Here is a 60,809-nt window from a genome sequence, read left to right as displayed (position 1 = left end):
TTGAGAACATTTTCATCATCTCAAAACCCTTGATACCGATTAGCTATCATCCCCTATCTTCCCATCCCTCCCCCAACCCCAGCCCTAAACAACCACTGATCTACTTTCTATCTGTACCGATTTCTCTATTCTGGACTTTCATGTGAATGGAATCATAACATATGTGAACTTTTGTGTCTGGTTTCTTTCACTTAGCATAATGTTTTCAAGGTATATCCAAGCTGTAGCATGTATAAGCGCTTCATTCCTCTTTAGAGCTGAGTAATATTTTGTTTTATCCTTTAGTCCATTGATGGACATTTGGGTTGTTTCCACTTTGGGCTATTATGAATAATGCTGATATAAGCATTTGTGTACAAGTTTTTGTGTTTTCATTTCTCTTCTTGTATACCCAGGAATGGAACTATTGGGTCTTTTGGTAACTCTAGGTTTAATCATTTGAGGAACTGCCATTAAACAGACTATTTTTCAAAGCATCTGCACTTTTACATTCCCATCAGCAATGTATGAGGATTCTGATTTCTCTACATTATCTTTTTGATCATAACTCTCCTAATGGGTGTGAAGTGGTATTTGATGATGGTTTTTCTTTGGGGTGGGTTTACTTTTATATATTTTTAGATGAGTCTTCTGATACTTGGAATTTGAGTGTCCTTACTGTTAAAATCAGTCTCACAGAGGCTCTGTTTCTTATATGTGAAATAGGAAATGACAATAACTTTCTTCTAGAGTGGTTTTCCCGCTTTTTATAGTAAAATAAAAATAAAATTACTATATTTAAGTGTGCAGTTCCGTGGCATTAAGTGCATTCATGGTGTTGAGCAAACACCACTACCGTCCATCTTCAAAACTTTTTCATCTTCCTCGAGGGCAACTCTTTATCCATTCAACACTAACTCCCCATATTCACCAACCCACCCCACTCCCACCCCAAGTGCCTGGTAGCCACCATAATGCTGCTATGAACGTGGGTGTACAAATATCTGTTCTGAGTCCCTGCTTTAAATTCTTTTGGGTGTATACCGAGAAGTGGAATTCCTAGATTATGCGGTAATTTTATGTTTGATTTTTTGAGGAACCACCATACTGTTTTCTACAGTGGTTGTACCATTTTACATTCCCACCAGCAATTACACAAGGGTTCCAGTTTCTCCACATCCTCATCAGCACTTGTTATTTCCCCTTTTTCTTTTTTTTTCAGTAGTAGCATTCTAATGGATGTGAAGTGGTATTGTGGTTTTGATTTGTATTTCCCTAAAGATTAGTGATGTTGGGCATCTTTTCATGTGTTTATTGGCCATTTGTATATCTTTGGAGAAATGTCTATTCAAGTACTGTGCCCATTTTTGAATCAGGTTATTTGATTTTGTTGTTAAGTTGTAGATGCTCTTTATAAATACTGGATATCAATCCCTTATCAGATATATGATTTGCAAATATCTTCTGCCATTCCATGGCTGCCTTTTCACTATTGATAGTATCCTTTGATGCACAAAAGTTTTTAATTTTGCTGAAGTCCAATTTATCTATCTTTTCTTTTGTTTTCTGTGCTTTGGTGTCATGTCCAAGAAATCATTGTTAAATCCATTGTCATGAAGTATTCCCTTCTGAGACTTATAGTTTTAGCTCTTGGATCCATTTTGAATTAACTTTTATATACAGGGTACAACTTATTTTTTACATGTTGCTATCCAGTTTTCCCAACATCACTTGTTTGAAAACACTGTATTTTCCCCATTGAATGGTCATGGCACCCTTGTCTAAAACCACTTGGCCTTATATGTGAGAGTTTATTTTTGGGTTCTCCATTCTATTCCTTCAGTCTATTTCTCTGTCTTTAATGACTCAGTATCATATGGTTTTGATTACTATAGCTTTGTAGTAAGTTTTGAAATTGAGTATGTGAGACCATATAAATTTTAGATGTTTTTTTCTATCTGCAAAAAACACCATTGGGATTTTGATGAAAATTGCATGGAATCTGTAGATTGATTTGGGGTAGTATTGACATATTAACAGTATTAAGTCTTCCAGTGAACAGGAACAGTCTACCCTGTTCCTTCATGAGCAGGGTACTCACTGTGCATTTGATGTGTATTTTCCTGATGACTAATGATATTGAGCATCTTTTCATGTCCTTATTAGCTATTTTTATATCTTCCTTGGAGAAATGCCTGTTCAGATCCTCTGCTCATTTGTTTGCCCTTTTCTTTTTTTTTTTGATGCTTGCTTTTAAAGTTAATTGACACCTGTTTGATCCCAACACACAAAACAACACTTGAACCACAGAAAAAGTTCAAACAAAATAGAGAGTTAAGAAAAACATCTCTTCCCCCAAGTTCAATTCAAACAGTGCAAGACAGGAAATGGGGTTTTGGTGATAACTTTTTTCTTTTTTTAAACAGATAAATCTAATCTCGTATATCTGTCCCCCCAGAAATAAAGAATTTTGCTGTCTTAATTCTCATATATCATTTTGTCACATCATTCAATTAAGCCTCTAGATTAAAAAAAATGGATAGCAATTGGACTGGCCATTGTGGAGTACATTATGAACACAATGAGATTTGTTGTATTCTCACATCTTCAACCAGCAATTGTTGGAGTCACACACATGTCCCAGGCTGACTGGTGACTCCAGTGAATGATTCAACCACACCTACACCACAGCACACAACTCCAGTCTCTTCTTTGTCTGTTGCCCAAAGAAGCTGCTCTTTGAGGCTGTTCCTAGTGACTTGTAATTGTGTCTCTTACATCTTTAAAGTCCACATTCCTTACCTTCAAGCAAAACTAAAGTAGCAGTGCAGTTTTCCCAGCACTGCTTATTGAAGAGGCTGTCTTTTTCCCATTGTATTCTCTTTCATCCTTTATCAAAGATAAGGTGACCATATGTGCATGGGTTTATCTCTGGGCTTTCTATCCTGTTCCATTGATCTGTATTTCTGTTTCTGTGCCAGTACCATACTGTCTTGATTACTGTAGCTTTGTAGTATAGTCTGAAGTCCAGGAGCCTGATTCCTCCAGCTCCATTTTTCGTTCTCAAGATTGCTTTGGCTATTCAGGGTCTTTTGTATTTCCATACAAATTGTGCAATTTTTCGTTCTAGTTCTGTGAAAAATGCCATTGGTAGTTTTATAGGGATTGCATTGAATCTGTAGATTGCTTTGGGTAATATAGTCATTTTCACAATGTTGATTCTTCCAATCCAAGAACACGGTATATGTCTCCATCTGTTTGTATCATCTTTAATTTCTTTCATCAGTGTCTTATAGTTTTCTCCATACAGGTTTGTTTGTCTCCTTAGGTAGGTTTATTACTAGGTATTTTATTTTTGTTGCAGTGGTAAACGGGAGTGTTCCCTTAATTTCTCTTTCATATTTTTCATCATTAGTGTATAGGAATGCAAGAGATTTCTGTGCATTAACTTTGTACCCTGCTACTCTACCAAATTCATTGATTAGCTCTAGTAGTTTTCTGGTAGCATCTTTAGGATTGTCTATGTATAGTATCATGACATCTGCAAACAGTGACAGCTTTACTTCTTCTTTTCCAATTTGTATTCCTTTTATTTCTTTTTCTTCTCTGCTTGCAGTGGCTAAAACTTCCAAAACTATGTTGAATAATAGTGGTGAGAGTGGGCAACCTTGTTTTGTTCCTGATCTTAGAGAAAATGGTTTCAGTTTTTCACCATTGAGAACGATGTTGGCTGTGAGTTTGTGATATATGGCCTTTATTATGTTGAGGTAGGTTGCCTCTTTGCCTACTTTCTGGAGAGTTTTTATCATAAATGGGTGTTGAATTTTGTCAGAAGCTTTTTATGCATTTATTGAGATTATCATATGGTTTTTATTCTTCAGTTTGTTAATATGGTGTATCAAATTGATTGATTTGTGTATATTGAAGAATCCTTGCATTCCTGGGATAAACCCCACTTGATCATGGTGTATGATCCTTTTCATGTGCTGTTGGATTCTGTTTGCTAGTATTTTGTTGAGGATTTTTGCATCTATGTTCATGAGAGATATTGGCCTGTAGTTTTCTCTTTTGGTGACATCTTTGTCTGGTTTTGGTATCAGGGTGATAGTGGCCTCATAGAATGAGTTTGGGAGTATTTCTCCCTCTGCTATATTGTGGAAGAGTTTGAGAAGGATAGGTGTTAGCTCTTCTCTAAGTGTTTGATAGAATTTGCCTGTGAAGCCATCTGGTCCTGGGCTTTTGTTTTTTTGGAAGATTTTTAATCACAGTTTCATTTTCATTGTGATTCGTCTGTTTGTATTTTCTATATCTTCCTGGTTCAGTCTCCGAAGGTCGTGCTTTTCTAAGAATTTGTCCATTTCTTCCAGGCTGTCCATTTCATTGGCATATAGTTGCTTGTAGTAATCTCTCATGATCCTTTGTATTTCTGCCGTGTCAGTTGTTACTTCTCCTTTTTCATTTCTAATTCTGTTGATTTGAGTCTTCTCCCTTTTTTTCATGAGTCTGGTTTATCAATTTTGTTTATCTTCTCAAAAAAACAGCTTTTAGTTTTATTGATCTTTGCTATTGTTTCCTTCATTTCTTTTTCATTTATTTCTGATCTGATCTTTATGATTTCTTTCTTTTTGCTAACTCTGGGATTTTTTTGTTCTTCTTTCTCTAATTGCTTTAGGTGTAAGGTTAGGTTGTTTATTTGAGATTGTTCTTGTTTCTTGAGGTAGGATTGTATTGCTATAAACTTCCCTCTTAGAACTGATTTTGCTCCCTCCCATAGGTTTTACATCGTCGTGTTTTCATTGTCATTTGTTTCTAGGTATTTTTTTATTTCCTCTTTGATTTCTTCCATGATCTCCTTGTTATTTAGTAGCATATTGTTTAGCCTCCATGTTTTTGTATTTCTTACATTTTTTTCCCTGTAATTAATATCTAGTCTCATAGCATTGTGGTTGGAAAAGATACTTGATACTATTTCAATTTTCTTAAATTTACCAAGGTTTGATTTGTGACCCAAGATATGGTCTATCCTAGAGAATGTACCATGAGCACTTGAGAAGAAATTGTACTCTGCTGTTTTTGGATGTAATGTCCTATAAATGTCAGTTAAGTCCATCTTGTTTAATGTGTCATTTAAATCTTGTGTTTCCTTATTTATTTTCATTTTGGATGATCTGTCCATTGGTGAATGTGGAGTGTTAAAGTCACCTGCTATTCAGCGCACGTTCGTGGGGAACCTGGTGCTAAGCCATTCATAGACGACCTGCTTCTGGGTCAGGGTTTCGTATGTAGCAGAGCAGCTCCCTCACTGCGATCTATTGAAAGTCAGCCCTTGACACAAGGGTTTGTCGAAAGGTGATTAAAAAAAAAATTAAAGTCTCCTACTATGATTGTGTTACTGTCAATTTCCTCTTTTATGGCTGTTAGCATTTGCCTTATGTATTGAGGTGCTCCTCTGTTGGGTGCATAAATATTTACAATTGTTATATCTTCTTCTTGGATTGATCCCTTGATCATTATGTAGTGTCCTTCTTTGTCTCTTGTAATGGTCTTTATTTTAAAGTCTATTTTGTCTTATATGAGAATTGTTACTCTAGCTTTCTTTTGATTTCCATTTGCATGGAATATCTTTTTCCATCCCCTCACTTTCAGTCTGTATGTGTCCCTAGGTCTGAAGTAGGTCTCTTGTAGACAGCATATATATGGGGTCTTGTTTTTGTATCCATTCAGCCAGTCTATGTCTTTTGGTTTGAGCATTTAATCCATTTATATTTAAGGTAATTATCAATATGTATGTTCCTATTACCGTTTTCTTAATTGTGTGGGGTTTGTTTTTGTAGGTCTTTTCCTTCTCTTGTGTTTCCTGCCTAGAGAAGTTTCTTTAGCCTTTGTTGTTAAGCTGGTTTGGTGGTGCTGAATTCTCTTAGCTTTTGCTTGTCTGTAAAGGTTTTAATTTCTCCGTTGAATCTGAATGAGATCCTTGCTGGGTAGAGTAATATTGGTTGTAGGTTTTTCCCTTTCATCACTTTAAATGTGTGCTGCCACTCCCTTCTGGCTTGCAGAGTTTCTGCTGAAAAATCAGCTGTTAACCTTATGGGGATTCCCTGTATGTTATTTGTTGTTTTTCCCTTGCTGCTTTTCATATTTTTTCTTTGTATTTAATTTTTGATAGTTTGATTAATATGTGTCTTGGCGTGTTTCTCTTTTGGGTTATCCTGTATGGGACTCTCTGTGCTTCCTAGACTTGATTATTTCCTTTCCCATGTTAGGGAAGTTTTCGACTATGAACTCTTCAAATATTTTCTCAGACCCTTTCTTTTTCTCTTCTTCTTCTGCGACCCCTATAATTTGAATGTTGGTGCGTTTAATGTTGTCCCAGAGGTCTCTGAGAATGTCCTCAATTCTTTTCATTCTTTTTTCTTTATTCTGCTCCCTGGCAGTTATTTCCACCATTTTATCTTCCAGCTCACTTATCTGTTCTTCTGCCTCAGTTATTCTGTTATTGATTCCTTCTAGAGTATTTTTAATTTCAGTAATTTTGTTGTTCATCATTGTTTGTTTGCTCTTTAGTTCTTCTAGATCCTTGTTAAATGTTTCTTGTGTTTTCTTCATTCTGTTTCCGAGATTTTGGATCATTTTTACTATCATTACTCTGAATTCTTTTTCAGGTAGGTTGCCTATTTCATCTTCATTTATTTGGTCTTTTAAGTTTTTACCTTGTTTTTTTGTCTCTAACATTTTTTTTTGTCATTTCTTTTTTTTTTTTTTTTTTTTTTTGATGTGTGGTGCTGTAATCCTGTCTTACTGGTTGTTTGGCCTGAGGTGTCCAGTACTGGAGTTTGCAGGCAGTTGGATAGAGCTGGGTCTTGGTGCTGAGATGAGCACCTCTGGGAGGCCTCACTCCAATTGATATTCTGTGGGGTCTGCGGTTCTCTGTTAGTCCAGTGGTTTGGACTCAGAACTCCCACCAGAGGAGCCCTGGCCCAACCTCTGGCCTGGGGACCATGATCCCACAACCTTTGTGGCACAGTAAAAAAAAAAAAAAAAAAAAAAGGAAGAAAGAAAAAAAGCAGCAGTACAATATCAAAGAGTAAAAAACAAAATAGAATTAGGAAGATAAAAATTATATTAGGAGAAATAAAACTATAATTGAAACAACTGCAACATGGTAAAATAAAGCCACAATAGAAAAAGAGAAAAAAAAAGGGGGGGGGGACAAGCCAGAAGGAGAGAACAATAACAAAGTATAAAGAATAAAATAAAATTAGAAAAATAAAAGATTTTTTAGGAAAAATAAAAATATAAAAGGATCAACAACAATGAATCAACAAGGTAAAACAGGAAAATGTAAAAGAGAAAAAAAAAAAAGCGTTGGCTCTGGGGGTGGGGTTTAGGCGGGGGCTGGAACTTCGGCAGGGGCAGGGTTTTGGGTGGGGCGGGACCTAGGTGGGTTGGGGGTGACATTAGAGCATGGGCCGGGGCCTAGGTGGTGAAATGTTCAAGTGTGGGCAGGGCCTCTGCTTACGACATGCGCAGAAGGGGAGCAGCAGCACGTGGAAAGGAGGGCCTCTGCTGTATGGGGTTCCTGAGTTTGGAGGTAGCCACCTGAGTGAGGGTGTGTGGGTGGGGTTTAGGCCCAGTGTGTTGGAGGGGGTATCAGAGGGGGTCTCCGAGTGTAGACGTGGGGCCCCGGGTGGGGGTGTAGGGGTGGGGCTTGGGCTCTGCGCGGTAGGAGGGAGCCTCCGAGGGCAGAGGATTAGGCCCGGGAGCCCTACAGGTTCCCCGGTGCCTAAGAGGACAGGGAAAGTGCTGGCCCTGTTCCCTTCTGTTCCTCCATGCCCCTCCCCCAGGGTCTCCCCCATCGATGCTGGACCCCTAACTGTGGGTGGGTCCCGCTGGGTGTAGGAACAACTCCCCTCCCCTAGCCGCCCCTCAGGGGTGCCCATCCTGTAGGTCCGGCCTTTACTTTTGCTTCCCCTTCCGTCCCTCCCACTCCCTCAGGACCCATGCAGCTGGAGGGGGCCTCAGTGAGCAGAGGATCAGGCCGGGGATCTCAGCAGGTTCCTGGGGGCCCAGGTGGGCAGGAGAAACCTGTGCATGCTCCCTTTTGATCCTCTGCCCTCCCAATGGTCCCCCCATTTCCCCCTTCAGGCATGGGATCCCTTCCCCTCCCCCAGCCACCCCTCAGGTGGGGCAGTCCCATCCTGCCTCCACTTTTCCTCTCTCTTCACTTGCCCCAAGCCCCACATCCTACCCAGTTGGGGTCCCTCCCATCCCCTTAGGTGTCCGTTGTCCCCCTCTGGTGCCTGGTAGGTGCCCTAGTTGTGAGGAGACACAAATTTGACGTCCTCCTAGTCTGCCATCTTGACTCCGCCCCCTCTTTTGCCCATTGTTGAATCAAGTTGTTTGGTTTTGGTTGCTGTTGAGTAGGAGTTCTTCATATATTCTGTATACAAGTTCCTTATCAGATGTATGATTTGCAAATATCTTCTCATATTCTCTGAGTTGTCTTTTTACTTTATTGACAGTGTCTTTTAAAAAATTTTTTTTAAATTTTGATGAAGTCCAATTTGACTGTATTTTTCTTTTGTTAGTCATGCTTTTGAGTAACAAAGACTCCAAGGCCAAATCCAAGGTCATGAAGATGAACCCCTATGTTTTCTCCCAATAGGATTTTAGTTTTGACTCTTACATTAAAGTACTGAGTTAATTTTTGCATATGGTGTAAAGTAAGGGTCCAGCTTCACTCTTTTGCTATATGCTATATGCCTATCCAGTTGTCCGAGAACAACTTGTTTAAGTGTCTACGCTTCTTTGTATTCCTTTGACCCCTCCACCCACTGCAGTCTGAACTTTGCTACTACTACTGCCCTGAAACTGCTCTCACCAGGTCACTAATGGCTACATTTAATGTGCACTTTTCAGTCCTTTCCTTTTTGAAATCCCCCTTGACTGCTGTGGCTTCCCACCCCCTAGCTTTCTCCCACCCCTCTGGCTTCTTCCACTCAGTCTCTGCCCACCCCACAGCTCCCGGTTTCCGTTTTCAGCCCTACACACACTACCTGGGTAATCTCATCCTCTTTCACAATTTCACTTGCCACGTAAGTACTGATTTTCCCCAAATACTTAACTCTCCTTTTATATCAATGTTATTTGCAAATCATATATCTGATGTGTGATCGATATCCAGTATATATACAGAACTTCTACAACTCAGCAAAAGACCCACAAACCATCCAGTGAAATGAATAGACATTTCTCCAAAGAACATCTCAAACTCAACATTTCCAAAATAACTCTTCTCTGCTTCAAATTTGCTGCTTTGTGTGTGCTACATCTGTACATGGCACCCCATCCATGGTGATTTCCCGAGGGAAAAGCTCAATTTATATATAATAAAATGCAACCATTTAAAGTATTCATTTCAATGAGTTTTGATACATTTATATACTTGTGTCACCACCCCTACAGATAAAACACAATGCATTTCTATCTCTTCTGGAATTTCCTATGTGCCCCATCCCATTCAATCCTTTCTCCACTGCTGGCCCCAGGCAATGACTCTCTGCTTTATTCTTAGAAAGATTAGAATTTCTTTCCCAGAGTTTCATGTAGTTGGAATCATGCAGTATGGTATATACCTTTTTGAGTCTGTCTTCTTTCATTCAGTGTAATGTTTATGAGATCCATCCATGTTTGTTGCTTATATATATTTTGTTAAATTTACTTACGTATTCATTTAAAAAACTTACTGTAAATGCTATTTTAAAAATCTCAATGTTCAATTTTGTTTATATCTAGGTTATAAAAATACAATCTATTTTTGTATATTGACTTTGAATTTCGTGACCTTGCTAAATTCACTTTAAGTTCTAGCAGCTTTTATTTTGCAGATTCCTTAAGATTTTACACATATATAATCATGTCATGTTTGAACAAAGCCAATTTATGTGCTTTTAATTTCTTTTTCTTGCCTTATTGCACTGACTGGGACCTCCAGGACAGTGTTGAGTAGAAGTGGTAAGGGCAGATATATTTGCCTTGTTCTTGATTCTAGGCAAAAAATATTGTCTTTCAAGTGTCATATTAGCTGTAAGTTTTTCATAGATGCCATTTATCAAATTGAGGAAGTTGCCTTCTATTCCTATTTTGTTGAGAGTTGAATAGATGTTGAATTTTGTCCAATTTTATTTCTGCATGTGTTTGTCACATTGGAATCATATGACCTGCTTTGGCCAGTGAATGCCAGTCACAGGCCTCTCTCTGCTGGGCAGGAGCCAGTGTAGGATTTGCTACGTCATTTCTCCACGGCTGCAGTCATGGTAGAATGAAGCACTGGACATGAATGTGAGCAAGACATGAGCTTTTGCTGAAATAAGCCACAAGACTGGGTGTCTGTTTATTGTGCATTATAGCTTAACAGAGAAGGTTCTTGCCCTCAGGACAAACTCTTTGCCTTCATGGATCTTACATTCTAGTGCAAGGGAAGCAGAAAAACAAACACACATTATAATGTCAGGTAGATATGAGTAGAATGAAAACCAAAGCAGATATAGCAGGACACAGGGATAGAGACTGTTTTAGTTTTAAATAGGGGTATTGGGAAAGAAGGTAACAGGTGAGCTGAGACCTGAATGAAGTGAGGGAGGGTCTGTGTGGTGTCGGGGGAAGAGTGTTCTAGGTAGAGGGACCAGCCATGCTCAGCCCTAAGACAGGAATTCCAGATTCTTCTGGGCATGGAGGTTTGTGACAGAGCTGAAAGAGCCATCCTCGAAGAGGAAGCAGAGAAGGGCACATCCACCCAAGGGGCTCTGTGGCCCATTCTGGTTTTGTGGGGACCAGAGAAGCTGTTGGACAGCAGATGTCTAGCTGGCGATGGTCTTGTCATACTCCTTATACACCAGTGTCCCTCAACTCCTGGGATTTTGAACAGTGGGGCCGGGCAAGGAGGAAAAAAGGAGTCACTGAACTTCTTCCTGACCTTCAGGCACAGAGGTTTGTTTTCTCTGAGAAAACCCACGTGACTGACCTTTATCAGATAGTTCCTGACCATGACTTTCCTGAAAGTTATCTCCACCGTAAAACTCAACAGCTTGCTACTGTCCTTAAGAAGACGCCTAAACTCAACTCTATTGTCCAGCTCACCTCCTGTCTCCTCCTTTCCCTCACAGAATTCTGCTCCGTCACACTGGGTCTCTTCCAGTTCCTGCACTGAGACGTGCTTTCTCTGAGCCTTCGCAAAGGCTGTTCCTTCTGTTAGGAACGCTCTTCCTCCCTCCTCCTGGCTCACATCCCTCAGGACTCAGTTTAAATGTCAGTCCTCCTGGGAGGCTTCCCAGACTAGCTTAGGTGCTTCCATCAAATGCTATCTTAGCGTCTTGTCCTTCTATGAACATAGCACTCATCACACTGTATTGTAGCTTTACAAAGTTATCAAGTCATTCAATATACAGAGAAGTATAAAAAATAATATAGAGAGCACGCATAAATCTATCACCCTACCTAAGCAATAACTTCTCTGGCTGAAGCCCACCGTGAAGCTGGACCTCAACATTGTGCCTCCTCCCTATTCCCAGCCACGGCTTAAATTCTGTGTTTAACTTTCCATATGTATCTTTATACTTTTATTACACATGCATATAAGCCTAAACAACATACCTATTTTGCTTGCCTTTACACTTTATGTATGATATTACAAAGATATTTCTGCAACTTGCATTTCCCTCTCAGCCTTATTTTTGAGATTCATCCGTGTGGACACAGGTAAGTCTAGATCATTTCTACTGCTGTATGCATTGCACCACAATTCATCCATTTTCTCCACTGATGGACATTTAGATCATTTACAGGTTCTTGCAGTTTCAAACCACTCTGCCTCAAGCATGACTGGATCTGCCCTTCATGCGTATGTTAGTTTCCCCGGGCGCAAAGCTAGGAGTGTAACCGCGGGGTCATCGTGCCTGCGAGCCTTTAACTTCATCCGGGACAGGCAACCAGCGCTTCCAAGTGGTGGTAACACACGGTGGCTTTTATGTCGCAACTCTCCCTCTGGATAGCAAACGCCTTGGGGGCTGGGACTCAGAACAGTGGACAGAGGACACTAACACCCGTTTGTATGGCGAATGGCTGGACGCAGGGATTCAGCGTAATGTCGCTCAGCGGGTGGTGAGGGACCGCGGAGCGGCGGCTCGGGGCCTGCGGGGCCCTCTCTTCCCGACGCGACGCGTCTCTCCTCAGGACAAAAAACACCCCAAAAAACCAAAACCCTGCGCAGCGGCTCCGGGCGCGGTGAGCTCCCCTCCCCCGGAAGATCCGCCGCCGCCCCGCCCCCGCGGTGGCTCGCGCCCCGCCCCCGGGGCCGAGCGCCGGGCGATGACGGGCTCGCGGCCGTGTGCGGCCGAGCAGCGCGGGTCCCGGGAGCGCGGCGGCGGCGGCGGCGGCGGCGCGGGGGCGGCGGGCGGAATGAGCGGGACGGGGGCCGCGGGCCGGGCGCTGGCCGCGCTGCTGCTGGCCGCGTCCGTGCTGAGCGCCGCGCTGCTGGCCCCCGGCAGCTCCCCGACGCCAGGTGAGTGCGCGCTCTGGCCGGGCCCGCGGGGCGGCGACTGTCCCTCCCCGGGGCGGCGCGCGGGACAGCTCTGGAGGAGCAGCGCCCGGAACTCGCGTGTCGTTTCCGCCGCGCTGTCGTGGCGGGGCCGGGGCTCGTGCACGGAGGCCGACCCGCGGGAGGACGCAGGAGGGCGGGAGTGGCGCTCCTCGGGCTTCATGGAGTGCCTTTGACCCGGAGACCTGTCGCCCCCTAATGCAAAGCTGATCGGAGCCGGGCCGGCGCCCCGCTCCGTCCGCCGCACGGAGGGGTTGCGGGGGACCCGCCGGAGCCGCGGCCCGAGCGCGCAGCTCCGTGCGCGGCGGGACGGAGAGGCCGGCTCGGCTGTGCTGGGCTCCGGGGTCACCGCGGCCCGGGCCGGGGGCGCAGCGGGAGCGCGCGGGAGGCGGCGGGCGCGGGAGCTGGCGGCCGAGGCGCGGGGTCGGATCTCGAGCGAGCCTCCCCGGCCCGCTGGGCGGTTCCGCTTCCATGGTGACGGGCGGAGCGCCGGGGCTGCGGTCTGCAGGGGCGCCCCGGGCGAGGTCGGCGGCCTGGGAGGGCTCGGGGGGATCGGTGCTCATGTCCGGCAGGGAGGAGAGGAGAGGTGAACCTCGGCTCAGCGAGCGTTTCCCCAGCTTGCCTGGTCTCCGAGCTCGCCAGGGAAGTGGAAAAAAAAAGGCAAATTCCAGGGCCTCCCGCTAGACTCCTTGGACGAGGACCCAGGGCCCTAGAAGATCTCAGTCCCAAGCCCCTCCCCAGGGGATGCTGTGGTCGAAGGTCAGCCCTTGGGATCAGCCAAGGGCCGCAAACCCGGTTCGGTCAGTGTTGGGGAAGGTCTCCTTATCACCTGGGTAGCTGGGGGCCACTTGCCTCTGCTCCCTTCATCCCATCACCTTTGTATCAGAACGCGGGGTTTTGGTGTCAGCGTGTGTGGTTCAAACTGCCCCTCCTCCTCAATCAAATGTTGTAGGGAGAAGACAAAATCAATTTTGAAAAAGCATCTTAGCTGATTACGTTTAATACAGTGTCTCCCCCGTCCCCGAGCTCAGTCTCGTCACTCCCTCCCTTTTATAATCGAGCAACGGACCTCAAGGGGTTACATAATCTGCCCTGTCACAATTTGTCAGAGACTGAACCCGTACAACGCTCTATTTTTGTGCTTTAGCATCAGTTAATACTGATAATTATTGTAGGAAAAAGGTAAGTTTCTAAGCAGTGATTCTGTGTAGTGAGGGAGAGCGTACTAGTAGCGTTCTGCAGCCATCAACTCCCGAACCTACACAGAGCAGTGTTGCCAGGTCAGCCAGGCTTTTAGTGCCACCTGGAGGCACCTTGGGCGGGACAGATTCCTACTAAGAACTCCACCTTTATATGATTTGTGGACTCAAGTTTACTTGAAAAGAAAAAAAAAAATTAAGTACACTATGTCTTTTCAGATATGCTCAGCAAAGACACTTACGAGCAGGGAGCTAGAACCAGAAATTTAAGTATTTGGAAATGAAGTAAAAGCCTAATATGCGAGCAGTACAGTTACTTGGGCACTATTGAAACGTGACTTTGTTTGGTTTATTTCCTCACCAAGACATTGTAGACAGGAAGAGGGAATTGTCTGTTGTATGTAATGCTCCTTGAGGCTGCCCTGGTATTTCTTTTTATTTTAAATATTTATTTGCCTGTTTGGTTGCACAGGGTGAGTTGCGGCAGGCGGGCTCCTTAGTTGTGGCACGCAAACTCTTAGTTGCAGCATGCATGTGGGATCTAGTTCCCTGACCAGGGATCGAACCCTGGGCCCCCTGCATTGGGAGCGTGGAGTCTTAACCACTGCACCACGAGGGAAGTCCCTGCTGTTGGCAGCTTTTTCTAGAAACTGAGCATCAGTTTCAATTTCGGCGTCATATTGGATGGCTTAGGAATTTCGTCCTTTGTGTTTGTGTGTGTGTGTGTGTGTGTGTGTGAGTATGTGAGTGATACAGACTACACACTCATTGGGTTTTTAAAAAGTTTATTGTATTGAACTATAGCTGATTTATAATGTGTTCATTTCTGCTGTATGGCCAAATGATTCAGTTATACATATATATACATTCTTTTTCACATTCTGTTCCATTGTGGTTTATCACAGGATACTGAATATAGTTCCCAGTGCTCTATAGTAGGACCTTGTTGCTTATCCATTCTATATATAATAGTTTGCATCTGCTAATCCCACAGACTCATTGGTTTTTTTAAAAAATGCTCAAATAATGTAAAAAGGTACAAAGATGTCAGAATCCCCTGGCCTTACACTCACAGTGTCTGTTGCTGCTGTTTTGAGGAGGATAATAAGTGTTGATGAGGGTGTGGAGAAAAGGGAACCCTCCTACACTGTTGGTGGGAATGTAAATTGGTGCAGCCACTATGGAGCACAGTTTGGAGGTTCCTCAAAAAACTAAAAATAGAACTGCCATATGATCCAGCAATTCCACTCCTGGGTATGTAACTGAAGAAAATGAAAACATTAATTCAAAAAGATACGTGCACCCAGTGTTCATAGCAGCATTGTTTACAATAGCCAAGATATGGAAGCAACCTAAGTGTCCATCAACAGATGAATGGATAAAGATGTGATACATATATACAATGGAATATTACTCAGCCATAAAAAAAGAATGAATGAAATAATGCCATTTGCAGCAACATGGATATGAGGGTATTATACTAAGTGAAATAGGTCAGAGAAAGGCAAATACTGTATTGTAATTTATATGTGGAATCTAAAAATAAAATGAATGAATATAACAAAACAGAAATAGACTCACAGATATAGAGAACAAACTAGTGGTTACCAGTGGGGAAAGGAAGGGGGGAGGGGCAAGAACGAGGGTAGAGGATTAAGAGATACAAACTGCTATGTATAAAATAAACTACAAGGATATATTGTATAGCATGAGGGATATGGCCGATATTTTATAGTAACTTTAAATGGAGTATAATCTATAAAAATTTTGAATCACTATGTAGTACACCTGAAACTAATATATTGTAAATCAGCTATACCTCAATTGAAAAAATACAAAAAATAAATCATACTGGTTGGGCAGAGATTCTGATTTAATAGGTCTGGGGTGGAGCCAGGGCATTGGTATTTTTTTGTTTTGTTTTGTTTTTAAATTATGTATTAATTAATTTATTTATGTTATTATTTTATTTATTTATTTATATTTTATTTTTGGCCGCGTTGGGTCTTTGTTGCTGCATGCGGGCTTTCTCTAGTTGCAGCGAACGGGGGTTACTCTTCATTGCAATGTGTGGGCTTCTCATTGCAGTGGCTTCTCTTGTTGTGGAGCATGGGCTCTAGGCACACGGGCTTCAGTAGCTGTGACATGTGGGCTCAGTAGTTGTGGCTCCTGGGCTCTAGAGCGCAGGCTCAGCAATTGTGGCACACGGACTTAGTTGCTCCGCGGCATGTGGGATCTTCCTGGACCAGGGCTCGAACCCATATCCCCTGCATTGGCAGGCGGATTCTTAACCACTGCATCACCAGGGAAGTCTGGTTTTGTGTTTTTTTTAGCTTGCCAGGTAATTCTGATGTTCAGCTAGCATTAACCCTTCATACAACCTTATATAAAATAATATTGATGACAATTAAGAGCCTTCAAAGTCTGAAATTCACATGGAAAGATTAAGCATGAAACAAGAACCGTATTCCACCCACCACTGAAGACTCATAGAAGTATGAATAAAAACAGTAGTTACTACAGCTCTGAAGGGATGATGCTGTATAGAACAATTACGGAGGAAAAGGTCAACAGCTAGTGACTATAAATTTGCAAATGGAAGCTCTCAAACCTGGACAAGGGAGATGAAAAAGAGAAATACTTGAAAACATTATGACAAGTATGACAAAGGATTTAGTATCACAGGGGCTAAGTGGTTAAATAAGCATTCCAACAATTCACAGGAAAGGAAAGTACTGATAGTCAACATTTGGAAAACATGTTCGAACTTGCTAATTGTCAGTTCAGAACTAAAATAATAAGGAAATTATATTTTCTATACATCGGGCTAAAACGCAAGGGAAAAAATTAAACTGGCCCAGCTGCTAGGGAACAGATCTGCTTAGTCTCAGGAGACTGGGAGCATAGAGGTTAGGTGCTGGCCAGACTGGTGAGTCGGTCTGGTGGGTGACCTCTCCAGGCCTCCCATACCTCATCCGGAGGCTGGAGACACCAGCAGCTGTTTCACGAGGCTGTTGGGACCTGGAGCACAGTAAGTGTGTCGTTTTCGGTGTCACCTGGGAGCCGATGAACACCACAGTTGTCTTTATAAACCGGCACAGCTAAATTGTGAGAGGAATTTGGCTAAACATATCAAAAACTATTTAAAAAGCTATTTTTGATTGAAAATTTCACTCCTGGAAGTTCATTCTTAAGGAACTATGTTGAAAGAAGAGCATGTTGATTTTCAGATGTCTATAGCGCCGTTTTTATATAGGATATAGCATCATTTCTTATAATTGGAAAAAAGGGGAGTGGGGGGAAATTGGAAATAAGGTTAAATGAAAAGAGAAGAAACAACTTTTCAAAATATTTAACCACATGTTCCTGATTCTGACGAAGCCCCTCTTGTCCCCTGCATTGGTTGGATGTGGCCCAGGTCATTATAATCATCATTTGTTTAACACTTACTTTGTTTGAGGTTCTCTGTCAAGCACTTTGCTTGTGTTATCAATTTTAGCCTCCCCAGCAATCCTCCGAAGCACACACTGTTATGACCCCTAATTTATTGTTGAGGATGCTGAGGCAGGGTGGGGTCCAGATTCAAGTTGGCCCAACGTGGAGTCCACACACTTAACCCACCATGTTATACTCCTGGTCTCAAACGCTGCTTCTGCTGGCCGCTCGCCATAGGGCGACCAAAGAGCAGAAAAAGTGATTGATGAAGCTTTGTTTAGCCTGGAAGGGAAAAAAAGCCTCAGTAGATTATTAAAAGTTATATACTCTGTGTTTTCGCTTCACTGAGAGCTAAATAAGGGTAAATTAGGATGAACGCTAAAAATGAGGGATTTAGGCTGGCTGCAGTGAAGAATTTTCTGAATTAACCAGATGAGGTACTGGGGAGCCCTGAATTAAACTTTCATATTACAAAATAAAAGAGGCTAGATTATTACCTTTCTGGTTGTGTTATTAAATAGTTTCCCTTAACCCTTACACTGTTGGTGGGAATGTAAATTGTTACAACCACTGTGGAGAACAGTATGGAGGTTCCTTAAAAACCTAAAAATAGAGCTACCATGTGATCCAGCAATCCCACTCCTGGGCATATATCTGGAAAAAAACATAATTTGAAAAGACACATGCACCCCAATGTTCACTGCAGCACTATTTACAATAGCCAGGACATGGAAGCAACCTAAATGTCCATCAACAGAGGAATGGATAAAGAAGATGTGGTATATATATACAGTGGAGTATTACTCAGCCATAAAAAAGAATGAAATAATGCCATTTGCATCAACATGGATGCAGCTAGAGATTATCATACTAAGTGAAGTAAGTCAGACAAAGACAAATATCATATGATATCACTTATATGTGGAATCTAAAAATAAATGATACAAATGAACTTATTTACAAAACAGAAATAGACTCACAAACTTTGAAAACAAACTAATGGTTACCAAAGGGGAAATGTGTGTGTGGAGGAATAAATTAGGAGTTTGGGATTAACATATATGCACTACTATATATATGTATATATAATAGATAATTAACAAGGCCCTACTGTGTAGCACAGGGGACTCAGTATTCTGTAATAAGCTACATGGGAAAAGAATCTGAAAAAGAATGGATATATGGGGACTTCCCTGGTGGCGCAGTGGATAAGACTCTGTGCTCCCAATGCAGGGGGCCTGGGTTCGATCCCTGGTCAGGGAACTAGATCCCACATGCATGCTGCAAGTAAGAGTTCACATGCCACAACTAAGGAGCCCACCTGCTGCAACTGAGGAGCCCACGTGCTGCAACTAAGGAGCTGGCGAGCTGCAACTAAGGAGGCCGCCCGCCACAACTAAGACCCGGTGCAACCAAATTAATTAATTAATTCAAAAAATAAAGAATGGATATATGTATATGTATAATGGAATCACTTTGCTCTACACCTGAAACTAACACAACATTGTAAATCACCTAGACTCCAGTATAAAATAAAAAATTAAAGAAAGTTTCCCTTTTTTTCTTTTGCTTAGAAGCTAGATGGTGATTTCTCTTTCATATAATATAACAGATATGGCCCAGTTGATCTGGATGAAACACTTTGCTTTAACTATAGCCAATAATAGTTCACTGTTTTCCTACCAAACTGGCAGACTGAAAGGTAGAAGATGCATCATCCTTATGGTACCCTGAGAGCATCTGGTAAAGTGATGAGCTCTAAGCCCAGGGAATATGGAGCAGTGGCTCTTTCTGCCCTTCAGACTTACCCTCTCTCCTTCTCCGCCTCACGTCTGCCATGGAAACCAGGAGATGCAGAACTCCAAACAAAAGTGACATCAGGCAGAGCTTCTCGGACTGTAAAGGGCGTGCGGATCCCCCAGGAACACTGCTGCTCTGCGCGTCCTGACTCCCTAGTCTGGGGTCCTGCAGGTCTTAAGAGCTGCCCGTCCCAGCTCAGAGCTGAGTGATGTGGGCCAGGAAAGTTGGAGCTTTGGAATCACGCAGATTGGGTTCATGTCAGTGATTTCACTGAAAACCTCTGTGGCCATGGGCAGTTATGTAATATTTGTGGGCCTTAATTTCTTCATCCGTAGGATGGAGAAAATACCTAGCTCATGAGGTTGTCATATTATCAAATAGAAATTACATGGAAACAACTAAACTTGGTGCCTCTCACACCTTAGTACTTGGTGATTGTAAGATGCGAATGGTGTTGATTGAATCCTTGTTCGTAGTAGAGGCATGTGTGTGGAAGGGAACTGGGTGCGTGTGTGCATGTGCACATCCGTGTGGACACGGCATGAGGGACGAGAGACCCCAGGCGTTTGAGAAGCGCTCCTGAGAAGCCACTTTCCACTCTGATGCACTTTGTCTCTGACACATCTTTCAGGTGCCTAGTTTTTCTTTTTCTTTTTTTTCTTTTTTCTAATTCTTACCAGACTTAGGAAAAAAAAGGCCCTTGGAGCTGAAGATGGACCAGGCTTTGCTGCTCATCCATAATGAACTGCCTGGGACAAACTTGACCATCTACTGGAATTTCGATTGCTGTTATCATGTAGGTGCTGCGTGCTTGCTCACAGTTGTGTTTGCTTTGGGGCTGGTTTGATATGGCGCCAGTGCTGTCAGACCTGAAGCCCTTCACATGTTAGCCTCAGCTTTACAGGTGAGGAAACAAACAGGCTAGACAAAGACTCAGAAGAAATTCCATCACGGAGGATGCCTAGCAATGGGCAGCATCCCTTTTTTATCTTTTCCCTGCCCATCTTTTTCAAACTAGTTTCTGTGATGAGCAAAATTGATAGACATGTTTTTTTTGTTTTTCGTTTTTTTTTTAATGTGACGAGCATTCTTTCATTCCACAATAAGAGCATAAACCAGATCTGGGCCACTTGCTCCTTTCTGCCACCTCTTATAGCCTGTACCCTCAGAGTCATTAATCAAGGGGCCTAGAGTGGGACAGGGCAGCCACACCACTGGTTTCAAGTTGCAGAGCGGTGATGCACTAGGATGGGGTCTCAGCAGGATTTCACACTCCCTTTTGGAGTCCATTCAATTTGATCCCTTATGAAGCCTGAAGTGATAGACGTGTTTTGACTCCTCTGCCCACTGCATAACCCTCCTGCTGGACCAGAGAAGGAAGGCGTGAGACATGGGGCGGGGGCGGGCAGGGCGGGGCGGCTGAGGCCCTTCTGAGGATAAAGGATTTTATCTGAAGGTGTTCCTCCTACGCTCGACCTTGTTGCTTTTTAAGGACAGGGCTATTCTTCCATCTAAAATGAAATAGTCTTTACTTCCAGATTGAGAGCTTCAACGTACCACCTTCAGAGGAGGAATTTTAATGGATAGTGACCTGTTTAGTGTAAATAGCTTTTTAAAAAAGAAAACAAATTTTAAAAGTCCCCAGTGTGGGTATCAGCTAGAAGGTGATGGAGCAGTACATGACACCTCCTGTAAAGTTAAGTGAAACACAGAACATCGGTAATATTAAAAAGGTAGGTCAAGACCAAGAAAACAAGAGGGACCTAAAAGGACCTTAAATTAAGTAGAAAAAATCAATAACTTCAAAAATATCTGTAATGTATTTAACAAAACATCAATCATGTGTTGTCAAACGAGACTAAACACAAACGGCAGAGATTATACTTTCTGCAATTTCCTACCTCTGCATAACAAAAAAATACTAATAGGAGAGAGAATACAGACGTAAATGTCATAGAAAAATCTTTGACCTGGCCAAAGCAATTCTTATGAAAATTTGTGTCTAAATGTTTCTAACAGTAAAGATAATGTTAATACAAGTTGCAGCTGCTGTTTACTGAGGGCCTGCTCTGTTTTAGATACGTTATATCTCATTTAATCCTCACAGCAATCCAGGAAATACCTGGATTCTGCAGATGGTGATGCTGAGATTAAGAGCAGGAAAGTGACTTTATCCCAGGTCCCCCTGCTGTCACGTGGCAGCGCTGGGGTCCTCACCCCTCAGTCTAGCTTCAGAGTGTGTCCGCTTTCCTTTCTGGATCCTGCTGTATGTTAATCAGGAAGAAAAGGGGAAATGAAAAGCTACTGAGTAAGGATCTCAAGGTCTTGGAAAGCAGTGTCATCATCCAAACAAGAAAAAAGGAAGCAATAAAAACAGTAACTGTGGAAACTGCAAAATGAGAAAAAAAATGGGAATAAGAATGAGCCAAGAGATGGTTTTCTAAAATAAAAGTCACACATACTCTGTAATGGCCTCTATGGGAAAAGAGCCTAAACAAAGAAAAAGAGCGGATGTAGGTATACGTGTAACTGATTCACGTTGCTGTACACCTGAAACTATAACACAGCATTGTAAATCAACAATACTCCAATAAAAATTTGAAAAATTAAAAAATAAATAAAAGTCACACAATTGATAAATTATTGATACATTTAAGGGAACAATGGAGATTAATAAAATTAGAAATTATATGTCAACAGAAATTGAAATAATTATGGTCCAATGAACAGTTAAGACTGATCAATTTAAAGTACAAAAATTGATTGATTTCCTTCAAAAAATATAATATGAAGATTGATTCAAGAAATTGAGGACATAGATCAGCAACTGATTAAGAAATCTGGAGAGTTGTAATGAATTTCTCTACCTAAAAATAGGTCATTTTCTCCTGCATTTTCAAATAATAAATAATTCTTAATCTATATAAACTGACCCTAAATATAACAACAATAAAAAAAATGATGGCTTAGTATCTGATTCATTCCGCAGGGTGTTGATCTTAAAATCTAGCCAAGACATGACAGAAGATGCAGGTCAATCTTTCTAATTAATGTGGGTGTAAAAATCTTAAATAAATTATCAGGTAGAATAAGTTGGCATATTGAGAGATTTATGATGACTTATATTTTCATCTTGAGGAATCTATAAGAGGTCATATATATGGACAATGATAAAATTTTAATGGGAAAATTATAGGCTAAATGGAGAAATAGCCAATGCATGCTGATGTGACACCTAAACGTAGGAAAAATGGCAATACTTCCCAAATTAATTTATACATTCAACACAGTTGCTTGTGGATACTTTATAGAAGCTGCATAAAAATAATTCCAAAATGCCTATGAAAAAGTAAGTGTGCAAGAGAATCAGAGGATGGCCCAAAAGGAGAATGGACAGTACGGAGACTTGCTGTACCAGATAAGAAGTATCACAGAGCACGGTCGTGAACGTAGCCAAAAACGATAAATGAAGACCAATGGGCCAAACGAAGTATAAGAAGTAGAATCTAATTTACGTAAGAATTTAACAGCTAAAACCATGGGAAAGGTATTTAGAATTATGGGATACCATCTATCAAATACCCCAAGTGGATTCAAGTAAAAAAAAAACAAAACCCACAAATTTAACAAATACTAAAAAATGCAGAATACATTGTTAAACTCATGAAGCCATAGAAGAAATAACAAACCAGAGTAGTATGACTCTGTAAAACTTTAAAAACAGCAACATAATAAGATGAAAGCACTAGAGTGGGGAAGCGTTTGAGAGAGTTAGAAGTTTCATGTTACAGTGTACGAGGACAGATTTCTAAGATTCTGTTTGAGGGAATTTAGTGTCTACCAGGTGGTTCACACCATAAGGAACATAAAAGAGCAAAAGAAAATTGAATTATTTAATCTACTTCTAATTTAAAATGTAATCTTAATGCTGTGGTATCATAAACACCTAGTACCTGAACAAAAGGAAGAATGATATGAAGTCCTGGTAAGTCTGATGAGAAATAAATCTATTGTAATTTCTCTTATGTGAGTGCTATTTGGCCACGTGTAACAAGAACCATTAAAATGATTATTTTTTTAATCCAGTAATCTCATTTTTGGAAATTTGTCTTAGGGAAAGAATTTAAAGGAATAAGAACATCATGTGTAGACCTTTTAAAACAATATAATTTATATAAATTATAAATATAAGTAGATTTATATTATTATATATCATATAATTAAATTATATATCTTCCAAAACACTATAATGTATATAAGTTATATACAAAAAGATAAAACGAGCTTTGAAAGCAGCCTAAGTATTCATAGCGATAGTATTTGATGGAATATAATGCAACCATTAAAAATTATAAATATGCAAATTAGGTAGAATCATGGAAGTTTATTTGTTAAATAATATTAAGTAAAACCATCGAATGCAAGATTAAAGGGATGCTGTATTTGTTAATTATGTGAAGAATGTACCTATGAATAAAGATTATGTAGTTCCATAGCAACACCTAGTTATGTAGGCAAATTTTACCTAAATTATTGAAGTGTAAAAGTTTTCTATAAGCGTGAAGGAAAAGTTATCTCAGGTCTTCAGTTGGATACCCAGCAACCACAGACTGTCAAACCCCTAACACCTGGCCTGTGCTTGGATCGTGTAGTGCCTGCTCCAGGTCCTGGTCGACGTCTCCCAGAGCAGGAAACCCGGGGAGCCCAGCATTGAGGCTGTGGCTGTGAGCACCCAGCACGGATCCATCCTGCAGCTTAATGACACTGCGGAGGAGAAGCAAGTTTGTAGGTTTGTACCTGCTATGATGTGACCTACTGACACCTGTACTTTCTCTCTACTACTTTTTTCCTGCTTGGGTTTTAGCTTCTTCTCTCAAAATATCTTTCTGTGTCTTCCCTGATCTGCACCCAGGAATGCCTGTCACTCTGCCTGGGTGACATTACCAACATCCAACTGCTTATTTCCTAACCTAATGATGTTTCTTCATTTTCCCTAATCTTTGTAGGCTGGAATACAAATTTGGGGAATTTGGAAACTATTCTCTCTTCATAAAGCACACCCACGATGGAGTCAGTGAAATTGCATGTGACCTGGTCGTTAATGAGAAGCCAGTTGACAGTAACCTTCGTACGTACATGCTCTTGGTTGATTTTTATTTTTAAAAAATATTTATTTATTTGGCTGCTCCAGGTCTTAGTTGTAGCACGCAGGCTCCTTAGTTGCAGCATGCGTGTGGGATCTAGTTCTCTGACCAGGGATCAAACCTGGGCCCCCTGTACTGGGAGCACAGAGTCTCAACCACTGGACCACCAGGGAAGTCCCTCTTGGTAAATCTGCATTTTCAACGGTTTTACTTTTTGAGTACTGTTAGCGACATTTCGGGTAATTTAAATCCTGGATTATAGGTTGTCTGTCTCACTTAGTTATGGCATATTTATAATATATTTATTGTGTCATTGGTGTAGACCAAGAAAATTGTGTGACATACAAAAAATTATTTGATGTATCAACATATTCTCATAGTTATTTACTGTATTATGAAGTATAAATAAGCCAAAAAAATTAATGCAGTGGAAAGAAACTAGAAATAAGACAGTTGACTGTCAGGTGTCTTTCTTTGTTTTAGGATTTAGGGTACAGTGTTTCCTGTATGTGTCTCTGACTGTCCAGAGGTCCCCTTGGGTTCAGGAGGGATCGTTTGTTCTCTAATAACTCCACTGGAGAAAAATCTGTCCCTCCAAGCCCCCAGTAGATAGTATCAGGAATCCCTGGGGCTGTTCCAACAATAAGTACTGTCCACAGTGACACTGTTGAAGACTGTCAGAAGAACACTGGTAAGAGCCAATGTGAAAGAGTCAACGCGGGATGATTTAATCATTAAAAGAAAATGTAATTGACGGAAACACGTTGCACATACAAAAACCAGTGAGTTTACTATGAAGCTAAAAAGCACAAGGCCCCCTCCCCCAACGAAAACAATATTTTGGTTGCCTTTGAGGGTAACAAGGACACCTGGTGTTAACTGATGATCCTGGTGAAGGCAGGATCATCTCTCCTGCCTTTCCTGTTTTGACTATATCTTAGGGTAATGAAATAGTCCTAGGTGATGAGGGTAAATTCTTTAGAGAAGGAATCGAGCTAATAATGTGGCAGAATATTTTGCAACGCCCATTGAAGTTACTGATTTAGGCAAAAGCCATGAGTGGATGGAACCATCCAATGAAAGGGGAACTTTACACGGGAGGGGACAGGCCTTCACCAGCTGAATGCGGGCATCGGGCACAAGGTCTGAAGCAGGAGGTGCTCCTGATGGGACGTGGTGGGAAAGACACAGCACCTCCGACGCGTTCCTGCCGGAGAAGTGGGACTTCTCGGCCAAGGCTTTACAGCTAACTTCCCATTTATAGAACGCACGGAGGATAGAGGAACAGGTTCAGTGACACCAGGCGAGGGGTCCTGGCAGATCTAGACCTCGAATGAGGTGCCCTGATAGGAGACAGCCAGCCTCGTGTAAATCAAGTCAGTGGCTGTGGACCAATGCATGGAGCTTAAGGCACGTTAACAATGCAGGCAAGATGCGAGCCTTGCTTGGATCCTGATTTGAACACATGGACTACAACACACATTTTCGAGGCAACTAGAAAAATTTGAATATGGACTCAGTGTTCGCCAGGGAGTTATTAATTTTGTATGACATTGTGCTTATACAGCAAAAGGTCCATTCTTAAGAAACTTTTAATTTTGAAACAGTTTTAGACTCACAGAAACGTTGCAAAACAGGGTTTGCATATACCCTTCGCTCAGCTTCCCCTAAGCCCCTAAACTATATAATCACAGTACCGTGATTCCACGTACAGTGATTGAAACCAGGAACGTCATGCACACAGCGCTACGAACTGAGCTGCGGAGTTCTCAGATTTCTCCAGTTGTCCTACTTGTGTCCGTTTTGTGTCCAGGGTCCCACAGAGCATTTAGTGATCAGGTCTCCCAGGCCTCCTCTAATCTAACCTCATGGACTCTAATCAGCCTTTCTTGGTCTTTCACGACCTTGACACTTTTGAAGAGGACTGGCCAGTTATTTTGTTACTTTGGTTTGCTTGCTGCCTTCTTGTGACCCAGAAGAGGCCGTGTGTCTTCGGTAGCATCCTACAGAAGAGATACAGTGTCCTCCTCAGGGGGTCACTTAAGAATTGCATGACGTACATAGAGATACATCCTGAAGATGTGGGAATGAAATAGCTTGATGTCTGGGATTTGCTTAAAACACTTCAGGTGGAAAAAAAAAAAAAGGGTGAGTAGTAGTAGTAGATGAAGCAAGAGTGACAATGTTTGATATTCTAGAATCTAGGTGACAGCTATATGTGGGTTTATTGTACAGTTCTCTGTACTTTTGTGTATGTTTGATATTTTTCATGATGAAAATTAGCGCTTCCCTGATGAAGAGTATTCTCAGTTGTTAATAAGAAATTTCACATAAGGATATAGGCTTTTCCTTCATACGTTTCCATTTTTATTTGTTTGCCTTTTTCTTTTTTTTGTTTGCGATATGCGGGCCTCTCACTGTTGTGGCCTCTCCCATTGCGGAGCACAGGCTTCGGACGCGCAGGCTCAGTGGCCATGGCTCACGGGCCCAGCCGCTCCGCGACATGTGGGATCTTCCCGGACCGGGGCACGAACCCGTGTCCCCTGCATCGGCAGGCGGACTCTCAACCACTGCGCCACCAGAGAAGCCCCCTTTTTCTTTTTTTAAAATTTGTTTTACTGAAGTATAGTTGATTTACAATGTTGTGTTAATTTCTACTATACAGCAAAGCGATTCAGTTATATGTATGTATACATTCTTTTTCATATTGTTTGCATTTTTCATTTACTGATTCGCTGTGATGACATGACCGCTTTTGGTGATGATACGTTTTATTTTTGCAGCCGTGAGTATCGCATTCCTTGTCGGCCTGGTGCTCATCATTGTGGTGTCCTTTCTAAGGTTCGCGCTGAGGTAAGCAGGCGTTGGGGGGGGGCACACTGGGGAAAATAGAATACAGAATAACTGTATTCAGAAAGGGTACTTTGACCGTTATTCCTGGATTAAATGAAAACTTACTGTGTCCACCGTGTCCAGTGTAGTCCTAGGCATTAGGGATTCAGTGTCAAATAAGAGATGGTCCCTGACTTCAGGGAAATAATAACCTAGTGTGAATGGCTCTCTGCCTTCAATTCTTCCACGTGGCTGAAGATGTAGAAGAAAATACTTGAGCAATCATTATTTCCTGACAGACTCTCACATCCTGCCACGTAGCGCATGGAAGAGGCCTGTGATGGGCTTGGGAGGTGCTGCCACACTGACTGTCTTCCTCCTCTTGGCTCTGAACCCAGAGGCCACGCCTCTGGTCCAGCTTCCCAGCTCCTGCGGTGGGGACCTCCGACCTCAGGGTGGACTCTCCCTTGGTTAGGGTCAGCCAGCTTGGAGAGGGGATTCCTTCTCCTGCCTGGTAAACAACGATTCTGGTGAGTGGATTTGCGGACTGCAGAAGGAAAAGAAAGTGAAATAGACCCAGGCCTGGCACGTCACCTTGCCAAGGGGTGGTCTTGCCTCTTAAAAGGAATAAGGTTGAATTTTCACATGCTCAGCTGGTTACGGTCTCAGGAAAGACCATGAGATTTTATTGGTGAGCCGGATCCAAATTGGAAGAAAAAACCTGCTAGCCTGGGGAAATCCTGCACCTTTGGGGAGTTTATCACTCTCACCCTTTAGGGATGGAGTGCAATCCATAAAGAGGAGTTGCATTACTTTGGTGATAAGATGTAAATGGTCTTCCAGTTTATTAGAGTGTTTTCATTTGGTGCTTTGGATGTGAATGTGTCTATTACATGATGTTTAAAGTGGTAGATAGCTGATATCAGACTCCTGCAAAGAGAAGAATCCCACCTTGCCCCACTGTGGAATTGAAACTTCTTCTACATGTGATTCTCCCTTTGCAGCCTGGGGGCACAAAGCTCTTGTGGGGAAAGCAAGAGTGCCTTGTACCTTTCCCCATCACATTCCAGTGTGCCCATGGAAGCCCAGGGAAGTTCAGATTTGTCTGAACCAGAAAAGAATCTGAAAAAGTAGTAAGAATACAGCGTCTTTCTCCTTTTCACTTGGGGAACAGGCATGTACAAGAAAATAAGTGCTTTTTTTAATTTTAATTTTTAAATATCTTCTTTTACCTTTCCTTATGGTTCTGTTTTCAAGTTTTTTATGTGATGGTGATGTTATTAGTGCTGGATAAACTAGAAATGGGAGTTGAGTTATAAGGGAAAAAAGAAATTAAAAATATAAGCAATGGGTATATGGAACATGTTTGGATATTGACTTGAGCAATTAAACTGTAAAAAAGACAGGAAAATTGAACTTGCTATTTGACAATATTGAGGAATTGTTGATAATATTCTTAATGAGGTAATAGAATTGCAGTATGTTTAAAAATAAAGAGTCCTTATCGTTTTCTTTTTTTAACATCTTTATTGGAGTATAATTGCTTTACAGTGGTGTGTTAGTTTCTGCGTTATAACTAAGTGAATCAGCTATACATATACATATATCCCCATATCTCCTCCATCTTACTTCTCCCTCCCACCCTCCCAATCCCACCCCTCTAGGTGGTCACAAAGCATGAACTGATCTCCCTGTGCTATGCTGCTGCTTCCCACTAGCTATCTATTTTATATTTGGTAGTGTATATAAGTCCATACCACTCTCTCACTTCGTCACAGCTTACCCTTTCCCCCTCCCCGTGTCCTCAAGTCCATTCTCTACATCTGCGTCTTTATTCCTGTCCTGCCCCTAGGTTCTTCAGACCCTTTTTTTTTAGATTCCGTATATATGTGTTAGCATACGATATTTGTTTTTCTCTTTCTGACTTACTTCACTCTGTATGACAGACTCTAGGTCCATCCACCTCACTACAAATAACTCAAATTCGTTTATTTTTATGGCTGAGTAATATTACATTTTATATATGTGCCACATCTTCTTTATCCATTCATCTGTCGATGGACACTTAGGTTGCTTCCATGTTGTGGCTATTGTAAATAGAGCTGCAATGAACATTGTGGTACATGCCTTTTTTTGAATTATGGTGTTCTCAGGGTATATGCCCAGAAGTGGGATTGCTGGGTCATATGGTAATTCTGTTTTTAGATTTTTTAAGGAACCTCCATACTGTTCTCCATAGTGGCTGTATCAATTTGCATTCCCACCAACAGTGCAAGAGGGTTCCCTTTTCTCCACACCCTCTCCAGCATTTATTGTTTGTAGATTTTTTGATGATGGCCATTCTGACTGGTGTGAAGTGATACCTCATTGTAGTTTTGATTTGCATTTCTCAAATGGTTAGTGATGTTGAGCATCCTTTCATGTGTTTGTTGGCCACCTGTATATCTTCTTTGGAGAAATGTCTATTTAGGTCTTCTGCCCATTTTTTGATTGGGTTGTTTGTTTTTTTGATATTGAGCTGCATGAGCTGCTTGTAAATTGTGGAGATTAATCCTTTGTCAGTTGCTTCGTTTGCAAATATTTTCTCCCATTCTGAGGGTTGTCTTTTCATCTTGATTATGGTTTCCTTTGCTGTGCAAAAGCTTTTAAGTTTCATTAGGTCCCATTTGTTTACTTTTGTTTTTATTTCCATTTCTCTAGGAGGTGGGTCAGAAAGGATCTTGCTGTGATTTATGTCATAGAGTGTTCTGCCTATGTTTTCCTCTAAGAGTTTTATAGTGTCTGGTTTTACATTTAGGTCTTTAGTCCATTTTGAGTTTATTTTTATGTATGGTGTTAGGGAGTGTTCTAATTTCATTCTTTTACATGTAGCTGTGCAGTTTTCCCAGCACCACTTATTGAAGAGGCTGTCATTTCTCCATTTTATACTCTTGCCACCTTTATCAAAGATAAGGTGACCATATGTACATGGGTTTATCTCTGGGCTTTCTATCCTGTTCCACTGATCTATATTTCAGTTTTTGTGCCAGTACCACACTGTCTTGATTACCATAGCTTTGTAGTATAGCCTGAAGTCAGGGAGCCTGATTCCTCTAGCTCCATTTTTCTTTCTCAAGATTGCTTTGGTTATTCGGGGTCTTTTGTGTTTCCATACAAATTGTGCAACTTTTTCTTCTAGTTCTGTGAAAAATGCAATTCATAGTTTGATAGAGATTGCATTGAATCTGTAGATTGCTTTGGATAGTATAGTCATTTTCACAATGTTGATTCTTCCAATCCAAGAATATGGTATATCTCTCCCTCCGTTTGTATCATCTTTAATTTCTTTCATCAGTGTCTTATAGTTTTCTGCATACAGGTTTTTTATCTTCTTAGATAGGTTTATTCCTGGGTATTTTATTCTTTTCCTTGCAGTGGTAAATAGGAGTGTTTCCTTAATTTCTCTTTCAGATATTTCATCATTAGCATATAGGAATGCAAGTGATTTCTGTACATTAATTTTGTATCCATTGAGTAGCTCTAGTAGTTTTCTGGTGGCATCTTTAGGATTCTCTCTGTATAGTATCATAACATCTGCAAACAGTGACAGTTTTACTTTTTCTTTTCCGATTTGGATTCCTTTTATTTCTTTTTCTTCTCTGATTGCTGTGGCTAAAACTTCCAAAACTATGTTGAATAATAGTGGTGAGAGTGGGCAACCTTGTCTTGTTTCTGATCTTAGAGGAAATGGTTTCAGTTTTTCACCATTGAGAACAATGTTGGCTGTGGGTTTGTCATATATGGCCTTTATTATGTTGACGTAGGTTCCCTCTGTGCCTACATTCTGGAGAGTTTTTATCATAAATGGGTGTTGAATTTTGTCAAAAGCTTTTTCTATTTTTATTGATATTATCATATGGTTTTTATTCTTCATTTTGTTAATATGGTGTGTCACATTGATTGATTTCCGTATATTGAAGAATCCTTGCATTCCTGGGGTAAACCCCACTTGATCATGGTGTATGATCTTTTTAATGTGCTGTTGGATTCTCTTTGCTAGTATTTTGTTGAGGACTTTTGCATCTATGTTCATCAGTGATATTGGCCTGTAGTTTACTTTTTTTGTGATATCTTTGTCTGGTTTTGGTATCAGGGTGATGGTGGCCTCGTAGAATGAGTTTGGGAGTGTTCCTCCCTCTGCTATATTTTGGGAGAATTTGAGAAGGATAGGTGTTAGCTCTTCTCTAAATGTTTGATAGAATTTGCCTGTGAAGCCATCTGGTCCTGGGCTTTTGTTTGTTGGAAGAGTTTTAATCACAGTTTCAATTTCAGTGCTTGTGATTTATCTGTTTATATTTTCTATTTCTTCCTGGTTCAGCCTTGGAAGGTCTTGCTTTTTAAGAATTTGTCCATTTCCTCCAGGTTGTCCATTTCACTGGCATATAGTTGCTTGTAGTAATCTCTCATGAGCCATTGTATTTCTACAGTGTTAGTTCTTTTTCATGTCTAATTCTGTTGATTTGAGTCTTCTCTGTTTTTTTCTTGATGAGTCTGGCTAATGGTTTATCAATTTTGTTTATCTTCTCAAAGAACTAGCTTTAGTTTTATTGATCTTTGCTACTGTTTCGTTCATTTCTTTTTCACTTATTTCTGATCTGATTTTTATGATTTTTTTCCTTCTGCTAACTTTGGGGTCTTTTTTTTTTTGTTCTTCTTTCTCTAATTGCTTTAGGTGTAAGGTTAGGTTGTTTATTTGAGATTTTTCTTGTTTCTTCAGGTAGGATTGTATTGCTCTAAAATTCCCTCTTAGAACTGCTTTTGCTGCATCCCATAGGTTTTGTATTGTCGTGTTTTCATTGTCGTTTGTTTCTAGATATTTTTAATTTCCTCTTTGATTTCTTCAGTGATCTCTTGGTTATTTAGTAGCATATTGTTTACTCTCCATGTGTTTGTATTTTTTAGGTTTTTTTCCTGTAATTGACATCTAGTTTCATAGTGTTGTGGTCAGAAAAGATACTTGATACTATTTCAGTTTTCTTAAATTTACCAAGGCTTGATTTCTGACCCAAGATATGGTCTATCCTGGAGAATGTTCCATGAGCACTTGAGAAGAAAGTGTACTCTGTTGTTTGGGGATGGAATGTCCTATAAATATCAATTAAGTCCATCTTGTTTAATGTGTCATTTAAATCTTGTGTTTCCTTATTTATTTTCATTTTGGATGATCTGTCCATTGGTAAAAGTGGGGTGTTAAAGTCCCCCACTATGATGGTGTTACTGTCGATTTCCCCTTTTATGGCTGTTGGCATTTGCCTTATGTATTGAGGTGCTCCTCTGTTGGGTGCATAAATATTTACAATTGTTATATTTTCTTCTTGGATTGATCCCTTGATCGTTATGTAGTGTCCTTCTTTGTCTCTTGTCATAGTCTTTATTTTAAAGTCTGTTTTGTCTGATAAGAGAACTGCTACTCCAGCTTTCTTTTGATTTCCTTTTGCATGGATTATCTTTTTCCATCCCCTCACTTTCAGTCTGTTTGTGCCCCTAGGTCTGAAGGGGTTCTCTTGCAGACAACATATATACAGGTCTTGTTTTTGTATCCATTCAGCCAGTCTATGTCTTTTGGTTTGAGCATTTAATCCATTTACATTCAAGGTAATTATCGATATGTATGTTCCTATTACCGTTTTCTTAATTGTTTTGGGTTTGTTTTGGTAGGTCTTTTCTGTCTCTGTGTTTCCTGCCTAGAGAAGTTCCTTTATCATTTGTTGTAAAGCTGGTTTGGTGGTGCTGAATTCTCTTAGCTTTTGCTTGTCTGTAAAGGTTTTAATTTCTCCGTTGAATCTGAATGAGATCCTTGCTGGGTAGAGTAATCTTGGTTGTAGGTTTTTCCCTTTCATCACTTTAAATATGTCCTGCCACTCCCTTCTGGCTTGCAGAGTTTCTGCTGAAGAATCAGCTGTTAACCTTATGAGGATTCCCTGTATGTTATTTGTTGCTTTTCCCTTGCTGCTTTTAATATTTTTTCTTTGTATGTAATTTTTGATAGTTTGATTAATATGTGTCTTGTTGTGATTTTCTTTTGGTTTATCCTGTATGGGACTCTGCGCTTCCTGGACTTGATTGACTATTTCCTTTCCCATGTTAGGGAAGTTTTCGACTATAATCTCTTCAAATATTTTCTCAGACCCTTTTTTTTCTCTTCTTCTTCTGGCCCCCTAATAATTCGAATGTTGGTGCGTTTAATGTTGTCCCTGAGGTCTCTGAGACTGTCCTTAGTTCTTTTCATTCTTTTTTCTTTATTCTGCTCCCTGTCAGTTATTTCCACCATTTTATCTTCCAGCTCAGTTATCCGTTCTTCTGCCTCAGTTATTGATTCCTTCTAAAATATTTTTAGTTTCAGTAATTTTGTTGTTCATCATTGTTTGTTTGCTCTTTAGTTCTTCTAGATCCTTGTTAAATGTTTCTTGTGTTTTCCCCATTCTGTTTCCGAGACTTTGGATCATCTTTACTGTCATTACTCTGAATTCTTTTTCAGATAGGTTGCCTATTTTGTCTTCATTTATTTCATCTTTTAGGTTTTTACCTTCCTCCTTCATCTGTAACATATTTTTTGTCGTTTCTTTGTTTTTTTTTTGATAGGTGGCGCTGTAATCCTATCTTACTGGTTGTTTGGCCTGAGGTTTCCAGCACTGGCGTTTGCAAGCAGTTGGTTAGAGCCAGGTCTTGGTGCTGAGATGAGGACCTCCAGGGGGCCTCACTCCAATGAATATTCCTCGGGGTCTGAGGTTCTCTGTTAGTCCATTGGTTTGGACTCGGAGCTCCCACCGCAGGAGCTCGGGCCCGACCTCTGGCCTGGGAACAGGATCCTGCAAGCCAGTCACTGGGTGTTGCTACCATCGCCTTAGGCATCCGTGGTCCCCCACCAGTCCCTGGTAGGTGCCCTAGTTGTGCAGAGACACGAATTCCATGTCCTCCTAGTCCGCTATCTTGACTCCACCCCCTGAGTCCTTATCTTTTAGCAGTACATACTGAAGTATTTATAGATGAAATGAATCTCTGATTTTCTTTCTTTATTTTTTTAAAATATATTCTTTTTTAAAATTAATTAATTAATTTGGTTGCACTGGGTTTTAGTTGAGGCAGGCGGGCTCCTTAGTTGTGACACACAGGCTCCTTATTTGCAGCTCGTGGGCTCCTTAGTTGTGGCAGGCAGGCTCCTTAGTTGCAGCATGTGAACTCTTAGTTGCAGCATGCATGTGGGATCTAGTTCCCTGACCAGGGATCCAACCCAGGCCTCTTGCTTGGGAGCATGGAGTCTTATCCACTGCACCACCAGGGAAGTCCCCTATGATTTTCTTTAAAATGACCAAGCCAAGTCAGGGAAAAGGGGCAGTGGGTGGGAGTATAGATGAAGTAAGATTCAAGATGAAGATGAAGACCATGCTTCGTAGATACTTGTTGAAGGTAGGTAATGGGTCCATAGCGGTTCATTATACTGGTTTGTCTACTTATATGTATGTATATGTTTGAAACTTTCCTTGACCAAAAAAAAAAAAAAAAAAGGAAAGAGGAGGAAACATCCTATGCCTTGAATATTTCAAATGTTCAAATGTGCAAATTTTATGCAAAACCTGTATGAGTATGAAGTTTATTACACTTTTCAGTATCAAGAGAGCTGGAAGCACAGTACATATAAGGGCTTGTAATATTAGAAATGTTATATATAATTTCTATAAGAAAGCCCTCAATGATTTACAGACAAAGATTTGCCTTCTCTTGATTTTTTAATCAAAGAATTATACTTACTAAAAGGGCAAATTTAATCATTCTTATATACCAAATTAAAACTGCTAAGTATTCATTATTATTTGAAAAATAACAAATTGGCCTGTTAGCTCTGAGTTTGCTACAGTTGTTGGGTTGAGAAAGGATTCTGTGTGGACTTTAATAATCGGATGTGGGGACATAAAGTGGAAAGTTCATGTCTTTATGGGCACAAACAAACTAAATAAAAGTGAAACTGTCCCAGAAAATTTCAGGAATTGTAAATAACAAAAGATATTACCCCATCAAGTCACTAAGCAATCTTTAGTGTATTGGAAATCAGGATTCATTTCCACTCCAAAGTTTAAAAAAAAAAGGGGGGAAGTAAACTAAATCAGAATGTAAACATCGTGTGAAAGAGCTAAATATACTTTTTGAAACATTTTTTCCAAGTAAGAACTCTCGTTTCAAAGAAAAACCAGTTAAGATGTTTATCTTTTGTTAATCATGTAAATCAACTTAATATCCTCTGGATATCTTGTTGCACTAAAGCACCATCTAGGAGAAAGAACCCAGTACATTAACTGTGAGTCACTCCAAGGTCACTGTCAAACTTTCTCAGTTTGCATCTGTGCATTTTTTTTTTTTTTGGCCATGCCACACGGCATGTAGGATCTTAGTTCCCCAACCAGGGATCGAACCCGTGCCCCCTGCAGTGGAAGCATGAAATCCCAACCACTGGATGGCCAGGGAAGTCCCACATCTGTGCATTTTTATTTAGTTGTAATTGAGTCTGAATACTATGATTTGCTTTCTGTATTTAATAGTTTGTATTTATATTTCTTTGTACAGGCATTCTTTTTTTTTCCAGTGTGGGCAAAATTTTTTTTCCTTTTGTTTCTCTTTTTTTAAAATTTGTCTTATTGAAGTATAGTTGATTTACAATGCTGTGTTAATTTCTACTGTACAGCAAAGTGATTCAGTTATACATGTATATACATTCTTTTTTTTAATATTCTTTTCCATTATGGTTCATCATAGGATATTGAATACAGTTCCCTGTACTGTATAGTAGGACCTTGTTGTTTATCCATTCTCTATATAATAGTTTGCATCTGCTAATCCCAACCTCCCATTCCATCCCTCTCCCACTCCCCTCCCTCTTGGCAACCACAAGTCTGTTCTCTATGTCTGTGAGTCTGTTTCTGTTTCGATATGAGTGATATCATATGGTATTTGTCTTTCTCTGACTTCACTTAGTATGATGGTTTCTGGGTCCATCCTGTTGCTGCACTGTTCCTGCTGTTTTAATAGCCATAGCTCATCCTCTCACAGATGCAGACACTGAGATTAGTCATTGCTGCATTGGGCACGTTTGGTTGTTGCAGGCTTCTGCTATTCTAACTTTAATAGTGTTGTTAATCAGAATTCCAGCGACGGGGAATAATGATCTCATTTCACACTCACAGCACTCTTTTTTTTTTAAATTTTGCATATTTTTTTATACAGCAGCTTCTTATTAGTTATCCATTTTATACATATTAGTGTATACCTGTCAATCCCAATCTCCCAGTTCATCATACCACCACCACCCCACCACTTTCCCCCACTTGGTGTCCATATGATTGTTTGCTATATCTGTGTCTCTATTTCTGCCCTGCAAACCGGTTCATCTGTACCAATTTTCTAGGTTCTACATACATGCGTTAATATACAATATTTGTTTTCCTCTTTCTGACTTACTTCACTCTGTATGACAGTCTCTAGATCCATCCACGTCTCAACAAATGACTCAGTTTTGTTCCTTTTCATGGCTGAGTACTATTCCATTGTATATATGTACCACAACTTCTTTATCCATTCGTCTGTCGATGGGCATTTAGGTTGCTTCCATGACATGGCTATTGTAAATAGTGCTGCAGTGAACACTGGGGTGCATGTGTCTTTTTGCATTATGGTTTTCTCTGGGTATATGCCCAGTAGTGGGATTGCTGGGTCATATGGTAATTCTATTTTTAGTTTTTTAAGGAACCTCCATACTGTTCTCCATAGTGGCTGTATCAATTTACATTCCCACCAACAGTGCAAGAGGGTTCCTTTTTGTCCCAACCCAATACAGCATTTGTTGTTTGTAGATTTTCTGATGATGCCCATTCTAACTGGTGTGAGGTGGTACCTCATTGTAGTTTTGATTTGCATTTCTCTAATAATTAGTGATGTTGATCAGCTTATTGTGTGCTTCTTGGCCATCTGTATGTCTTCGTTGGAGAAATGTCTACTTAGGTCTTCTGCCCACTTTTGGATGGGGTTGTTTGTTTTTTTAATATTGAGCTGCATGAGCTGTTTATATATTTTGGAGATTAATCCTTTGTCCGTTGATTCGTTTGCAGACATTTTTTCCCATTCTGAGAGCTGTCTTTTCGTCTTGTTTGTAGTTTCCTTTGCTTTGCAAAAGGTTTTACGTTTCATTAGGTCCCATTTGTTTATTTTTGCTTTTATTTCCATTACTCTAGGAGGTGGATCAAAAAAGATCTTGCTGTGATTTATGTCATAGAGTGTTCCTCCTATGTTTTCCTCAAAGAGTTTTATAGTGTCTGGTCTTGCATTTAGGTCTTTAGTCCATTTTAAGTTTATTTTTGTGTATGGTGTTAGGGATTGTTCTAATTTCATTCTTTTACATGTAGCTGTCCAGTTTTCCCAGCACCACTTAATGAAGAGACTGTCTTTTCTCCATTTTATATCCTTGCCTCCTTTGTCATAGATTAGTTGACCATCGGTGCGTGGGTTTATCTCTGGGCTTTCTATCCTGTTCCATTGATCTATATTTCTGTTTTTGTGATAGTACCATATTGTCTTGATTACTGTAGCTTTGTAGTATAGTCTGAAGTCAGGGAGTCTGATTCCCCCAGCTCTGGTTTTTTCCCTCAAGACTGCTTTGGCTATTCAGGGCCTTTTGTGTCTCCATACAAATTTTAAGATTTTTTTGTTCTAGTTCTGTAAAAAAATGCCATTGGTAATTTGATGGGGATTGCGTAGAATCTGTAGATTGCTTTGGGTAGTATAGTCATTTCCCCAATATTGATTCTTCCAATCCAAGATAATGGTATATCTCTCCATCTGTTTGTATCATCTTTAATTTCTTTCATCAGTGTCTTCTAGTCTCCTGCATACAGGTCTTTTTTTCTCCCTAAGTAGGTTTATTCCTAGGTATTTTTTTCTTTTTGTTGCAGTGGTAAATGGGATTGTTTCCTTAATTTCTCTTTCTGATTTTGCATTTTTAGTGTATAGGAATGTGAGAGGTTTCTGTGCATTAATTTTGTATACTGCAACTTTACCAAACTCATTGATTGGTTCTAGTAGTTTTCTGGTGGCATCTTTAGGGTTTTCTATGTAGAGTAACATGTCATCTGCAAACAGTGACAGTTTTTTCTTCTCTGATTGCCGTGGCTAGGACTTCCAAAACTATGTTGAATAATTGTGGTGGAAGTGGACATCCTTGTCTTTTTCATGATCTTACAGGAAATGCTTTCAGTTTTTCACCATTAAGAATGATGTTTGCTGTGGGTTTGTCGTATATGGCCTTTATTATGTTGAGGTAGGTTCCCTCTATGCTCTCTTTTGGGAGGGTTTTTATCATAAATGGGTGTTGAATTTTGTCAGAAGCTTTTTCTGCATCTATTGAGATGATCATACAGTTTTCCTTCAATTTGTTAATATGGTGTATCACATTGATTGATTTGCGTATATTGAAGAATCCTTGCATCCCTGGGATAAATCCCTCTTGATCATGGTGTATGATCCTTTTAATGTGTTGTTGGATTCTGTTTGCTAGTATTTTGTTGAGGATTTTTGCATCTATATTCATCAGTGATATTGGTCTGTAATTTCTTTTTTGTAGTATCTTTGTCTGGTTTTGGTATCAGGGTGATGGTGGCTTCATAGAATGATTTTGGGAGTGTTCCTTCCTCTGCAGTTTTTTGGAAGAGTTTGAGAAGGATGGGTGTTAGCTCTTCTCTAAATGTTTGATAGAATTCACCTGTGAAGCCATCTGGTCCTGGTATTTTGTTTGTTGGAAGATTTTTGATTACAGTTTCTATTTCATTACTTGTGATTGGTCTGTTCGTATTTTCTGTTTCTTCCTGGTTCAGTCTTGGAAGATTATACCTTTCTAAGAATAGGTCCATTTCTTCCAGGTCCATTTCATTGGCATAGAGTTGCTTGTAGTAGTCTCTTAGGGTGCTTTGTATATCTGCGTTGTCTGTTGTAACTTCTCCTTTTTCATTTCTAATTTTATTGATTTGAGTCCTCTCCCTCTTTTTCTTGATGAGTCTGGCAAATGGTTTATCAATTTTGTTTATCTTCTCAAAGAAGCAGCTTTTAGTTTTATTGATCTTTGCTATTGTTTTCTTTGTTTCTATTTCATTTATTTCTGCTCTGATCTTTATGATTTCCTTCCTTCTACTAACTTTGGCTTTTGTTTGTTCTTTCTCTAGTTCCTTTAGGTGTAAGGTTAGATTGTTTATTTGAGATTTTTCTTGTTTCTTGAGGTAGGCTTGTATAGCTATAAACTTCCCTCTTAGAACTGCTTTTGCTGCATCCTATAGGTTTTGGATCATTGTGTTTTCTTTGTAATTTATCTCTAGGTATTTTTTGATTTCCTCTTTGATTTCTTCAGTGATCTCTTGATTATTTAGTAACGTATTGTTTAGCCTCCATGTGTTTGTGTTTTTTATGTTTTTTTTCTTGCAGTTGATTTCTAATCTCATAGTGTTGTGGTCAGAAAAGATGCTTGATATGATTTCAATTTTCTTAAATTTCCTGAGGCTTGATTAGTGACCCAGGGTGTGATCTATCCAGGAGAATGTTCTATGTGCACTTTAGAAGAAAGTGTGATCTGCTGTTTGGATGGAATGTCCTATAAATATCAATTAAATCTGTCTGGCCTGTTGTGTCATTTAAAGCTTGTGTTTCCTTATTAATTTTCAGTTAGGATCATCTGTCCATTGGTGTAAGTGAGGTGTTAAAGTCCCCCACTATTACTGTGTTACTGTCAATTTCCTCTTTTATAGGTGTTAGCAGTTGCCTTATGTATTGAGGTGCTCCTATGTTGGGGTGCATATATATTTATAATTGTTCTCTCTTCTTCTTGGTTTGATCCCTTGATCATTATTTAGTGTCCTTCCTTGTCTCTTGTAACATTCTTTATTTTAAAGTCTATTTTGTCTGATATGAGTATTGCTGTTCCAGCCCTCTTTTGATTTCCATTTGCATGGAATATCTTTTTCCATCCCCTCACTCTCAGTCTGTATGTGTCCTTAGGTCTGAAGTGGGTCTCTTGTAGACAGCATATATATGGGTCTTTTTTTTTTTTTTCCATTCTGCGAGCCTGTGTCTTTTGGTTGGAGCGTTTAATCCATTCACGTTTAAGGTAATTATTGATATGTATGTTCCTATTACCATTTTCCTAATTGTTATGGGTTTGTTTTTATAAGTCCTTTTCTTCTCTTGTGTTTCCCACTTAGAGAAGTTCCTTTAGCATTTGTTGTAGAGCTGGTTTGGTGGTGCTGAATTCTCTTAGCTTTTGCTTGTCTATAAAGCTTTTGATTTGTCCATCTAATCTGAATGAGATCCTTGCTGGGTAGAGTAATCTTGGTTGTAGGTTCTTCACTTTCATCACTTTAAATATATCATGCCACTCCCTTCTGGCTTGTAGAGTTTCTTCTGAGAAATCAGCTGTTAACCTTATGGGAGTTCCCTTGTATGTTATTTGTCATTTTTCCCTTGTTCCTTTCAATAATTTTTCTTTGTCTTTAGTTTTTGTCAGTTTGATTACCATGTGTCTCGGCGTGTTTCTCTTTGGGTTTACCCTGCCTGGGACTCTCTGCGCTTCCTGGACTTGGGTGGCTATTTCCTTTCCTGTGTTAGGGAAGTTTTTGACTATAAGCTCTTCAACTATTTTCTTGGGTCCTTTCTCTCTCTCTTCTCCTTTTGGGACCCCTATAATGAGAATGTTGTTCTGTTTAATGTTGTCTCAGAGGTCTCTTAGGCTGTCTTCATTTCTTTTCATTCTTTTTTCTTTATTCTGTTCCGCAGCAGTGAATTCCACCATTCTGTCCTCCAGGTCACTTATCCGTTCTTCTGCCTCACTTATTCTGCTGCTGATTCCTTCTAGTGTATTTTTCATTTCAGTTATTGTATTGTTCATCTCTGTTTGTTTTTTCTTTAATTCTTCTAGGTGTTTGTTCCTTAATTCTTCTAGGTCTTTGTTAAACATTTCTTGCATCTTCTCGATCTTTGCCTCCATTCTTTTTCCAAGGTCCTGGACCATCTTCACTATCATTATTCTGAATTCTTTTTTCTGGAAGGTTTCCTGTCTCCGCTTCATTTAGTTGTTTTTCTGGGGTTTTATCTTGTTCCTTCATCTGGTACATAGCCCTCTGCCTTTTCATCTTGTCTGTCTTTCTGTGAATGTGGTTTTTGTTCCACAGGCTGCAGGATTGTAGTTCTTCTTGCTTCTGCTGTCTGCCCTCTGGTGGATGAGGCTATCTTAGAGGCTTGTGCATGTTTCCTGTTGGGAGGGACTGGTGGTGGGTAGAGCTGGGTGTTGCTGTGGTGGACACAGGTCAGTAAAACTTAATCTGCTTGTCTGCTGATGGGTGGGGCTGTGCTCCCTCCCTGTTGGTTGTTTTGTCTGAGACGACCCAACCCTGGAGCATACCTGGGCTCTTTGGTGGGGCTAATGGCGAACTCTGGGAGGGCTCAAGCCAAGGAGTACTTCCCAGAACTTCTGCTTCCAGTGCCCTTGTCCTCACAGTGAGACACAGACACCCCCTCTTACAGACAAGCCTCTGTAGGACACCCTCCAACACTAGCAGGTATGTCTGGGTCAGTCTCCTATGGGGTCACTGCTCCTTCCCCTGGGTCCCGATGCGCACACCACTTTGTGGGTGCCCTCCACGAGTGGAGTCTCTGTTTCCCCCAGTCCTGTCAAAGTCCTGCAATCAAATCCGGCTAGCCTTCAAAGTCTGATTCTCTAGAAATTCCTCCTCCCGTTGCCAGACACCCAGGTTGGGAAGCCTGACGTGGGGCTCAGAACCCTCACTCTAGTGGGTGGACTTCGGTGGTATAAGTGTGCTCCAGTTTGTGAGTCACCCACCCAACAGTTATGGGATTTGATTTTACTGTGATTGCGTGCCCCCCTGCCCATCTCATTGTGGCTTCTCCTTTGTCTTTGGATGTGGGGTATCTTTTTTGGAGAGTTCCAGTGTCTTCCTGTCGATGATTGTCCAGCAGTTAGTTGTGATTCTGGTGCTCTCGCAGGAGGGAGTGAGCGCACGTCCTTGTACTCTGCCATCTTCCTCACAACACCCTTGAACGAAAGCTCTGTCTTTATTCCTGTCTCATCGATCAGGAGACCATGCTGTTAGGGTGAAGCATTTGAAAGTACTTGGATTTCTACTTCCGTTTCATTAAAACACTTTAAAATGTTTAATTCTTTGACTTGTGTAGAATGTGAACTTTAAATTAATTTCCTTTCAATATGATACCATTCTGAAAATTCTGCCGAGGAAAACAAATCAACCAGGCCTTTCATTTATTTACAGCTTGGAAGACTTTCGTGATTGGATTTCTAAAGCCATAAATTCTCAGGAAACGGATGGCCTCATCAATTCTGTGAGTTGTTAAAACGCATCGTCTGTGCTCTGGGTGTTTTCCTAGATTCGGATTTACAGTCCGCTGTTTAGTAATCTTAATTATCTCATGCTGTGCGAGGCCAGGTCATGTGTCCTGCCTTCTTGGTAAACAGCAGTCCTCGCTGGCCCCGTGAAGGGTGCCCCCTCCCCGCCCCCGTCTTTGTGAGGCTGGAGCTTGAGCTGCTTTGTGATGCTGGGTGTGGAGATGGTTTTCACTCTTCAGGCAGCACTGTTGAATCAATCCGTTTAAGTAGAGAGTATCAGGATGATGGGCTTCCCTGGTGGCGCAGTGGTTGAGAGCCCGCCTGCCGATGCAGGGGACACAGGTTTGTGCCCCGGTCCAGGAAGATCCCACATGCCGTGGAGCGGCTGGGCCCATGAGCCACGGCTGCTGAGCCTGCATGTCCGGAGCCTGTGCTCCGCAACGGGAGAGGCCACAACGGTGAGAGGCCCGCGTACCGAAAAAAAAAAAAAGATGAAGACAAAAGAGTGAGAGACATCAGTATTAAATCTATACATGGGATGGCCTGCTGTGATGATTAAACATACTGTGTTAATTGATTAACATGGACGTATCTGTGTCCACTTTTGGACACACTTGCTGGTACTCTTGCTCCTTTGTGGTCATTTATCAGCATGGCCACGGAGAGCTCAGCAGGCGGCACATAAACAAATAAAGTGAAAAACCTAACCTCTAGGCGGGGTCTTTACAAAAGCAAATTAAAGTATTACCCAGAACAATGATCCTTGGCTTTCACTCTGCTAATTTCTTCCCTAAAACACAGGAAAGTATAGTTTACTCTTTTGTATTATGAACTGTTTGCATTTTTCTCCTCTTTTCCGGCAGGAGCTGGGGTCTCCGAGCAGGGCGGGCGACCCCCCACCAGAGGCCTGGCGTCAGTCGGCGGCCCCCCTGCGCCTCCGCAGCGTGGACACGTTCCGCGGGTACGTGGGCTCCCTGGTGACCCGTGGGCACAGGTGGCCTCGGGTGGCACGTTCACAAGTCCACCCACTTGCAGCGGGAGGCATTTCACGTGCCTTTTACTCTGTAGGCTAGAAAGGATTTCCTGCCCTAAAGAGAAATCGGCAGCCTCTCGTGACTTGAAAACTGTCACGAGAGCCAGGGTGACGTGTCACTGGAGAGCAGCAGTGGGAGAGGCCGGAGCCCGTCTCCCCTGGTGCACAGGTGCTGCTGAGAAAGCCACTCACACGTGTGAGCAGCTGCCCGAGGGCCCCGTGTCCGCTCAGCCCTGGACCAATGGGCCAGTGCCCCAGTCTGGAAACGGAACCCGGGATAGCCCTCGGCCTCCTCCACCATTCACACAGCAGCTCGGATATCAACTGACAGCAAATCCACAGAGTCCTGCAGTAAATTGTTATTTTCCAGTTCTGGGAAAAGAACGAAGGCCAGGACCAAACTCTGAAAATAGAGTCTAAGACTGTATGGCTGAAAAGCAATATCTAGGTGTCAGGTCTTCTCTTTCTCCCACTGAGGCCCTTCAAACTCCAGTGATAACCTGATAACTGACCCAGCTTCCCGAGCTCTACGTGCTCCTGTGTGTGTGTCCAAAGCCAGGCAGTAATAACAGTAATGATACTAATAGTAACCACTGCTCACAGTTTTGAGTCCTCATGGTATGCCAAGCACTGTTCCAGCTTGTCTTAATTTCTTTAATCTTTTAGCAATCCAATGAAGTATATACTTTTAATAATACACCTGTTTCACAGGTAAAGAAATTGAGCCACAGAGTTGAGTAAGTTGGGCTCCAGAGTGCCCACAAATCACCCACTGACATACTAACGTTTTTATTCCTCGTATTCTGAGAAATTAGCAGCAGACAACAGCACATGCAGAATCTGTTTTATTGTATTCCTCTTTCGTTCGGAGATGTTCACAGGTGGATGGGAGTCGACATTGATTAAGTGCTAAGATGTTTCAAGCACCGTTTAGGTGCTGTGATGTACGTTACTCTCCATCGTGGTGCCTGTGGTCCCCAGGTCAGGGGTGTCCCTCCTCACAGAGAACTGATGAGGGGCTCACCTGAGGTCCAGTGGCTCCTAAGAGAGAGGGACCCAGGGCTTGACCCTAAAGACTGTCCCCTCCCACTACAGTTCTTTAACCTGAGACATCTAAGTAATTAGCACAAAGTGGAGTGATCGGGAATGTTTTGCACCATTTTCAAGTTACACAGTTCAGTGTTGGTGTAAGTTTTTCTTCAGACGTCGTGTTGGAAACGTTGGCAGAGAGGGCTTTAGCGCGGGGTCCTAACCGTGATGGTTAGAAGTGGGAGTTTCCTGCTTTTTCAGTGTCTGCTTGTATCATGACGGCACCTGTGTCCTGTAGCCGGGCCATCCTTGTCACATGCCCAGGCCCTGAGAGTGTATCTTTGTGGCTTTGCAGGATCGCTCTCACCCTCATGGTCTTTGTGAACTACGGAGGTGGGAGATACTGGTACTTCAAGCACGCGAGTTGGAACGGTAAGACACCGCCGAGAGGTCGCCTTGCAGACGCGGGCCCTCTGAGAGCCGCAGGTAGGAGGGCTCCTTGGCGTCCCCCAGGGGTTCCAGAGGTGAGCCCCACAGAGGCCCCTTAGGTCATTCTGTCAGCCTTCAGCTCTGTCCTTCCTTTCATGTGCTCTGGCTCCGAGATGCTTCGCTGTCATCACGTTGTAAACGATCCCTGTGCTCTCCTAGGTGTGCCCTGTGCCTCAGCCGCACGGGCGTCCTGCCCCGAGACTCATGGTCCTCCTGGGGATGCCGTGGAGCTCGGGGTGGTCAGAGTGGTGCTGAACAGTGGCTGTGAATCTGGCTGGGGGGTTGCTTTAGGATGGGTTTTGAGTAAGATCTGCCTAAGATCACAGATTGTCCGCACACTTCTCTGTGGTGCTCCCACAGCAGGGGTGCTCTCAGGTGGCGCCTGGGCTGGCCCCTGGCCACAGAGTCCAGGGAGCTCGGTGCTGCTTCATGAGGTTTACCCAGGGCTTTCCCCGTCAGTGTGAGATGGAAGCCTTCCCGGGTCAGGGAGCACCGGCGTTCCCGGTCCTTTCCTCACTGTCGTGCTTCTGTTCTGCTGCAGGACTGACGGTGGCTGACCTTGTGTTCCCGTGGTGAGTTGCAAATCCACCATCTGCTCTTCACAGCCCATCTGCAAAGTTTTGTTTTCAGCGGATGCTGGACCTTCCCGACACCAGCCTTGAGTTCCGGGCTGTGGGCCTGTGCTGCCCACAGGTGGTGGCGTGATGAGGTCCTTCCGAAAGCCGGGTTCCTGAATCGTTCTGACACTTGGCCTCGTGCTTATCTAAGACACGTGAGAATAAAAGACTGCTGATTTCAGAGGGAACGTTTTATTAGTGTGGATATGATGTACAAGATCCTGGAATCGCGTAGGAAATCATAAATTCTGAATATTCCACTAATCCTGAAAATAAATTTAAATATGTTAGTTCCTAAAAGGTATGCAGTATATCAGTATCAGAGAATACTGATAATTATGTAGCCGTTAAGGATAGTAATAAGTTACACTTTAAAATAATAGTGGAGGACTTCCCTGGTGGTGCAGTGGTTAAGAACCTGCCTGCCAATGCAGGGGGCATGGGTTCAAGCCCTGGTCCAGGAATATCCCACATGCCACGGAGCAACTGAGCCCGTGCGCCACAACTACTGAGCCCACGAGCCACAACTACTGAAGCCTGTGTGCCTAGAGCCCATGCTCCGCAACAAGAGAAGCCACCGCAATGAGAAGCCCGTGCACCGCAACGAAGAGTAGTCCCTGCTCACCACAACTAGAGGAAGCCCGTGTGCAGCAACGAAGACCCAATGCAGCCAAAATAAATAAATAAACAAGTTAAATAAATAAATTAATTAATAAAATAAAATAAAATAATAGTGGAGTACCCCGCTCTGCCCGGAGCATTCCCCTGCTGAGGGACTCTGGCCCCTGCACAGCGTGGCTCTTGTGTCTTTGCTGAGATGCTTTGAGCGACTTGCCTCCATCATTTATAGGCAGGACCAGCCACTGGTTTGCGTCTTTGGTCCCCAGTGTTTCACTGCTAACGTGAACTCAGGTTTATCTGAGTGGGGGAGGAGTTCCTTTTGTTTTAATTGACGTATAGTTGATGTACAATATTATATAAGTTACAGGTGTACAATATAGGGATTCACGATTTTTAAAGGGTACACCCCGTTTATAGTTATTATAGAATATTGGTATTCCTTATGTTGTACAGTACATCCTTGTAGCTTATTTTATACCTGGTGGTTTGTCTGTCTTTGATGGAAGGCTTGTCCGTGGAAGCTGTAGTCAGTCCCAAAGGATCTCCCTCTAAGATGGGACGAGAAGGTGCACAGTCCTTCCAGCCCAACATCTTGATTCTTCTCCACCACTAAACCGGATGTGGTTTCAATCGTCAGTTTCTTTCAAAAATCATGTGTTGCTTCTCTTATGTAGTAGATTATAAAATACTCATCACGCAGAGACAAAGTTGAAAGTGGCCATCTAGTAATAGCTGTTGTTTTTTTAGGTTTGTGTTTATTATGGGATCTTCGATCTTTCTGTCAATGACTTCCGTTCTGCAGCGGGGATGTTCAAAATTCAGATTGCTGGGGAAAATCGCGTGGAGGAGTTTCCTGTTAATCTGTATAGGAATTGTCATTGTGAACCCCAATTATTGCCTTGGTCCACGTAAGTATTTTTTCCCCTCTGTTAGAATGTATTCAGGTTGAAATAGGGAAACGATGTGTTATAATTTGAAAGAAATGCAGTTTCTCCATCTCATGTACCTGCAAAAAGAACAGTTACTAGAAAAGTATATCTAATGCTTGTATGACTTTGGGCATTATTATTATTACTATCTTGGAATTTTAGGCCTGGGAGGTGCCACCAAGTCCACTCAAACCCTTCTGTACAAAGGAAGACCCTGGGGCCGGGAGAGTGAGGTGCTGTGTCCGTGTGTAGTGAAGGGCAGAGCAGGGACCAGACCAGGCCACTGTTTCTCAGAGCCGCCCTCCTGCCACTTTGGTTTCACCAGCTTTCACAGTAAGGCTGTTGTTCAAGGGTCCACCTTGCCATCACCTGAATGCCCCCGGGCTGCAGGAAAGGTATGACATCTCTGTCACTGAGTGGCGTGAGAGGGACAGGAAAGCTGAGGGAAGGATGTGAGCCCTGTTCTGGGGACCAGTGTCGGAACTGGGGAAGGCAGCGGCCACCGTCCTCAAGGGGCTTACGGTGTCATTAGCAGAAAGAAGACGTACTTATCCAGGCAGGTGCCAGGTGAACCCCTCAGGCAAGAAGCACTAAGGCTTCAGGTGACGGGAGGAGGTGGGGTGCTAAGGGAAGGTGTCACAGAAAAGTCCATTTGATGGATCACCCAACAGAGGGCCGCTGTTCCCAGGAGGACACACTGCGGGGGTCCTTACAGGGTTACCCTCGGGCAGTGATACAGTCACGTAGCCTGCATGGCAGGGACAGTCCACGGGCTGCGCTGGGTCTGCAGGTTCCTGCTGGATGTGAGTTGAGTCCACACTCCTGATGGGAAAGGCCGGGGCGGGGTGGGGCAGGGCTTCAGGGCCGAGGGCGTCCACGCTTTATCCCCACACCGAGCTGGACCCTTGCTCTCAGCCCAGCCTCACTGCCGTGTGTGAGCCAGGCCCTTGACCACGTGTGTTTCCGTCTCCAAGAGCTTAACTTCCTCAGGTGCAATGGAAGTCTGTCTCCCGCCTCAGGAAACAGTGGTGTCGTCTTGGGGTGAAGTGAGCAAGTGCTGGCTGACACCCCCGTACCCTGTGCATCCCGCAGTGTCCTGGGAGAAGACGCGCATCCCCGGTGTGCTCCAGCGGCTCGGGGGCACCTACTTTGTGGTCGCCGTGTTGGAGCTGCTCTTTGCCAAGCCCGTGCCTGAGATCTGCACCTCGGTGAGAAACCCTGCATTATAAAAGGGGGAGAGGTCCCTGTTTAGGTGCTAGAACTTTCTTTAGTTTTGAGTGCAGTACCAGAGACTACAAGACTCTTTAACTCAGTCAAAAACATTCTTTTTTCTCTTCAATTAGTTATTTTTATTTAGTCTTTATATCAATCTTCTTTTAAATTGTGGTAAAAAACACAAAACATGAGATCTACCCTCTTAACACATATTTCAGTTTCCATTAATCAAATGAATGTGATGGCGTTAAATAACATCACCATCTTCTAGTTGGCTGGTCCAGCCTCTTGGGGGAATTACTGCCAGTTTTTCAATTTCCTGGTGGTAAGGATACACAAAAACCCCACAGAACATTTCAGTGTCTATACACATGCTGCAGAGGTTGGACTTGGACAGTGCCAATGTCGGGCCAGGAGATGACAGTTCCGCCCTGGGCCGCTTCCTGTTTCTTCTTTGTAAGAAGTATGTGAGCATCTCACCTCCTTTGAAATTACTTTCTGTCTCATTATAAATTGCTGAGTTGAGTTTACTCAGGTGACAACTATTTTTTTTCCCCCAAAGGAAGTAAAACTTCAGGTGGAAATATTTAAATTCTTCCATTTGGGGTCCTACTTCACAGTAAGTTAATAAAGCTGTATTTGTTGTCCAGCTCCTTCCTGTGTGGGTAACTAGCAAATTCATCACTGAATCCCCGGTCCTCTTGGTTGTTCCTGTAATGATCCCTCGGTTTTACGTGCTTGGAGAGCATTTACACTTCACTCCTTCACACCACGCCCCCCGACCCCCGCTGGCGCACCTGTGCCCTCTGCTGTAGGCTATGGAAGGCACGCAGGGGCTCCATGTGCACATGTAAACCTGACCTTGCTGGCTGTGGGGAACCGGAGGGTCTGCGAGGCTCATCCAGGTCCCACGGTGGAGCCCAGGGCTGGGGGGACACCAGTAGTGGTGGGCTGCACCTCTCCTTCCCTCAACCAGAAGAGCTCCAAAAGCTTAAATTTTATTTTCCTTTTTAAAAATATAGCTATATTTCTTTTAATTTAATTTAATTTATTTTTGGCTGCGTTGGGTCTTTGTTGCTGCGCGCAGGCTTTCTCTAGTTGCGGCGAGCGGGGGCTACTCTTCATTCCGGTGCGTGGGCTTCTCATTGCGGTGGCTTCTCTTGTTGCGGAGCACGGGCTCCAGGTGCGTGGGCTTCAGTAGTTGTGGCTCGCGGGCCCAATAGCTGTGGCTCGCGGGCTCTAGAGTGCAGGCTCAGTAGTTGTGGCACACGGGCTTAGTTGCAGCGCGGCATGTGGGATCTTCCCGGACCAGGGCTCGAACCCGTGTCCCCTGCATTGGCAGGCAGATTCTTAATTACTGTGCCACCAGGGAAGTCCGTTTATTTCTTTTTAAAATAATAGCTTTATTGAGATATAATTCACATACCATAAAGCTTACACATTTGAGGCGTAAAATTGCGGGATTATTTAGTATATTCACGGAGTAGTGCAGTCGTCACCACTGTCTAATTCTAGAACAATTTCGTTATCCCCCAAAACACCCTGTCCTCACTACCAGCTGCTCTCCAACCCCAGGTCCCCCCAGCCCTAGGCAACCCCCAATCTACTCTCTGTCTATAGATCTGCCTGTTCTGGACATGTCCTAGAAATGGAATTACAGAATATGTGGCTTTTTGTGTCTGGCTTCTTTCATTTAGCAGAATATTTTTTGAGGTTTATCCATGTTATACCATCAGTACTTGATTCCTTTTTACTTCTGAATAATATTCCATTTTATGAATGTACCACATATTGTATCCAGTCATCAGGCGATGGATATTTGACTTGTTTCCACTTTCTGGATATTACGCATAGTGATTCTGTGTCCATTTGTGTACAAGTTTTTGTACGAACATCTCTCTTCAGATCTCTTGGGTATAGGAGTGGAATTGTCCACTGATTCCTTCTTACCTGGCATTTTACTGTGCTATATCATAAGAGAGATGAAGCATCTAGACCACATGCCACATATGGAATAAACACGCGTCTATTTTGTGTTACTACCATAAAGGCCAAGAGGAGCGTCACAGAGAATTTTCTGAGTACACATACTGCACTGTGTATTGTTTCCCATTCGACTTGCATTTAGTTCACGTTTTTTACGCCCCGCCCCTGCAGGAGAGAAGCTGCTTTTCTCTGCTGGACATCACATCCAGCTGGCCCCAGTGGCTCTTCATCCTGATGCTGGAAGGTGTTTGGCTGGCCTTGACCTTCTTCTTACCTGTTCCCGGATGCCCTACGTGAGCCAGCCCTGCGGGAATCCCTTTTTTGCCAAGTCCGATTTCCCACATTGGGACCTCCCTTCCTCTCTCTCCTCTCCCCTTGTGTGGGAGGGGGTCTGGGCACGTGTCCAGAGGCCTGTCTCCGTGAGGTTTTCCAGGGTCGGTGGGACGGACGTTGGGCCCCCCACCTTACCCTTCGGGCAGCCGTCGAGTCAGGGGCCCCGCAGTGGACGTGCATGGCGCCCCGGGGTCGTCAGGCTGGTGGGTGTTTGCGGCTCTTTGTGGGCGCGCACATCACCAGTGTACATCCCCCTGCTCCTAAGTCTGGAGGGTGAAGTGAGTGTTCTCGCTTCCCCAGCGGCTATCTGGGCCCCGGGGGCCTCGGAGATTGGGGCAAGTACCCGAATTGCACGGGGGGCGCTGCCGGCTACATTGACCGCCTGCTCCTGGGAGATCATCACCTTTACCAGCATCCGTCCTCGGCTGTGAGTGAGCCCGGCTCCGACTTGGAACCGGACACTGAGGGGAAGGAAGGGAAAGGGCCAACTCCGAGCTGTGTCCATGAAATAGACTCGGATGGAACAAAGTTTTATTTGAAAAGTTGGCTGACTTTATGGACTTCAGTTTAATGTTGGTTGTGGGCGGCGTGTAGGCATTTCTTTGGCTGCCTGGTGTCAGGTATGCAGCAAGGTGCTTTCTTGTACATCTCAGGTATGGGGACAGCTTCCTGTGAGGGAGGTCTGTCAGGCAGTGCTTTTGGGATCAGCACGTGTGGGTCTGGAGGAAACACGACGGGGCAGTGGGGACAGCCACACGCAGGCCCCCGCTGGTCTCCTGGGGGCTGGGGCGGCCCCTCAGGGTTGTTCTCAGTGGGGTGAGGGACCAGGCCCTAGACATCCCTGGTGGGATGTGATGGCCTGGCCAGAGGGCGACTCCTGAGGGGCAGCTGTCTTCAGGGACAAATCCAGAAGCTGCTGAGAGCTTTGGGCCATGGATACGTCTAGCAGCCGGGGGAGTGGATGCTTTAGTTGCAAAAGGGGTGGAATGGACAGGCGGAGGCCAGATAGCTGGGCAGTGCCTTCCAGCACCCACTGCAATGACTGGTTCCAAATTTCTGCCGTTTCTACAATAACGATTTCTTTTATAATGAAATAATACAAAGGTATTTTTCTTATCGTTATCTGCCTTAAAAGAAGAAAGGAAGCTGTCAATGTTACAGTAGAGTTGGCCGCAAAGAGTAAACCTGAAAATTAGAAGGTGTCATGTGTGGTGTTTGAAGCTGGTTAGGGACGTGTAGTGTCACAGCCACAGGGCCCAGCACGGTCTCCCATGTGGGGAGAGTGTCACATGCCAGAGTGTCACATGCCACACACTTTCTTGGCCAGGAGTATTCTGCCCGTCATCCCCATAAGTTAGCAGTGAATTTCTGCAGCAAAACCAAAAATATTGAATACTGGGGTGTATCCGAGTTTGCATTTTGCCTGTGAGTTGTTGTGTGCTTTTTGTGATCCTTGGGTGAGTCCCGCCTTCTTGTCCTGCCCTGTCAGGTGCTTTATCACACCGAGGTGGCCTACGACCCAGAAGGCATCCTGGGGACCATCAACTCCATCGTGATGGCATTTTTAGGAGTTCAGGTATTTGTTCATTTCATGAGAATGCATGTTCCTGACAGTTCGTGGTTATTGCTTCATTACTAATCCAAAAACCATTTGATTAAAATAAGTAACTGGAAGCACATCTTCTGTGTTTCAGACCTAATAAATTCTGTTTATATTTGACAGGTTGTCAAAACCGGAGGTTGCTAAAATTTAGCACTTTCGAATAATTAGGTATAATTCCTATATTCTCCAAAGAAGTCATTCATATGGCTCATCTCGGCAGTGGGTGCACAGCAGCCCCTGGCTGAGAGGGGTCCCTGCTGGGCTGGCAGTCTTTGGAAGGTCACCTGTCACCTTATGTGTACAGTTGACACAGTTTCAGGTTATGCCTATTTTATGCCAAAGTCAGTACAGGTTGTTCTTGGCTTCTCTCACATGTTTTGTTAGGATTCTGAGCAGTCTAGATTTTCCTTGCTGAAGTTCTCCTTATTGGTGTTTGAAACTATTATTTGAGGGGAGATGATGGGGAGGGGAAAGACCGGGTCCAGCCTCCTGGTGGGGGGGGCGCTCTGCAACGGTAAAAATGCTCCATGTGTGCTGTCCATGTGGCCGCTGAGTCCTCAGACATGGCTGGTCTGACGGAGGAACTGGTTTTTAATTTTACGTCATTTAAATTTAAACTGAAATTGTCACAGGTGGCCAGTGGCTCCCACGTGGGACAGTGCAGGTCTACAGCATATACATTTTGGTGATGAAATAATTTCCTATTTAGAGATACTGCCTTTCTCTCTGCAGCACTTTAGAGTTTACATTGGGTGCTTTTATTCATAAATGTATTTAATCCCCCCATGTGCTCTCCAGGTAAATCTGCGCCTGCAGGAGAGCCGAGGGTGGGTGCAGAGGAGTGCAGCCTGGCGCCGGGGCCTGGACTTGACCCCGCTTACTAGCCGGGTCATCCCGGGAGTGTTACTGCACCCTCTGTGATTCAGTGGCACCTAAATAAGTAGGCGCACCTAAATCAGTTAATTCACATAAGGTTCTAAGACCGGGACATTCATAAATTTTAGCTATTTTAAGTTATTATTAACACTTTCTCTGATGTTTTCAGAAATTAATTCCTAATTTGCAGGGGGGCGGGGCTATGCAAAGTCCAGATTTTTCTGTTTTTAAAGTGTTTCCCTGCCTCTGGGTCCACACTGTTCTGTCCCTCTTCTGTACCCCTGCCAGACTGGGCCATCTTGTAGGCCAGCCTGAGCTGGTCCCTTGTCACTTTGCGGGGGGAAAGTGACTTTCCTTGGCTCCCATCACCTGTGGGAGAAAGCTCGTGCCTACCTGCTCCCACCTTCCCACCTCTGCCCACCCCCAGCCTTTCTGAATTACCTGCAGCACCTCGGGGAGGCTGTGTGTTTTCACCCGTGTGACATACTCCTGTGCATGCTGTTCCTTCCTGCCCAGACACGGTTCCTGCTTTGCGCTCATATCCTCAGCCTGGCGGTACCTCCTCTGCGCATCCCCTTCCCTCCCTCCCTCCCTCCCGCCCCAGTGGTCCCTGTGCCTCTAGGCCTCCACTAGCCAAGGGCAGGGGTACCGTTCATCCCCTTGACAGGTGAGTCCGCCTGTCGAGCGGTTAGGACAGTGGATGAGTATGAAATAAGAACACATCGTAGGTGATTCTCTTGGTCATACTGTGCGTTTTCTTCCCCAGGCAGGGAAAATACTCCTGTATTACAAGGATCAGACTAAAGGCATCCTGATCAGATTCGCTACCTGGGGTTGTTTCCTTGTAAGTAGCGGATGGTCCTCTCCGAAATTCCTTCTCTTCACACATACACATTTCAAAGACACAAAATGTTTAGTGGCCGACCGTGGGATAGACAGCAGCTGTCACTTCGCATCGGTAACATTCTTCACTTGAATATCAGAGAGGAAAAGTCTCGACACCTAAGTTCTCAGGTTGATTTTCTTAGGAAAATGTCTTTATAAATAAGTCAATGAAGATATGAGGAAATGGAGCGGAGGTGTGGGTTCTGGTGGGGACCTTTGCCAGAAGGACCAGGCCAATGATAACAGGTTCACTGGGGGCAAAAGATAAGCTTAGCTGTTCTTTCACCCCTGACCTGGCAGCCCTGTTTCCTCCACGGATTCACTCCAGTTGATAAGGTCGTTTACCTTCAACTCAAGAGTAATGCTGAAAAGAGGCTTTTTGGAGAACATTTTTAGTTACACATCTTAAAAATGTTTTTCCAGTTAAAAGAATAAAACGGAGGGCACAGTTTTCAGCCTTCCCTAAGCAATTAAGTCACTCCTTTTCTTCAGTTTTGAACCACAATTGTTTCTTGAGGTGATGTAAAAAACTTTAACATCTTTCTCCCCGCTTCTAGGGGTTTATTTCTGTTGCTTTGACAAAGGCTTCCGAAAATGAAGGCTTTATTCCAGTAAACAAAAACCTCTGGTAGGTACAGAAAGCCTGTCGTTTTCACATCCGGTCGGGCTGGTGTTGGATGTGCTCTCGGGAGCCCTGAGATGCCCGCTGTCCCCCAGGTCCATCTCCTATGTCACCACGCTGAGCTCCTTCGCCTTCTTCATCCTTCTGGTCCTGTACCCCGTTGTGGATGTGAAGGGGCTGTGGACGGGAACCCCGTTCTTCTACCCTGGTGAGTCCCCCCACCAACCGGCCCCAGGCCTCGTGGAGGAGGGGACCCAGCGGACGGGCCAGAGGCCGCGGGTGCCGGGTGTGTCCAAGGTGCCGACCGAGGGGGTCCGAGGGGGTCCATGCAGGGCGTTGCTGGGCCTGTCCCCGAGCAGCGCCACCTCGTTTTACCATTTAGGTTGTGGGATCATAAATGCACCCCTCTGGCCGCTTCAGGCACGTCATCCAGTCCCTCGAGCTTCACAAACAGGGCCGTGCTTTCTCATGTAAACCCCCTGCCCTACAGGCGGTGCCTAAGAGACACCACGCGGAGATGCACGGGTTCTGCCCGAGACGAGAGACAGCAGATGACTTCAGTGACTCGTTTCAGCCCCGAGTCCAGTAACAATTACGCTCACTGGTCCTCAGGTTTTCTGTGTAGAGAATATAAATGAATAATTCTGGCTTTCCTTTCAAATTTGGTATTCCAGAATTACACTTACCAAAGGAATGTTTTCTAATAATTTTTGGATAAGGTTCACACTCAAATCTCTAAGATTCGCATCACTTATTTTTGGTGTAGCCAATAACAAGTGGACACTTTTTCTTTTTTCACTGAACTAAAGGCAAATTTCAAGAGTTAAGTCGATAACCAGCTGTGTTTCCCCAGGAATGAACTCGATCTTGGTGTACGTGGGCCACGAGGTCTTCGCCAGCTACTTCCCCTTCCAGTGGAGGCTGGGGAACAACCAGTCACACAGGGAGCATCTCGTTCAGAACATAGTCGCCACTGCACTCTGGGTGCTCATCGCTTATGTTCTCTACAAGAAGAAGGTGTTTTGGAAAATCTGAGGCCCCAGCTGAGATGTGTTGCTAGCAGACGACAGGGCCTGGGGCACCATTAAAAGGAGCCATTCGTTATAAAACTGCATATTTCCAGGTTATTGGGGGAGATGCGGACGTGCTCAGGCTGGTTGATTATCCGACGTGGCTCATCTGACTCTGTATACGTGAGACTCAGACATCTGAAACGTAATTGTCTTTTCTCTCCATCTTCTGTAGAAATGGATGCCTTTGCAACTTCACTCTAAGGATTTCTCCTCTAATTTTTCACAAGGGAGTTAACCAGGCCATTTTGCTTCTGTGACCACCTAAGGTCTGACCTTACTGATCTTTCCTGCAGACTGTCTTTCTGTGCTGGTCCACGCCGACCAAGATACCACCGTTTCTGTTGTGTCTGACTGTGAAGCTCATTGGGTATAGTGTGTGGTAACATAGTCTAACATATTTCAGTTACGTACAGTTTAGTATTTCAAGAAATTCCAAGTAATCTCCTTTCAGATCTGTAAGTAACTGGTGGGTCCAAAAAAATGCCTTTCTATCAGAAGCCATTTTCTCCTTTTCCTCATTTGAAAAACAAGTGAAACAGTACATGTGTTATTCCCAGCCACCCTTGCATATACCTATCTCTCTACCCACCCACCTCCTGTCTGCCTGTCTGTCTCTCTGTCTGTGTGTCTGGGTGGTAGCTGGTCCCCCAGGCCATCCTCTGACTCTAGGAAGAGAGAGAAGCTCATGGTCTCGGCCGGGCTCCTGCTGTGGCATCCTTGCCGGGTTAGATGCAAGGCAGGTCCCCTCACAGCGAGGGACACGGTGCTGCCCGCTCAGCTCCCCTCCAGCTCTGAGATCCAGTGGGGTGGGAGACATCAGTGGCATTTCTGAAATCCTTAGAAAAATAATTTTGTTACAGAAAACTCTTCAAAATAAATGAGAAGTTTAAAAAACTCTCATCAGAGTAACTCTTTTCAGAATGACCCTCCACAGTGGAGGCAGCTTTCCTGCTTGGAATCACCAAAGTGCAGAATTGTTTCTCAGGAGTGAAGGAGGAGAACACAGGGGACCAGCACCCCCATTTTGCAGCATCCTACTTAGGGATTTCCTGTGAGAATTCCACGTTGAAGGAAGATGTGGCAGTAGGTTGTACTTTGGAGCATCCTTGCATGGTGAGACGGGGTCACTTCGACCTGTCCCCTGATGTCAGCTGTCACCCTGCATGGATAGTGAGTTTCCAGCTACCCCGTCTCTACCCGAACTCTCATCCCAACTTGTGCCTGTCCACCTGGGTGTCCGCCAGCATTCAGGCTTCCCCCTCCACCCTCTCTTCTCAAACACAAGCCTTTCCGGCTTGGATTGTCCCAGCTCTGTGGACAGGTGACCCTCTGTCTCTCGGATAAAACTGTCTTTCACCCGCTTTACCTCCTCTGTCCCCCTTTCCCATGTTTAGTCATTGCCAAGTCGTCTCAGTTCTCACGGTCACTGCCTGTAACTCTTGCCCAGATGCCAAGAGGAATCATTTTTCAACTGGCCTCCTTCCCTCAGTCCCTCCTTCTGTAAAGCCACTGTCTACTGCCCCAGATTACACTTCATAAACAGAGCTGACTCACATCACCTCCTTATAAGCACTTACACTGAAGTTGGAACAGCTTTGCTGGCAGGCAGAGCCGTCCTCCGTTGAGCCCAGCACACCTTCTCGGCTATGTCCAGCCCCCTGGACCCAGCCTGCTGCTTGCAGCCCCATCAGCTGCCTCCTGCCCCTGAGTTTGATTAGTCCCCTTAGTTTTCTCCCATCGACCCTTGACCTATCACATTCGCCCCCTGCTTCTAAGGCATCTTCTCTAATCTTAGTCTTGTCCCTAAGTAATATTTCCTTGCTCTGAGTTCTCGTAATATCTGATTGGGCTCAATCTTGTGGCACTTGTTGCTCTCTGCCTTGTATGACAGTGATTTGGGTACATGACCAGTTTCCCACGCTGGCCTGTGAGCTTGTGGAGGATAAGGCACATTCTTCATGCACGCCACAGTGGCCCGTGCAGAGCAGGCGCTAAATAAACTTGTGAAAGCAAAATGGGGTGGTGGGTTTGCTTTTCGTAGGTAAAATTTCGCGTGTATCTGGAGCTAATGTGTGTGTGTGCGCACGCGTGCGCGTGGGGAGAGCCGTCATCTTTGAGGAAACCCCTCTCTTGCGGTGCACATTTGTGGGTGGTCATGGCTCTGTCATCCCGAGTCTCAGCAGGTAAGGCTGAGCTGGGCCTCTCCAGAAGCAGTTTTCAAGTCGGGGTGCCCATCGGTTAGGATGTCTTGAGCCGGATGGAGCAGGAACTCCCCATCCAGCTGGGTTATAAGCAGAACATCGCACATAAGTGGTCCCACGGCGGGTGGGCTCCTGCTCAGGTCGCTTCACGGCTGAGATGCCCACCCCACTGCCATCACGACAGACACACACACTCGGCCAGCGCCACACGGGAGGGAGCGGGCATCCCCTCTGTGCCTCATAACGTTATTGGCCGGAAAACGCTCCCCAAACTGTGCAAGACCAGCCGTGACGAGGGAGCTTGGGCTGGCCTGGCCCAGGGCTGAGCGGGGACAGCTGGCATCTCCCTGGGGAGGGCAGGGAGTGTGCAGGGTGAGCGGTGGAGTGGGACATGGCAGTGGGGACAACCGTGTGCAGCGGTGGCTGCAGAAAACCCATGTCACAGTGCATCCTGTGGGGAAGTTGGGTGGAGTCCTTGTGTAACAAAGCAGAAAGTACTGTCCTGGAGTGGGAATGTAATAATTTGACATTGTTTATTCATTTTTTGCACTTATATTCCTAATTCCGCTTTATAATTAGGTGAATAAACTGCTGCTCTTACACTTGACCTCACTTCATTCTGGCCCATAAAGGGCCTCGTTCATAAATGCACAATAATCTGGTTTGTATCAGATGGTATCAGCTTAAATGAAAGTCAACATACTATTTTTTACTTTTCCTTTAATGTAGTCCTGTTTTCCAAATAAATGGGGGCGACAAAAGGACTTTGAGAAATTTTCTCAACAAATCAAACTGCCTTTCAGAAAGAGATTTCCATCAATCGTAAAAAACTAGGGGTAGATCTTTAAAAATCCTAAGCAGTACGCTGTAGCAGCCATGGTCCTGTGAACAATGCAGCTTCTGAGGTTTAAAACACACCTTTTGTTTAAAGTTTGAAATTAGGCGGGAAGACGCATCGCCAGTGGTTGTCTTCAGCTGCATAGCTGTGTAATCTGTTTTCACTGGTGTAGCAAGCCACCATTTTTCTCCCGGTAATCAGTTTTTGTTGGGCATTAGTTCCAAAACATTGTTTTTCTTCAGGCTACATGTGTTTCCGATTTCAAAGTTGATAGAAATGCTAGATGTTTGCGTCATGTCATAAGATGCTCCAGACCCTGTAACCCCCTTATCTAACTAATTATGTATGTTGCCAACACTGCGCCAGATTAAAGATGCCAGCATCCCGCTAGCTTTCCTTTGCAGAATCTATCCCAAACGCAGCTGTAAGGACAGCTGGCCTCACTCCCCGCAGGGCCGAGCCCACGGCTTCCCACGGTGTCCATTACCATCTCGGGTCTGGTGGGATTCTGTCCTGACCGCTGGATTTTCTCGACAGAGGTCAGTTCTTTTTCTATTTTCCCACCTTTCATGGCTGTTCGTTCTTGCATTTTATCTTATTAGAGGTCACACCCTTCCACTTCCATAAATAAAGAGTTTTTCTTCTATTTGATTAAACTCTGTATGTCATTTGGCTTGTAAAGTGGTACCTCCGTCCAAATCCTGCCTATTACAGCTCTGCCCAGGAGACAGCTCACATCAGTTTAACAAATCACAGGCAAAGCCAGCCCTTGTCAAAGATGAACAAAGCCAGAGGCTGCTAAAGTGGTGAGGCCAATGGAAAGAGGGTCCAGCGTGATTGGAACTAGTTTCCTGAAACAAAAGGCTGGAGTTTGAAAGGCTGACTGGCTTTGGAAAGGCACTGGGAGCTGGGACGGGATTGGTCCACGTGACTGGGCCACCTGGGTTTGTTCACTGGCGCTTTTATGGAGGAGAAACAAACTTCTATCCTTATGGCAGGAGGCGGTGGTGCCACATGAAGCAAGGTACGCACGGAATTAGTCCCCATCCTCCCCAGATGTTTACATTTCAGAGAGAGCTCCTGGAGGAAACAGTTCTGGGTGGCAGTCTCACATCTCAGAGAACAGAGGGTGGGTTGAGCACTGCAAGCTTTCTAAAGGAGCAGAGTAAATTCTGGCGGTGGCAGCTTTCTCAGGCAGACGTTTTAAGGGCCCTGGGATCATCCCGGGACACTCCTTCAGCTGCTGGAAGGCGGTTGCCCTTTGGTTGAATCTCTCAGTGCAGGGCTTGGACGGACCCTCCTGTGCCAGTGGTGCGAGCCCTTCCTCATCTGCACACTTGGTCTGAGTTTCCATTCTATCCTGTGGCCCTTTTCCTGCAACTCTGCACAGCAACGCACCACCGAATTAAAAAAAAAAAAAAAAGATGATTGGTTCCCTTTTATCTGGTCCCTACACACGTGCTGTCCCCCCAGACGCCGATCTGAGGAAGGGGTTATGAAACCAAAAGGTGCCAGAGTGTTTACTTTGAAAGTTGCTACGGGCAACGCACGCCATGTTTGTAAAAACAACAGGATGGTTTAATATTTGTAATCCACTCATATCACAGTGATAAGCACTTTAAAATGAGCTAGTTGAAATATTTTCTGAAACCAGATGTCTATTCCTTAAACCACTATATTGATCTAATTTTATTTTTAAAAATTTTATTGAAGTATAGTTGATTTACAATGTCATGTTAGTTTCAGGTGTACGGCACAGTGATCCAGTTATATAATTCTTTTTCAGATTCTTTTCCCTTAGGGTATTACAAAATATTGAGTATAGTTCCCTGTGCTATACAGTAGGTCCTTGTTGACTGTTTTACATATAGAATGTATATATGTTAATCCCAAACTCCTAATTTATCCCTCCCCCTTCCTTTCCCCTTTGGTAGCCATAAGTATTTTTTCTATTTCTGTTTTGTAGATAAATTCATTTGTATCTTTTATTTTTTAGACTCCACATGTAAGTGATATCATATGATATTTCTCTTTGTCTGACTTATTTCACT

At 43.2% G+C, this 60,809-nt stretch overlaps 1 protein-coding gene across 3 annotated transcripts; it reads left to right on the top strand.

Annotated features, from left to right (window-relative positions):
* The first annotated feature begins 12,350 nt into the window (after positions 1-12,350).
* Positions 12,351-55,750, top strand: HGSNAT (heparan-alpha-glucosaminide N-acetyltransferase). 3 transcript variants are annotated; one of them, XM_065899949.1, is made up of 18 exons: positions 12,351-12,538; positions 19,689-19,804; positions 23,661-23,797; positions 24,015-24,136; positions 26,936-27,005; positions 42,335-42,404; positions 43,272-43,369; positions 44,826-44,902; positions 45,501-45,531; positions 46,945-47,105; positions 48,219-48,334; positions 50,499-50,620; positions 50,961-51,087; positions 52,150-52,236; positions 53,906-53,983; positions 54,582-54,652; positions 54,742-54,854; positions 55,500-55,750. In XM_065899949.1, exons 1-18 carry the CDS (start codon positions 12,436-12,438, stop codon positions 55,679-55,681), a joined length of 1,881 nt encoding a protein of 626 aa, XP_065756021.1. In that variant the 5' UTR covers positions 12,351-12,435; the 3' UTR covers positions 55,682-55,750. The 3 variants fall into 3 exon arrangements, with proteins under 3 accessions (XP_065756021.1, XP_065756020.1, XP_065756022.1); XM_065899948.1 differs by having other exon boundaries at positions 12,436-12,568; XM_065899950.1 differs by lacking the exons at positions 45,501-45,531; positions 46,945-47,105 and having other exon boundaries at positions 12,436-12,568.
* Positions 55,751-60,809: the final 5,059 nt, after the last annotated feature.

This window comes from Phocoena phocoena, chromosome 21 (genome assembly GCF_963924675.1).
Source record: "Phocoena phocoena chromosome 21, mPhoPho1.1, whole genome shotgun sequence".
Classification (NCBI taxonomy): Eukaryota; Metazoa; Chordata; class Mammalia; order Artiodactyla; family Phocoenidae; genus Phocoena; species Phocoena phocoena.
Note: the sequence above shows the minus strand (reverse complement) of the source record. Positions and strands in the feature narration are given on the sequence as shown.

Bases quoted from the DNA above. Each gene is read 5' to 3' on its own strand.
- HGSNAT (XM_065899948.1), top strand. From the start codon at position 12,436: ATGAGCGGGACGGGGGCCGCGGGCCGGGCGCTGGCCGCGCTGCTGCTG. The intron at 48,335-50,498 runs GTGAGAAACCCT...CCGCCCCTGCAG, and splicing joins TGCCTGAGATCTGCACCTCG to GAGAGAAGCTGCTTTTCTCT. The intron at 50,621-50,960 runs GTGAGCCAGCCC...TCGCTTCCCCAG, and splicing joins CCTGTTCCCGGATGCCCTAC to CGGCTATCTGGGCCCCGGGG.